At 33.5% G+C, this 61176-nt stretch overlaps 3 protein-coding genes and 2 pseudogenes across 7 annotated transcripts; 4 read left to right on the top strand and 1 right to left on the bottom strand.

Moving 5' to 3' along the window:
• Positions 1-9445: 9445 nt before the first annotated feature.
• On the top strand, positions 9446-14827 carry LOC105162396 (uncharacterized). Its single transcript, XM_088882263.1, has 10 exons — positions 9446-9556; positions 9666-9885; positions 10004-10064; positions 10415-10482; positions 10565-10616; positions 11402-11633; positions 11752-11851; positions 12853-13047; positions 13652-13789; positions 13916-14827. The coding sequence occupies exons 7-10, from the start codon at positions 11843-11845 to the stop codon at positions 14468-14470; spliced, it is 897 nt and encodes a 298-aa protein (XP_088738389.1). The 5' UTR covers positions 9446-9556; positions 9666-9885; positions 10004-10064; positions 10415-10482; positions 10565-10616; positions 11402-11633; positions 11752-11842; the 3' UTR covers positions 14471-14827.
• A 7-nt stretch (positions 14828-14834) lies between these two features.
• On the top strand, positions 14835-20780 carry LOC148787795 (lysine-specific demethylase JMJ705-like). 3 transcript variants are annotated; one of them, XM_088882266.1, is made up of 7 exons: positions 14835-15063; positions 16188-16276; positions 16355-16488; positions 18557-18634; positions 19134-19186; positions 19293-19443; positions 20578-20780. In XM_088882266.1, the coding sequence occupies exons 4-7, from the start codon at positions 18588-18590 to the stop codon at positions 20579-20581; spliced, it is 255 nt and encodes an 84-aa protein (XP_088738392.1). In that variant the 5' UTR covers positions 14835-15063; positions 16188-16276; positions 16355-16488; positions 18557-18587; the 3' UTR covers positions 20582-20780. The 3 variants fall into 3 exon arrangements, with proteins under 3 accessions (XP_088738392.1, XP_088738391.1, XP_088738390.1); XM_088882265.1 differs by having other exon boundaries at positions 16355-16491; XM_088882264.1 differs by having other exon boundaries at positions 16355-18473.
• Positions 20585-32223, top strand: LOC148787794 (dnaJ homolog subfamily C GRV2-like; annotated as a pseudogene). Its single transcript, XR_016065865.1, has 16 exons — positions 20585-20608; positions 20672-21164; positions 21876-22098; positions 22201-22545; positions 23572-23864; positions 24883-25299; positions 25380-25725; positions 25797-26104; positions 26215-26652; positions 26778-26902; positions 27236-27359; positions 27679-27747; positions 29643-29757; positions 30527-30918; positions 31071-31562; positions 32073-32223. The product of XR_016065865.1 is annotated as a dnaJ homolog subfamily C GRV2-like (transcript).
• LOC148787793 (dnaJ homolog subfamily C GRV2-like) lies at positions 30530-34535 on the top strand. The gene is made up of 8 exons (XM_088881372.1): positions 30530-30817; positions 31071-31185; positions 31279-31562; positions 32265-32328; positions 32409-32487; positions 32590-32934; positions 34138-34390; positions 34509-34535. Exons 1-8 carry the CDS (start codon positions 30530-30532, stop codon positions 34533-34535), a joined length of 1455 nt encoding a protein of 484 aa, XP_088737498.1.
• A 10163-nt stretch (positions 34536-44698) lies between these two features.
• On the bottom strand, positions 44699-58447 carry LOC105179448 (dnaJ homolog subfamily C GRV2-like; annotated as a pseudogene). Its single transcript, XR_016065864.1, has 18 exons — positions 58366-58447; positions 58159-58259; positions 57022-57102; positions 56834-56974; positions 55393-55788; positions 54746-55238; positions 53811-54033; positions 53364-53708; positions 52046-52339; positions 50610-51026; positions 50184-50529; positions 49784-50112; positions 49258-49695; positions 49008-49132; positions 48551-48674; positions 48163-48231; positions 46207-46321; positions 44699-45567 (listed from the first exon to the last, which is right to left on the bottom strand). The product of XR_016065864.1 is annotated as a dnaJ homolog subfamily C GRV2-like (transcript).
• Between the last annotated feature and the right edge of the window lie 2729 nt (positions 58448-61176).

Raw genomic sequence — 61176 nt, 5'->3', positions numbered from 1 at the left:
TTCTTGGGGATGGAGGAAAATGTTGTGTCTCTGCTCTTATCTCCGATCTTTTTTGGATTACCAAATTGGTAACGGGAGGAGTTTCTATATTTGGCAAGACCCTTGGCATCATCTTGGACCACTTATTGAATTGTTCCCAAGGGGTCTGAGCCATCTTGGACTTGGAGAATCGGCCAAACTCAGCTTGGTGATTTCAGGAGGGGAGTGGCAGTGGCCTCCCATTATGGATTTTGAATGCTTGGAGATTACTAACTTGCCGCGAATTTATAGAGGAGAGGATCGGGTTGTTTGGAAATGTGACAAGGGACAACCCACTACACAGACCCTCTATCAGTTATTTGATCTCCCAAGGCCGAAAGTAAGTTGGTCTTTACTACTTTCGGGGTCCTTGAAGATCCCTCATCACTCGTTCATATTGTGGCACGCAATTCTTGGCAAGCTTCCCATTATGGAGAAACCATGGCTATCCCCACCTAGAAGCTTGTACTTTATGCGATGAGGGAGCTACGAAAACTAATTTACACCTTTTCTTTCAATGCAGATTCAGCCGACAATGCCTTATTGAGATTCGAAGATGGATTCATTTCATTGGCCCAATAGGGATTGGGCAACAGATATTGAGTGGACGACGCGGAAATGGAGAGGCAATCACATTGTAAACATTGCTTACCGTACACTACTAGCATCGTGTGTCTACCACATCGTCAATAATGTCAGAGAGAGGATACTTAGCATAATGGTGTTGATATTGTGAATTTCTTGTATAAAAATTGCAATGCAAATATACATATATATATATATATATGCATGTTGTAGTTTATTTATGATTGCTAGTTGGTGAAATGATTTAATTGAACAATTGATTTTTCATGTTATGAAAATTGATATGCTTACTGTTGTGAATTTTGATACTCTGATTTAGTCATAAACAATTAAGAAAAATTGAAGAAATTGGTATTATACTTTTTGCCCTTGATGTTTCTTTGACATCTTTGCTCTTAATATTTTTTCCTAAATTATGTGGTAACAAAGCTTTGGTTCTTGTTCAATTGATCATGAGAAGACTAATACAAGAAAATTAAGTCTAACCTTTGAAGTTATTATGTTTCTAGATTCGATGTGGGAAATTAATGGAATTAACCGGTTTTTCCTTATTGAATATTTCTACTGCGTGTTTTTCGTCTTATTTCATGAATTCAGTTGAGTAGACATTTTCATACAATCCATGTATGTTCGTACGTTTATAAGAAACTGACAAGCCTGATCACTCTATTACATGTGTCAATTGGCTATTATGTTGCTATATGATTTCATTTGTTGATTGATGTTTATATTAAAAAGTTTGCCCGTGTTTCATTACCATTTTCATGCATTTATTTATGTCTAAATCATAAAGGGATTTATTTGCTACCATTAATGGGACACATTATAGCAGTCGTTACAACATGAGATTTCCTTTGGTAAATGTAGGACAAGTTATGTTTGTTTTTGTCGTGTAATAAAAGCTTCTTATAGTTAATTTGTAATATTTTCAAAGCCTACTGTCCATCTATTATATTCAGTGATTTGAGAAGCTTTTGTTCATTGAGTATATATCGTAAAAATTTATGTTTTTCCTCATTACATGGCGAAAAACTTGTGTTTTCTTGGTACTTATGTTTGAGAGTTTAGTACAAATTTCAATCTCATTCCACCTCATTGATCGATTTTGCTTGTCATAACTTATAGTATATCATTTACCTTGACTATGACAATGGCTTTGTCAGGTTGGTGCATGTATCACCATAAAAATGCAGACCAGATCATTGCAACATAGGATAAACATCTCTGGGTCCAAGGTAGTTTCAGAAAGTACCTCTTCTGTCCTTGCTAGTGATATCCTCCGCAACAACAAAACTAAAAGAAATGGTTTTGTTACTGGATTCCAGAAGATTTTTCCTTCAGCAATCTAAGAAGTTGTAAACAACGGTAAGAATGATGAAAAGAAAGTCGTATTCAGATTGGTAAGCATATTTTTTCCAAAACTATTCTCATTCATTATATATCTAAGTTCATCACAATGTTGATTTGGATTGACTTAAATTTGCTTGACTGATAATATCTTATTGTTCATAGATTTGTATATGGGAGCGAAAGAAAGTTTTTGGCTCTCCCAGTAAGTAGCCTTAAAGATATTATGCTTGGAGAAGGATTGCCTCGGCCTTTGGACCTTGGGAGGAAACGTTCTTGCTCAGTCAAGATAACTAAAAGGGACGAACAATCCAAAAGAACAGTGACTCGATGGTTTCTTCATTTTTATTTGCTTCTATAGCTTAGAAAGACAACTCATTTTCGGTCATTACACTTTGATTCATTCATTTTTCTTGAACTAGAAATTGTGCATTGGAGGTCATGAACATGCTGATGAAGACAGAGAAATGCGTGAGTGCAAGTTGGCAGTTTATCGTGTTGATGAAGATGAGAAAGATGTCAACAAAGCATTGAAGAAAGGTAAGATGGCCGGAGAGAACAATTTATCTTTTGTTGGTGGAATTCTAAACTAAATTTGTGATTCCAAGTTTTCGCAACTAAGAATTCAATAAAGAGGAATGTCACTAAATGATTGAAGGAGGAAGAAGAGAATTTGAAGAAATCCAACAAACTAAGAATCATTGAAGAATATAGAGTTGCGGTTGTGTTTCAGCGGCAGGATGCACTTTGTGAGCAGGTATGTGATCATTTCTACGTTAGAAGTTGTCTTTTTCTCAATTCTCGGACTTTTTCTGCGATTATATAATGTTCCTATGATTTTTGCTAATATTTTAGGAATCCAAACTTGAGAATGTTCAGACATACATATAGGTTTGTGCTTTGTCCATTACCTGTTGCATTTTCCAAAATCTTCATGCATTATATTGCAGTTCCTACATAGGATTCTTGGTATGGTCTTAGTCTCCTCTATTTCTAATATTTGATCTGCTAACTTCTATTTCATATTACTTTGAAAATCTAGTTGGTTGCTAAAACGTTGTTTGTTATCTATTCAATTGGGCTGATAACGTTGATTCACAATATGATAGAAACTATGAGTTGGGGTATAAATGATTCGAGCTTTGCTCAGAGTTCGAGTGTAAACCAATTGAGCTCGAGGCTGAGCTCGTCAAAATTTTTGAGCTCTAGCTCAAGTACATTACAACAATTCTAGCTCTAGTAGATAATAGAAAACCAATATTGTTGAAATGTAGGCTTTAGTGATATTAGGGGCCTATATTTTTGCGTTGGCATCATATCAACAACTTGAATTTAGCATCAATCTGATGCCTGTGCATCTAAACCATTTTCGGGTAGGAGAGGCACAAACAGAAGAAGTCGCAAATATGCAAGAGTGTGTTAGCTACAAAGAAGATCGTCTAGTCGATGAGCCAGAAACATCAACTGCACTAACATTTGCAAATTCAAGATCAACAAACAAGACTATATAAAGGCAGCTTTGTTTGCTAACAAGCTTGTAGCTTCAAGATTTTCACAACATATCATGACATCGATCCTTTCGAAATCCAAATACACCAAAAAAGTACTAGCCTTTTAACATCTTTATTCTCTAACTAACTAATGACAAAGTTTGAAAGCCTTCTTACATCGACACACACTAATCCTCCCCAAAACAACCCTTATCAGTTCTGTACAGTGCCCTAGCCAGCATTTCACAAAGCTTCCATTGCACAAACCCAATATTAGCTAATCCAAAACTTTGCTCCTTTGCAATATGTGCGACTGTTGAGCGGATTTGTAAGCTTTCATAATTGTGGCAATTATCCTCCTTCGCCGCCTAGACCAATCCAGGTGCTCCTCCTTCTTACATTGAAAACCTGTTGGGGCTGTTATAACACCAACTAGTGCAAATGACCACATAGCCATCAGGCATCGTCTTTCAGCAACAACGAGTGTTGTTTTCTCATCAACTACCACCTCCACCACCTAGCTGTCCTTTAAGGTCAAATTCGATGCTCAGAATGCAGTATAGGTCTTATCCTTATTGTCTATGGTGGACATGGCAGATGTGAACTGATTAGAACGAACAATACGAAGGCCTTGTGATTTGTTAGGAACATCATGTTGGGTGTGTGTAGCTATTTTGTTTATCCATTTCTAGGTTGGTAGAAAGTTTCTATTTGTTTATTGTTATTGGGAAAATAGCATTTTTCGTCCCATATGTTAGGGCCTTCACGCTCTCGCTTTATTGGTTACGTGATTATCACATTTGGCCCCTTAACTTTAAAAGTATAACACTTTTGATCCCATAACATATTTTCCTTACATATTTAACATAAAAATGCCACGTGACCGTTAAGTTTTCAGACTGACCACTTAATGATCACGTGCCTTTTTTCATTAAATATTTAATTAGAAAGCGTAATGGGACAAAAAGTGTCACTTTTTGAAAGTTACGAGCTGAAAGTGAAAATTTCCTAAATAATAGACCAAAAGTGTAAAGTACCTAAGTTACATAACGAAAAGTACTATTTCTTCATTGTTATCTCTAATAAAATCTTATTTGTGCTAAATGATATAACTGTATGATGATTGTTGGGAGTAGGTGACTAATTATTCATTATGATACAATTGTGGGTAGAGGACTTAAATTGATATAAAAATGACTATAATCATTATTATTAAGAAATTAATCATAAGAGCACATAAGTTTATTGTTTTTAGATACTTTTGATTATACTGATTATAAGGTGTACGATGCGTTGCGCATGGATAATTAATATTTATCTTATTCTTTAATTCATTTTTGTAAAAGATAATTATAAATTCAAAAAAAAATATAATTCTGAATTGTTAAAAAAATATAATTTATACTTATTATTTATTAAGTACTAATATAATAATTATTATATGCTAAGCACTAATATAATAATTATTATATGGCTTATAGTAGCATACTATTGTAAGATTCTTTTTCTTTTTTAGGAAATGTCCTTAATGAATATAGTTGTGTTACTTTATTTGTGAATTTTGTTGATTCTATTTTTCAATTTCTTTCTCTTGATTGTTTAATTCATATTGATGTTGATACAATTATTGAGAAATATAGTTCTAATCTTGATTTCTGTTACGAAAAATTTTATGAAAAATAATTGTTTTTAATTGTGTTAATTGTAGTAAATATATATATATATATTTATGCATTTTGCTATCGAACTTATTGTCTTTTTATTTGCCACTTATATATTGGGTGTTTGTTTCTCTTTTAGTAACTATAATGATGTTGCATTTACTAATTTGAAGTACTCATTTATAACTTAGTAAACCAAGCCCTAGATTTTACGAACCACCATACTACGTATCGTAATAGATGGTTCACATGTAGTTGACTCATTCAACCATGAATGTGGTGAGATGTCTACCACCAAGATCTAGGGTAGAAAACCAGTAAGAAAAATATAATAGTAAATTTTTGAAATGCTATAGTTCTTAATATTATGATAAAATGAACTAATTGAAAAGAATTCGAGATGAATACCTCAAAGTTGTCTCAAGATTTAAGAGAGATTCAAAAGACAATTCAAAACTATTGAGGTTTTATCATAAAATATATGTAACAATTTTTTTATAACAATTCAAAGTTTGTAACATACTCGTAATTTTATAATTATATTCTAAAAAATAAGATAAATATTACAATCATGCACGTACACCATACTAGTTCCAAGGAAAAAAAATATATACATACAAAATGCTGACCTTAGAAGTGATCTTAAAAATTAGAATTACATCACTCAATTAACATTTTTAGTCATATATATATAGAATGAGGTTTATATTATCTATTTTTAGGAAAAAATCCAGAGACCCCCCCTATAATAATAGGAATGTTAACAAAAATCCCTATGAAAATTAAAGTATCAAATACTCCCCCTATGATATAAAATAAAGTTCAACCCCCCCCCCCTCCGGTACAAAAATTAGGTCATATGCGCTTTGACTGCGATTTTCCTATGAAAGTACCTTTTTTTTTTTTACCCTTCTCTCACTTGTAATATATAATATTATATATATGAATTTAATAATTAAATATTATTTATATAATAATTATTTAATTAAAATATTATACATTTTTAATAATAATAAAATATTCTTTTATATAATAATTAAAAAAAAAGCAGCAGTCATCGCCTAATGCAACGAGGGCGACGCCGGTCGGCCAGATCTGGGAGGCCGATGACACCCAAATGGACGGTGGGGGGAGGGAAGGGGAGGGGGGAGCAAACGTCACCGGGAGGAAGGGGGAGGGAGGGGGGGGGGGGTTTGGAGGCGAGAGGGGTAGGGGGGAAGAAGATGTTGGGGGGAGGGTTATAATTGTTATTTTGAATTTTTTTTATAAATTATAATTATATATATTATAAACATATTTTAATAATTATAAATTATATATATTATGAATTAAAATAATTATATATTAATAAGCCTAGTTTGACCGATTGACTAGAAGGGGTATTTTAGTCATTGTTTCTATAAAATTAGACTCAAATTGACCAGGGAGCGGTGTGCTTATTTATTCGTAACATAGGAGTGATTTTCTACATTAAAAATTTCATAGGGAGATTTTTGATATTTTGTTATATTACAGGTCAAATGGATTTAATCCTATATTTTTATTTTTATAAGTGTAAAATTAAAATTTTATCAATATTTTTGGACAATTCCTAATGGATTAAGTGTGAAAGTTTGAATGGTGTGTGTAATTTTATAACTTTTTGGAAGAAAGTGTAATTTTTCATTTTTAAGTTAATGTTGCTTATTATTATGTAGTTAATTACTATGTAATTTATTAGACATAGTTTTGCATATTTTCAAATTAGAAGGGAGGCTTTAGCTGAGTTCTTAAATCACATGGGGGTTTTATGCAATTTGGCCCAAATAATTACACTGTCTTTCCCTGAGATCTGGTATAATTATACGTAGATCTCTTGTGGTTTGAAAATTTACATTTAGTACTCATGAGGTTTGCTTCCATCTAATAAATTTACCCATTCGTCACTTAAAATTCATAAAAATTGCTGATATTTTTTTAAAAAAAGGATGACAGTTCATATTTACGCCCAATTGACTTATTATTGACTTATTTCAAGTAAAATAATACTTTCTGACTAAAGTAGAAAATATACTTCCTTACATGCTTTAACATGTGAAAATGTAGGGTAGTTTGGCTATAAAAAAATTTGTTTGACCTGCAATAAGTCAATAATAAGTGAAATGAGGGTAATAATGGATTTTCATTCAATTTTTTATTCATTTAGCAAATTCTGTGAACTTTGAGTAACATAAACAAACTTTAGGAATACTAGATTTAATTTTTTCAAATTACATAAAATTTACGTGTAGTTATACCAAACTTTAAGAATCGGAGGTGTAACTATCCCATAAAATATATGTTATCACGCATAACTTTGTTTCAAACATTAAGAATGACCGATGTAATTATCCCCATAAAATATATGTTATCACACTTAATTTTGTGTATACATATATAACTAAAGATTTAGGCGTTACGCAAGTGTCGAGATAGTCACCCCAATAGTTTATAGTGGTTTGCATGCAATATTGTGAGGACTATGATCTGAGGGTGTTTGCTTGTGGAGTAATGCATTCGTTATGTTGAAAATTTAATATGGTGTTTGGATTCATTTTTAAAGTGTTTTATTGTATTTTGTGGAGATAAAAAGAGAAAATAGAAATAAATAAATATATGTTGAAAATAGTGTGTATGTGTTATCAGCTTATTATTGAAAATAAATTTAAAAAAATATTTTATTTTATAAATTTTATTTTTAAATTAAATTTTTTCAAAGTTAAAAATTATAAGCAATTTTGTATCATACAATAATAAATATTAAATTGTTTTTTGAAAATACTCAAATTTTATAATTTTAATAAATTGTATTACATTAATTTTTCTTCTCTCTCACATTCTCTATATTTATTTTTCTTACAAACTTTCATATTTTTGATAAACCAACAATCATAATTTTTTTTTCTTTTTTATCTGAACCCACATTTCTTTTTTCTCACATACTTCTTTCTTTATGAGGCAAACGATATAAATTAGACCCACAAAGCAAAATTCAGTCCCACAATGGTTAGAATAGTTAGAACATTGATGATGGGCTTTCATAGTAACCCCCAACCCCTACCCTACGTTTAGGGTTTGGAAAATACATTATTTCATAAAAAAAACAGAAAAAAAATTGAGAAAAATATATTTCATATTATTTTGTAAAAAACATATTTAATTACCTCTTTTCTCTTTATTTGCCACTAGCAGTAAAAGGCAGAGTAGAGTAGTGTTCGTTTAGTCTTTTCACAATAATAAGAAGGGAAAAGATCCTTTAAAATCATTCATTCATTTATTCCCAATTTTCAAAAACCCTAAACCGCTATGTCTCCTTCTCCTCTCTGCTCTCTCTCTCTCAACTCACTGCTGCCATAATGGCATCGGCGACGTCTTTGGATGAAGAAACCGCGAAGAAAGTCATTCATCAGGTGATTTGCAAGACATGTTTTTCTTTTTTTAAATGATGAAGAATATTCATTGTGTTTGGATTTGTGCTTTAGTTGTTTTGTTTTGTGTTTTGAAAATAGAGAGAGAAAAATAGAGATAAGTAAGTGTATGTTGAAAATAGATGATATGTTTGGATTTATGTTTTGGGGTAATTTAAAATATTTTAAAAAAGTGGTGTAGGTTTGATGTTGGGATTTGGGAGACAAAAATCAATGTTCATTGTCAAATCATATATTTTTATATATAAATAGTTTATTTTAATGTTGTTTTTTTCGGAGACAAAAATTATTATTTATTGTCAAATCATGTCTGTTTTATATTATATATATAGTAAAGTTTTTTTCTAGAGGAATTGTCAACATCATCTAAAAACTTATTTTGAACATTTATGTATACGTACTATAAAATATGCAACTCTGTTGATATAATTAATCTATAATATTTTATTATTTTATGAGTGATGATATGCTATATTTTAAATATTTGTGCATGTAAGTTAATATAAAAATTATAAGTTTATAACATACTTTTTTATAAAATTAAATTGAGCTTGTAAATAATTTTCTTTGTAAAACATATTTTCATATTGAACTTGTAAATTTTTTTATGTATTATATAGTTTATATAAAGCTATACATTTTGAACATTATTGTTTAAGTAAAAATTTGAGTAAGAATTTTAAAATTACTAAAAGTAGTTTTGAGAGAGATTTTTTAATTAAATATACTTAGAAAGTGAAACGAAAAATATAAAAATAAGTTGAAAGGGTATTTTTGTTCTGTCAACACTAAATTATTTTTTTAGGGGGACTTTTGTTATAATAAACATAATTTAGGGGTCAAAATGTATAATAAAAATTTTATAATTTTGTAAAAGGTTTATTAGCTGTAAGATAGTCGCATGGTAAAACATACTTCAACTCTCTCCTCTTTCTCTCTCTCTAGGGTTTTGTTTTTCATCGATTGCACGAAAAATTCCCCAATTGGTCGTATCTATTCGATCGAAATGGTAAGCAAATGTCCGTTCCTGATTTCCAATTAGCTTATACGCTATTGTTGGCTTACCCATTTTGTATCTCGTGCTGTTATTTATCGAATGTTTTGGTTTAATTTTGTAGGAAAATGGAGGCGAAAATTGAGATGTTGCTGAATGTGGAGAAGCAGATGAGGCAAGTGGGTGATGTTGCAGGTACGAGGAAGGCCGTCACACCTCTTGCAATTCTTCTTCTCACACCTCAAACGATACCCCTCATTTTCTCCCGCCAAGAAAGCCAAAGCCGGCGAAGGAGAGGAGCCGCAGTTCTGTGGGTACAAATCCAAGAAAGGAAAACCCCGCTGGTAAAAACCCTTAAACCACCGTTTTCTCCCCATCATCAAACCCCACCCACACTCACATGGTGAAACCCTCTCACCTTCATTTCTTTCTTCTTGTGTTCATTTCTCACCCAAAAAACAGAGTAAAGAAAACCAAGGAAAACAGGGGGTGAGACAGAGCGAGAAGGAGGCCTCAAATTATGGTATTGCGAAATGTTACTGCTGTTTGAACAATCCTTCTTGGTCCAATATTTTCTCATTGTTCACATATTGATAGATAAAGAAGGAATACTGGAATACTCTCTGTTGATGTCCTAAGTTTGCTCTTACTTTCTTGCTTGCAAATACTTTCTCCCTCCATCTTACATGTCATCTTTATCTTGCTTTCTAGTGCTTCTTTCATTTAATTTTTGCTTTGACAATCCTAATGTGTTTAACTTGCTCTATTATAATATCATATGGTCAGTAATTTTCTTCTACTTAAAATTAGAAAAATGTTGCTAAGGATTGTTGGAACAGTTTACATCTGAATTTGATGAATGTCTTCTTCTAGGTTTGGGATTACACTGGTTTTGGATATACAAGGTACAATGCCAGAGACATTAACAAAGAAATACTAGGGTAAGCACAATTCTGCAGCTGTCTCCTTCCTTGATGAAACCTGTAATGTTCACAGATAATCTTGTTTGTGGTTTTCATTTAGGTGCATTGTGGAGAATAAAGTGCTTCATAGATCTTTATTATCATGCTTACAGGTACTTAAATGTTGGAAAATGTTTGTTTTTTACATATATAAGAAAGCTAATAATTACAATGTCATGCATGGTTATGCCTCTATTGGTAACAGCAAGGAATAATATTTGAGAGAATGAAGAGAAGAAATGAAAAGGCAAAAAAGAAAAACAAAAATGAAGAATGCAGTGCTTATATTTCTGGTAAATAATTTAAATAAGGTAGCTTAATTGCCACACATCAGAACTAGAGCTGCATGTTAGTTGAAGATTGCTTTTTCCTTGAGTAACTAATTATAGTTATCAATTACAGCTGAAACCATGTTTTTGATGATTATTTGTGTTGGTTAACAGTTAAGTGGATCAAGGTGCTTTTTTATGATAGTCTGTAAGAAACGAATGATCCTCTGACGGTCTATATATTTAACTTTGTGAACGTCAAAACTAGAAATCTATGTTCATTAATTAACAACAGCCATCCAAAATATGATTCTTCTTAAGTATTGGCTCACAGAACTTTATTCCTCTCTTCCTGGTTGTTCAACTAACAAGTAAAATCTCTCTGCTTCTGATAATCAACACTAAACTTATCAAATTGAAAGAACTAGAGATTCCATGACAGTTATGGTAATCCTCTATAACATCCTTTTTGCTTGAAAATGTTTCATTAATTTCAGTTTTTATTTTTAATAGAAGTGAGGTCTTGAAATGCTGAAGTTACTTCTTTTAGCCTGTGGATATGACATCAGCAGTTGCTCTTGCTCCTTCATTTTTCTTGGGTGTACTTAAATAGCGTCCTGGCTTTGCAGATTTGGGAAGATTTGGGGTTTGAAAATGCAGAGTTTTATATCAAAAGATGGCCGGATCTGGATGGCCTTCGTTTTGAAGATGTACTCGTTTCTTTCCCTGATGCAATTCCTTGTGGAGTAAAGGTTTTTGCAGATGGTGGAAAGATCAAAATAAATCCAGATGATAATTATATTTTACGAGAAGGTGATGAGATTCTTGTCATAGCTGAGGATGATGACACATATGCCCCAGGTCCATTACCAAAAGTCATACTCTCTAATTTGACACATTAGATGGTTTCTACAGGATGCGTTAAACCCTATACACATGTACCATTCGATTTGGTTCTCATACACCATATCTCGTGCAGATTCGGAAGGGTCTATCTCCTAAAATAATTGATCCTCCAAAATTCCCAGAAAAAGATTCTATTTTGTGGTTGGCGACGTGACATTGACGATATGATTATGGTGATTTTCTCTACTTGTTACATTTACTTTTCATTTATTTTCGTATTAATCTCTCTTATATTGCAGTTTTTGGAGTTCTTTCAGTTTAACGTCTTAAGTGTGGTTTGATGGGTTAAAGTTATTTAAATGTGTTGGAGCAATTCCTGGCTGCTTAAGACAAATTGCTTTATGCATAGCGTGTGTGTGTTGGTTGTGGAAAAGGTAGGAAAAAAAATGCTAAAGTGACAAAAAAAATTAAGCGTTATTGCCAATCAATTCATTTTCTAAGGGGAGGTGATAATTTTGTCATGCCTCAATCTCAATTGGTGGCCTGAGCCGCAGCCTTCAGCTCCTACTTAGGCTTGTCATCACGAGGATGATCTAACTTGTAGGGTCAATGAGTAGTTCATTCCTAGTCTAATATTGGCCCTTGCAGTTCGAAAAGTTAACGTCTGGCACTTATAATACTCAGCAGCATGTTAAAAGTCCAACATAAGATGAAACTTGGAATGATTTGTTATTTGACAATTAAATCTACTCTGTACCCAACTGGCCTATAGAGAAAAATGGTTAATCTGTTTCATTTTGGTTAACTATTAACTACAAAAGAATGCACCTCTCCCATGTGAAGGATGACGAGATGCTGACACCATATACGATAAGTACAAATCTATTGTGCATATGCTTCTTAAGTTTCGTCTTTCCCAAAAAATTCTAAGAATATTATCTTAGTCTTGTTCTTCAGTCAGCTTCTCCTTTAATTGCTCATCGACAAAATGGAGCATTCTTTCACGCACTTTGTAATGCTAATCGCTTTTTGAACATCTGATTGTGAAATGTTGACATGCAATGTGCGCACCCTGATCTCAATGCAAAATTGAATTTCTTTTCAAACCATCTCTAATATCACTTTCTGGATATAAATTTTTGTTCAAATGCTATATTAGTTTAACTTTAGGCTTCTGAATTCGTTGATTCTTATCTGTATAATTTGTTTGTTATACTGTTGTGTCATTTCTTAGGTGTTAGAGGCGTTTTTGGCTCCAGGATCGGAATTATGGATGTTCAACGAGGTTCCTGAAAAGGACCGAGAAAAGAAGTTAACAGATGGTGGCCTTGACATTTCAGGATTGGTTAACTTAAAACTGGTCCATCGTGAAGGGAATGCAGTCATTCGACGTCACTTGGAGAGTCTTCCACTAGAGACATTTGATTCTGTATGTATTGTCATGCTCCTCTTGAGTTCATGTCCCGACACTAGCAAAACATTGTTACATCTTCACACAGGAGACCAACTATTAAAGCCCAATCCTGTAGTTTCAGAATGACATTCCCATACATATTTTTGAAAAGATAACAATAACATATTAGCATAACCAGACTGAAAACGGATACACATTTATATTTCTGCAGACTAAGGAGATTAGGCACGGAAATGTTGTAAACTTGAAAGGGGTGGAAGGTCCTCATGATTGTTTAATTTTTATTTGTTTATTGGTTTATTTAAGTGAGGTAGTTTGGAACTTTCCTTTTGCACCTTTTTTTTTACAATGAAGAGAACTTGGAGCGGAGGCTTTGATAATATCAGAAGAGGGAGGTATAGTCTGTCACTAGCCAAGGAGAGATCATCTTCCTGATTATAGAGTAAGATGCTTTCTTGAGGCCTGGAATAGTGTTTGTTGATGAAAGTTTTTTGTTAATTTTCCGCAAGCCTTGCCAATTACTCATAATATTCGCAAGGTTCATTAATTGTTTGTACTTTAATTTGAAGATTTTACTGGGTATCCTCGCTATTTTTGAGTGACATTATTCTTGTTACAGAACACAGCTTTCCACCAGAAAATATATCCTTCCAGATTAAGCTCAATGACCATACATTCAAGATCCGCATCAAGTCCTCATGGATCTTTAGCTAAATTGGAACTTAGTGATGGGAATAGCTTGTACACCAAATTAGCGGTAAGTTTCATGTAGAACTTAACTATTCAAATTTCTCCTTATATCTGTAAGAAAAAACCATCAATCTACTCTTAATGCTTAATAGATGTTGAATTAAGCTCTCCTGCTATATGGTGCTCACTCAAGGTTGGAGCTGATGGGTCCAAATCACAAGTTAAGGAGTTAGCGGGAATAAATTCAACTGGATGGAAATATTCTCAGAATGCAATTATATGTACTGTAGAGCATATGGAGGAAAACCATTGTGCTTGGCAACGTTTTCTCCCTAATGGCCCTATTGCACTTCTGCCAATTGGGGACAATTTCAGCAATATCATCTGGACAATGACCCCTGACGAGTCATTGAACCGCAAATCCATGTCAGAAGCTGATTTTGTGAGAGAAATAGATCGTGCTCTTGACAATGGCTATGACCCACATCCAAATTCTCAACTGTTTGGTGGCAGAGCTGCATTCTCTTGGCTCACTGGAGACACAACAGTATCCGCCAATGAGTGTTTTGAAGTTCCTCCCAGAGTGACTAAAGTAGCCTCCAAAAGAATGGTGTTTCCATTGTCTCTGAATCATGCTACTAGCTATGCATTAAAACGTGTTGTTCTTATCGGTGATACTGCACACACTGTTCATCCTTTGGCTGGTCAAGGAGTTAATATGGGATTTGGAGATGCATTCTCTCTTTGAAAGGTTATTGCTGAAGGCATTGCAGTTGGATCTGATATTGGGGAGGTATGCTAACATTCCTTGGCATAATGACAGATATCTCTTAAGGTTTGAGCATGTTACAAAAACACCATCTGGTTTTAAACAATTAAGACGCCCAATGCAGTCCAATTCCCCACCGCATCCGGTTTTTTTTGGAATATGTAATGTAAAATATGAGCAAGAGTGGAAACATAATTTTTCAATACGCAGGCCTTTCCCTCTTTTTTTTTTTTGTTCTTTTTTTCGTTTAATCCGTAATACCCAAACCATTAAAACATGTCTGTATATTTATCCCGTAATCTTCCTTTATTATTCCAGCTCTTAAGATGTGACAATTTGTAGGACATGAACATTTATCTAAATCATGAGCGTTCCATGGTTGCTCAAGTGTCATTGCTAAGAGGATATGAATCAGACAGGAGACCTGCAAACTTGACACAAACTTGACAATGATGGCAATTCTGGATGGCTTCCGTTGATTTCAGACCAACTCAATGTACTGCGCGCTGCTGCATTCCAAGGGGCTCATTATATTTCACCATTGAAAAGGCAAATAATCTCGTATGCATCTGGTGAGCAGAGATTTCCGCTTTTCTTATGACTTGTAACAGTTAATTTTCAGAACCATGCTAGTTCTTTTTGTGAATGATGAATTCTATTACATGAAGTTTTAATGGAAGCCACTTTTTCTTTTATGATGTTTTGTCCCCTTGACCTGTCCAAATCCAATTTTCATCCCTCATTATCTTCTAAACCCAGAACCAGCTTCAATTTCTTATGGTTTTAAGGGCCTTCACAGTTTATCATTGTTGGTTATTACCACAAACAGTTCAGTCTCCTTTCCAAGTTGAATACATTCATCATCTAATACCATATTGTGAGTGAGAGGGTGTTTCTGCTGTTTGAACCTCAAATTAGGATTTTCTGTACAGTTTGGTCTTATGTAGACGTTATTCGTGATATTCCTGTATTTAGTCAGTTTGGGTAATATTGAAGCTGATGAGCTTCTGCTCAAATATTGTTTCATTTGGTAATTTACTGAATTGTGGAGCTTTGTGAGTGCATGTATCATGAATGATTATGCTACTCAAGATGGATTTATATAATCAGCTACCCCCAAAACACTTTTATTGTATTTGTTCTCGAAAATATGCAACTTGTTAATAGATCTGAAACTTATGCGAACCAATTCATTAGTTCATTGGTAGGGCTAGTTATTCTTTTGAGTGGATGGGTGGGCTGGTCCTCGTCCTACGTTTATCTTTTTGATGTTGTTGAAGGGTTGAAGGAGTATAATATTTGGGCATGGAGATTGGGTGGTATTAAGTTAAGCACTAGTAGCACAATGACATTGGGAGGAGAATAAATGGAACAGAAGTATTGTCAAAATCTTTTAGGTACCTTTGAGGACTTACCATGCTGGCGATCAACATAACAAAGCACGACGGTCTTGTTTATAAGAGTGTCATTTTTGGCTGTGTTTGTGTGTTTGTAATGATTCATGTTGTTCTTAGTTGTATGATGCCCTTATAAGTTCAGTTCATGATTGATGGTTGGTTAAGGCTTCGTCTTAACAACTACTTATCTTTTTAAGCAATGCATTGGTTGTTCATATATATATATATATGTGTAGACATTTGCCACATCTAATGCATTTGTCAACGTCTTTGTGTTTCAATGTTTCTGGACCACATAGGTAACCAAGCTTGTACACTCGTTTACGGAAGGTTCGGAGGAATGGTCCAAGAAGGCGGTAGAGCTTGAGGAGTCATGAAGACTTTAGAAGTAAGTTCTATTTGTAATTTATTTATCCAACAATGGCTAATGATGCACAGTACACTAATTCCTCTTGTGAACATGCAGTTTGGTTGTGGAATTTCAAAATTATCTGTTTGTCTTCATGCACGCTGGACGCGAATGGAAGGTGTATGAGGTGGCAAAGACGGTCTTTGGAAACAATGACACAGAAACTAGAAAGTCTTTGCAAAGTGATAATGGTGGTAAAAAGTTGATCATTTTCTTGGCTTTCACTCTTCATTTCATCCATCAAGCACTCCTTTATATGTTTGCATTGTTATCTTGAGTTCTTGATATTTATCATCTACATTATGGGGTTGTGATTTTCTTTTTATCTATGGCAAGTTTGTTCCTTTGATAAATGGTATTGGATGCTTTTTTAGTGGTTTCCAATTACTTTAGTACTGTGGTGTGGGTGTTTCTCATCTTGTTTTGTTTTATTTGGTTGTGCTTTTATGTTATCTCATTCAAGTAAACGATGTGTATTGTTCTTTGTGGTATATCAACCTCTGTGAGACATTTTATTGTTGGGATGTCTGTAATTGTTTAGCATTTTAGGATTAGACTCTCGGTTCAATTGAAATTACATGAAACTTCTCATATTCTAATTTTGATTTGAACAGCCCAATTCACCTTCCAAATGAGATAAAACCATTTCAAAAGTAAAGAATTCCATGACATATATGTAGTGTTAATTAACACATGGTTCCGGTAACTTCTTTTTAAGTTTTCATTTATCTTTTGTTATCCTATCAAACTACTTTTGTTTTGTTTTCTTTTGCCAGTTACTATCAAACTACTTCTGTTTATATTCTTTTTTAGTAATTTGACAAATAAATGTGATTTACGAAGCCATAAGATTGAGACATGAATGTGCACTAGTGTTATGTGATTGTTGCTTTGATTAACTGTGGAGTCGTTGAGGCATAATTTCATGCATTTTGAATTGCTTTGAAAGAGAGTTGGAATATCTTTGCTTCTACTAAATCTTAGGATTCTTGTGAGATTATATTTGTTTGCTAAAACTCTACCCGATTGATCCTTATATCCCTAACATGGGACATGCATAAAAATTCAAAGGCCCTTCCCCTTCCGAAAAAAAAGAAAGAAAGAAAGGAAATTACATCTACTCCGCTGGTTTAGGTCACTTAGTAACTGGGTAACTTCATCACAAATGTTGTTATTCACGTAAAACGGTGGCCGGAGCTATGAGTATGCAAAGCACTTTAGGTAAAACGTGTTTTGGTTGAGTAACCGGGTGCCTTCACCACAAGTGTTGTCATTCGCGTCAAAAGGCCAGAACGCGACGTTTTTTGGTTGAGTAACCGGGTGCCTTCACCACAAGTGTTGTCATTCGCGTCAAAAGACTGGAAAACGGCCTAAAGAACACAAGTCACGGGCAAAAACAAAAGAAAAAAAAGAAAAAAAAAGCCGTGACTAAAGCAAAAGGGGAAGAAAAAAGAAAAAAAAATCATTAGTGGCCAAAGAAAAGAAAGAAATGCGAAATCCGTCCCGACTAGGTAGATGTAAGGAGATAAAAGGGTATTGTGTTAGCATCGAGGATGATAACATTTAGAAATCCATAGATTTTGTGGAAGCTTGATTGTCCTCCTCTATACTTGGCAAAACGAAGTGTTGTGATGTGATTTGCCTCTTACCCTCGTTATGATAAGTTAGCATTTGCATAATGTATTGTGGCGTTTGTGTTTTGAGATTATGTGCACATAGTATTTCATTCTGTTGGAGGCAATAACTTTAAAGACATTGCGGCAGTCCTTTCTTTTCTTTATTGATTTATTAAAAAATTGTCACATTTCTTGGTGCTGAAAATTTTTGTGTGTAAAATTTTTTACTTTAGGCATGCCTTTTCTTATGTGACTACTATTTTTGGTTGGGAGGAGGAGGAGATAGATTCTGGCCTTGTATTTATTGTAACAATATTTAAATTCTATATTATTATAGTTTTCTTTATTCTTATGAATTATTCCCTTTAGATTGCCATCCCAGCAGGGTGAGCGTGCAAGTTCAGTATATAGCAGTAGTGCATCTTACATGATTGCCCCTTGAAAGGAAATGTATGTGCTTGCATGTAAGAGTTAAAGAAGTCTACCATGCTGCATATAGACAAGTATTATAAATTTTTCACTTATAAATCTTTACTGGCCCATGAATGCGGTTTATTCAGGTATGTATCAATGTATCAGATTCCTTTTTTGTGTTCCATCTTTCTATTAAACTCTTTAATGAAGTTCATCAGATATCTTTCAGTTACATTTGCTACACTTGGTGAGAACACCAGATGATGTCCCTGGATGTGCTTCTTAGTGCTGGTGTTCCGTGGTGCAGGTGACTATTTATATGCTATCATATCATGTTTATCATTTGTCCCCTGCAGTCTTATGCAGAACCCATTCATTAGTTCATTGGTAGTGCGAGCTATTCTTTTGAGGGGTTAGGTGTGTTAGTGCTCTCGTGCATTTATCTTTTTATGCTCCTGCAGTGTTGAAGGAGTAAAATTCAAGTCCATACTCGACAATAGATATTGGGTGGTATTGAGTTATGCGCTCGCAGCAAGGTGTTTTAAATGAAAAAAAGATTACATCATGAGAAGAATATATGGAACATAAGTACTGTAAAAATCTTTTAGGTACCTTTGAGGACTTAGCATTCTGCTAGGGATTTTCTTATCCATTGAAAATCAACAGATACAATTAGATACCATCATTTGTTAATATTAGGTCTGTGAACACTTTTTGTTGTTCTGCATCTTTAGTGATTTAATCTTTGGTTGCATTGTAAGTCACTCTCTTAAATCAATGTTTTTCTTGACTGCTGGTGCAAAAAGCTCGAGAATTTGTTGTCACTTCCCAAGAGCTTATCACTCGGGGTTCAGTCCTGGTAAGTCACTTGTACTGGCTTAATTCCTATCGATATTTATGTTGATCTATCTAGAAAAGTTATTTAATATCAACATCTGAAATTAAATTCGATCTTATTGTTTTAGAATATTATTGTGGAGATGCTGCTGATATGGCTAGTACTGAATCGTCGAGTGTTGCAAGAGAAGCTGCAATACATAGTGCAGCTATTAGGTGTCGTCCAATGGTGTCTCGCTTCCAGTTATCATATGATCTTGCAGTCTCGTTATGTTCTAGGTTCGTTTTCTTTTCTTATGTGTGATCCTCTTCTGGTATCACCCAGAATTGGTCTCATGGAAATTTAGTATTTTACCGGCATTCCTTTTCTTGTTATGCCCCTGTGCAGAAACCTATGGTAAGATAATAATTATTATTTAAAATTGAAATATATGCAAATAATTGCTTCATTTATGTAATATATGACTTTTGATCACAATTGGAATGCTAATTACTGTGTCGCGCTGTAGAATGATGCATGTTAGTTGGAGCTAAATGAAGGTAATTTGGTGGATATCTCTAAGTCATAAAGTATGAGAGCATTTTAGAGGATGCTTGATGGTTTTGATTTTTTGAGTGCAATAATGGCAATATACTAAAATCGTCTACAACAGTAGACATATTGTCCCCATATTCCTTTACATGTATCATGAATGATTATGCTAGTCAAGATTGGTTTATGATCAGCTACCCCCAAAACCCTTCTATTGTATTTGGTCTCTGAAATATGCAACTTGTTAATAGATCTAGATCTGAAACTTTGAAATAATTAAGCAGGCTGTTCAATTTGAGAATTGGAGTTCATTGGGTTTAGGCCTTGAATTGGTATCCTTTTTGTCTATACCTGTATCATCCCCAGAATGGTACCGTGATGCCAATCAGGATCACCATGAACTCTGTGCTTCCTGTTTCCATCATGTCTGCTGACTTGTATTGAACTACTCTAGCTCTTTGCGGATCTTGGGGATCTTCAATGGCACTGAAGTGTTGTTTATATATCAAACTACTGCTGAACTGATGGAGTTGAATTAGTATCTAGTTTCTATAGAGACTAATTACTGGACTACAGACTATGATCATGATCATTCTGTTGCAGTTTTTCGCCACAGAATATGAAATAAAGTAATTTCTACTGTGATAACGAAGAACTTTTTGCTCTTATGATCATCTACATTTCTTAGACTAAATATATTATTAATTAGTTACTGAACGAGGTTCTTTCTTATTTACTTTGTTATTTAAATAGGATATCTATGGTAGAGAAATTTCTGTTTTTCCTGCGCAAAAGGCATGGAAGTCTTTACTTGATACACCTACCTATAGTTGGGTATGCTTGTTTTACAATGTTCCTAAAACGGGCGTGTTCTTTTTCAGGTAGGAGATGTGGCATTGTCCATATTGCACAGTATGGTAGCCGCTCATTCAGATATAGATGATGCTAGAGAGATTGTTACACCTATTTGATTAGGTTCTTCAGCATCTTGGTGATTTCCCTCAGAAATTGTCACAGCATTGTCATTCCTTATATGACTATGCTCCAATGCCACCAGTGACATATCCAGAGCTGAAAGATGAAATGTGGTAATCGTTATTATCTTCGAAACTTATGTGATGAAATTAGAATTCCTAATTGGCCTATTGTTGAACATGTTGAGTTTCTGCAATCATTGGTAGTAATGTGGAGAGAAGAGTTAAGTCGAAGGCCAATGGACCTTTCTGAAGAAGAAGCTTGCAAGGTACTAGAGATTTCCATTGATGAAGTATCCAGAGACGACGCCCCTAAGAAACCAAGTTTTGAGTCAGTTGAGGAGATACCTAATATATCAAAGCAGATTGAGTATATTGATGAGGAAAAGCTCAAGAGACAGTATAGGAAACTTGCAATGAAGTATCATCCAGACAAAAATCCTAAAGGGAGGGAGAAGTTTCTGGCAGTGCAGAAAGCTTATGAGTGCTTGCAGGTATGCCAAATTCCTTGATCCTGTGTGAGGATCTGTCATTACTCATAAAAAACGGAGACCATATGATTAAGCTTGAGAAAAAAAAAAGAACATATAGACAAGGGATCTTATAAGCTGCCAGCTGCCAGATCTTATTTCAAATGAATTAGTCGACTTGTTTAGACGCCGTTTTCACAATTAAGCTGTTTATTGACTGGTAGAAAGTGCTCTAAAGGTATTTATGCTGTCAAGATGGGCCAAATGCTTTTTTCCACATATAAATGGATATCGATATTGGTTTTAAATATATCTTGGAACTAGGAAGGACACGGGACTATATATATATTTACTTCTTAGATATGATACTACCTCAATTTAAGGTGTGGACCAAGAATAAATTTAAATATATAAATTTAAGTGGCTTTTGCGGAAGAGTGAAAATGTAAATCATAGGGCTTTCCTATGAGGTTTGGACAACTTACATATGTTTCCCTTTGGTTTTGTTGCCTCCATCTAATATTTCATTCTGCAATCAGTAAACTTCTTGGAATGTGATCAGCAAAGTTGGACAAAATTCCTAAGTTGACCCTACATATGAGGGTTTTTATGAGGCATGTCTTTGGCCGGAATGCAGAGGAATCCTCTTTAATTGGTTGTATTTCTTCATATTTGAGTTCTATGTTTCATATTTTCTCTTTAGTGATCTACTGCTTTCTTAGTCCTCTCCCTTAGGTGACCATGCAAGAATTGCAAGGTCCCAGACTTGGAGGTTGTTGCTTCTCTTAAAGGGCCAGTGTATTATATATAGGTGATATGGGATTGTATTGATGCCATTCAAATATGCTGGATATCCTATGCTCTTAAGTGCCATTACAGTGGACAAGGATGATAACAATTTTCTTTCCGCTGATCGAGCACATCTTCTAGTTGCATCCTCGGAGCTTGTTTGGTTGACGTAAATTCATCATCTGCCTTTAATTTCCATATCATTCTTCTTTAGATAAGTACTTTGTACATGTACTTTTGCTTATGCTATTTCCACATATTTAACTATCAGGTGCGAGTCTTCATCATTGAATGGTGAAGAGCTTGTGAGAGATGGTGGAATACCTCTTCTTGCAACCCTCCTTTCCCGTTGCATGTGTGTGGTCCAACCAACAACTCCTGCCACTGAACCGTCCACTACTATTGTTGCTAACATAATGCGAACCTTTTCAGTTTTGAGTCAGTTTGAAAGTGCGAGAACTGAGATGCTCGAATTTTCAGGATTAGTTGATGACATTGTTCATTGCACTGAACTTGAGCTTGTTCCTGCTGCTATTGATGCTGCCCTGCAGACCATTGCTCACCTTTCTATCTCCTCTGAAATTCAAAATGCCCTTCTGAAGGCTGGTGTACTGTGGTAAGATAGATCATTATATTGTTATGATTATGCTTTCATCAGTTTTCCAGCATGAGATTCTAGTTTCTGGAAGTTTACAGAACTTTGCTGAACACTACTGTTTCTGTTATGGATTTCTTGACCATCCTTTTATATTTGTCGCTTAACCTGGCTCCAAGTGACATATTGCTCAGTGACTTAGCTTCTATTCTTTCATTACTTTTCACTCTTTTGCGCATATAATTCTTCGTAGCTCATATATAGATATTGAATAATGAAATTACCCATACTGGTCTATTTATAATGCTCTTTGTGCTCATGTGGATGACTTTGTTGCTGGCATTTTCTCTGTCTTTCTGAGCTTGTATAGAAAACTTATTTGCTTGTGAAGGTGGTCATTTATTTTTTTAAATTGAACAAAATGTTGGAACTCTAGTGTTGAAGATGCTTTGTAGTGACTATTCCTTGAATGCCAGAATGTACTTTTTCTATGTGAAGTGTGAAAACTTAGGGTTTATGAACAATATGAATTTTGAAGCCACTGCATCAGCTGGTACATGAGTGTTACATCTTACAAAACCATTCCGATGTTTCTCAAAAAACTGCCGTACCTTGATGTTATAGTTTTCTCTTGTGGTCTGTTACTTGAATCGAGGTCCATTTACAAACTTGAGGGTTCATAGAGTTAATGTTTATTTGTTTGGTACCTTTTGTCGAGTCAATTTGCCTGCGAAGAGAGTCCAACTTTCATTTTAAAATTGAACAAAATCTTGGAACTATTGTGTTGAAGGTACTTTATGGTGACTATTCTTTGAAAGACAAAATTTCTTTATTCTACGTCACTGTGGAAGTTTATGGTTTATGAACATTGTGAACTTGAAGGCCTCTGCATCAGCTGCTATGTGCCTGTTATATCTTAAAAACCACTCCACTGTTGCAAACTGCTTTATGGTGATGTTATGGTCTTTCTCAGGTGGATTATTTTGTTTGAATCCAGGTCCATTTCAAAAACTTGTGGTTTTATAGGGTCAGTTTTTGTTTGTTCAGGTATCTTATACCATTGTTGCTCCAATATGATTCGACGACGGAGGAATCAGATAAGACAGATGCACATGGTGTTGGAACTAGCGTTCTAATAGCAAAAAAATACATGCTGTAAAAGCATCTCATGCCTTGTCAAGGCTTAGTGGTTTGGTTGACGAGGAGATCCCGACACCCTACAATCAGGCTGCAGTTGATGCCCTTAGAGCTTTACTAACCCCTAAACTTGCAAGCATGCTGAAAAATAAATTTGCAAAAGACTCCTATTCACATTAAACTCAAACTTGGAGTCCCCTGAGGTAAAGGCTGCAGATTTTGCATTTTGACAAAGAAAAAACATATTGGGTGCTACTTGAGCATTGCCTCATCTTCTTGCATCAGTATCTGCATATTTTCTTTGAATGTTGTGAAACTCAGAGCACTATAACAGGGCAGGTTTCTTAACATACCTTTTCTGATATGTAGGCAATACTTGCTTCTTCTTCTTTTATAAGTACTTTGTTGGTTCTTTTAGAAGTAGATAACTGAGGGAAAAAAGAGAGGAACGCAATATGTTCTACATCTTTGTGTTATTAAAAGGTTTCAAATTGGCTTTAACTACTTGGTATGTAGTTGTCATGAAGATTCTATAACTGATTCAAGTTTCATTTTTTTTTCTTTTCCCGATTTACTTTTTTACTAGCAAATCCTGGTGTGGTGGTGGCATGGATGTTTTCTGGACGTTCTGCATTTAAATCTCGAGAACTTAATTTTCCTTTGAACTATCTTTTGCACTGGACGTAGTATTTAATTCAAAGAATGTCTTGCAGGTCAACTATTGGTTATTTAAGGGAAGAGGTTATTTGTTTGCATCTAATAGAGTATCTTCTTCCGTATATCTATCTTGTCAGATCAAAGAAATTTGGTGTTGGGTCTTAAAATCTATGCCCTTCCTATCTATGACTAGTTGTGAAGTTTCCATGCATTTCTTATGTTTGATATGCAAACCTATTTGCACATTTTCCTCCTCCCCACCCCATAAAAAAAAACAAAAAAACAAAAAAAGAAGCTTTAGCACCAGAAGTTCTTTTCACGAGCCTGAAGGTTTAGTTTTTTTGCATAATGATTAAGAAAACAATCTATATATAGGTTGTCTTTCTGATAATAATTGGGGTGTGGGTGTTACTTTTCATAACTATCTAGATTGAAAATGTTTTAAACACATATACTGTAGTTCCAAGTGATGGCCATTTGTAGATGCTCTATATCCATAGTTGATGACCTTGTGGGACTCTCAGATATCATGACATAGTTTCACTTGATCTTTCATTTGCACACATAATCTGGAATTCCTCCACTCGAGCAGAACTATTGAAATTTGTGGAAGAGCAGCGTGCAAGCCTTAGTCATCATGGTTCATATGACCTTAAAGATTCGCATTCCTTTGTTTATGAAGCATTATCTAAGGAGCTCTATATTGGCAACGTATACTTGAGAGTCTATAATGATCAACCAGATTTTGAAATTACTAATCCTGAGGACTTCTGTCTTGACCTTGTTGATTTTATATCACATCTTGTCCATAATGAACCTGCTGCAAGCATGGATACTCATGTTAATAGTGATGTAACCACTGATGGATCTACCGAGCAGCATTCTTCTGATGATTCTTCAGCATCACTTGATGGGAAAAGCTTGGAGAGGGAGGATTTCGAACTAGTTAAAAATCTTCAATACAGTCTGCTATCCCTTCAGGTAGAAGTCTGGTGGTTTTTCGTCTGACACTTGTTTAGTCACCCTTGACACCTTTTTTTCTGTAATTTCTGTAATTTCAGCACTTGTTGACAAAGAATCCGAATTTAGCTTCAGTGGTCTCCACAAAGGAGAAGCTATTGCCCCTCTTTGAATGCTTTTCTCTTCCTGTTTCTTCATCAAGCAACATTCCTTAGCTATGTCTACTTGTTTTGTCACGGTTAACAACATATGCACCTTGTGTGGAAGCAATGGTCGCAGATAGCTCTGGTCTACTTATTTTATTACAGTTGCTTCACTCATCTCCCAGCTGCCGTGAAGGAGCTTTGCATGTTCTCTATGCCTTGGCAAGCACGCCGGAGCTAGCTTGGGCAGCTGCAAAGCATGGAGGGGTGGTTTTCATTCTTGAAGTTCTCTTGCCAATACAAGGTATGCTGATCTCATAGATAGCGGTTTCTTAAGAATTCTATCTTGTGCTCTAAAATGGAAATTTTGTATAGAAGAGATTCCGTTGCAGCAAAGAGCCGCAGCAGCTTCGCTATTAGGGAAGCTTGTTGGCCAGACTATGCATGGGCCTAGAGTGGCGATAACTCTGGCAGGATTTCTGCCTGAAGCAGTTGTGACTGCTCTTGAACAAACAACAGAAACTCCTGAACTTGTGTGGACTCCAGCAATGGCTGCATTGTTGTCTGCACAAATAGCAACTATGGCTTCGGATCTGTATCGTGAACAGGTGAAAGGACGTGTTGTTGATTGGGATGTGCCTGAGCAGGCCTCTGGCCAACAGGAGATGAGAAATGAACCTCAGGTATAACTGCTGTGTGCTGCAGATGTACTCTTTTGTTTTTGATTGATTACATGGATGTTCTAAAGAACGCTAATTCTGTTTAATGACTTACATGATGTATTGCTGTCTAGGTTGGAGGGATCTATGTTAGGTTATTCCTGAAAGATCCCAAATTTCCACTTAGAAATCCCAAGAGATTTCTTGAAGGGCTGCTGGATCAGTACCTTACATCCGTTGCCGCCTCACAATATAATGGCCAAGCTGTTGACACTGAACTTCCTCTACTTCTTTCTGCTGCCCCGGTCTCTTTACTCAGGATGTACCCCGCTCTTGCAGATCATGTTGGATATCTTGGTTATGTGCCCAAACTTGTGTCTGTAGTAGCCCATGGAGCGAGCAGAGAAACAATGGCTTCAGAAACCTATGTATCTGAGGATGGTTCGTCGCAACAAAATTCACAAACTCCTCAGGAGCGAGTTCGCCTTAGTTGTTTACGTGTTCTACATTAGCTTGCAGCTAGCACCACCTGTGCAGAAGCTATGGCAGCCACTAGTGTTGGGACACCCCAGGTATGCTGTGGTTTTAAGCAGCCCCCCTTTTTTCCCCTCCAAGAAAATATTATACAAAAGATGTGTTTATCTAATTAAACATCTGTTGCTAAGTTTGGTATTGTTCTGATGAGCTTTTTCTTCAGGTAGTTCCACTTCTGATGAAGGCGATTGGTTGGCAAGGTGGAAGCATCCTAGCTCTTGAAACCTTAAAGCGTGTTGTAGTTGCAGGGAATCGAGCAAGAGATGCACTTGTTGCACAGGGTCTCAAGTGAGCATCAATATCTCTTTAGACTCTAAGTTGTAGAATTGTTATGAAATGTGCAGACGTGGTTAATAAAACAGCAATGCGCATAAATTCATCTGTGTTTTCATGATAAATTTTCTAAGATGGGTGCATAAGTAATGCAAATCATGCAATTAGTATTTATTAGATACAAAGTAATTTTCGGCCCACAATGTGCAATTATCTGTCACCTGGGCTAAGATATTGGTTGGTGATTGAGTCTGATTTTAGAATATTATTGGGATATGCATCCTGATAAAACTACTGTTGCATGTTCTCTGTGTCATGCAATAGTAACATGGCATATAATTGTTGTAGGGTTGGTCTTGTGGAAGTTCTTCTTGGCCTTCTTGATTGGCGAGCTGGGGGAAGAAATGGGCTTTGTTCACAGATGAACTGGAATGAGTCAGAAGCAGCAATTGGCCGGGTTCTTCAAATTGAGGTCTGTACCATATCATGATTTGTGTGAACACATACCCTGCCTTTTCTGCATGGTGGTTTGGAAAATTCAGATGGTGCCTTTAGATTAAATGATAAATGTCTTTATATCCAAGTAGAACATTTGCAATGAACTAACATAAAATGCCAGAGCAACCTTGTTGGACAGAAGAAGTGCATAATTAGCAAAAGAAATTATGTTCTGAATTCCTATGATATGTTGCTCAAGGTGGTCTGAGTTCTATTTTTTTTTAATTTCTCCAGAAATATATTTGTGTTCATAATCTCTTTGTGGTCATAATCCCTTTGCTGTGTTCGCGTAGGTTTTGCATGCATTTGCAACAGAAGGGGCCTATTGTACCAAAGTACGTGACATACTGAGTGCCTCTGATGTAAGTCATGACTCCTTAATCTGTGTTGCATTTTATCTGACTATTCTTGAGTGAGTTTTTCCTGAAATTTTTAGAACAACTAGTAGCTAAAACCCTTTGAGTTCGTGTTTTTTGCATGAATTGGTCAAGGGCTGGCAGCTTTATGTGGTTGGTCAGCTGACCCATCCCCTGCTTAATCATGGTTTTGCTTTCCATCAGATTTAGCTGCATCAAATCTTGTTGCTTTTAACCTTTCTTTTTTAAAAAATTATAAGCAGTCAGTCTTTCAACAAAGATGACTTCCAGCCGTGGGATCTTCCATGTTTCCTTTAAAATGACAAGGAAAAACAATATGCACACCAAAATGAAAAGCTCTAAAAGGATTAGTAGTTTACAAGTCCTTGTTAAAAGCTTTTCTTGAGGTATTGTGATTGTTTCGTGAGTTTTTTGATTAGCATGCGAGAATGCTAAGTGAATAATGATTTATTTAGGCTTAAGAAAATTAAAGCTGCTGAGAAGATTTCTGTATCTTCGTTTCACATGTATGTTTGATCTACTTTGCACTGTAGATGCAGGCTTATTAAGTAGTTCTTCCATACTCTGGCATAGGATGGGCAGGATAAAGTCAGCTAATAGTGGGGTCTAGTTTGGATCTAGGTAATAGAACCGCCAGGATAATAGATTATATGCTCTGAATTTGTGGGTTGATCAGGCATAGTGCATGAGTTTTAATACATTTAGTGGGTAATGTTGTGACACTGCAGATTATCAGGAAACATGAAGTGTAAATGAATTTTTGAAAAGCATGAATTGTTCTGAAAATAATTTACATGCCAAATGTATGTGATACATGAATTAAATATTGAAATGCATATATTTTTTTTTAAACTAGTTTGCACACCAAGTATATGTGAAACACAATTGACAGATATGATGGTTTTTAGAATTCAATGGATCTTTTAGTAATTTAATATTCAGAAAAAGGTGTCATATTTTGTTGTAACGAATCTTCCAATAGACGTTATTGATGATATTCCTTTTTTTTAGTCAATTTGGTATGAGCTCCCCCTATTCAAGTATTGTTTCATTTGGTAATTTACTGAGTTGTGAAGCTCTGTGAGTACATGCTCACATTATCATGAATGATTATGCTACTCAAGATTGGTTTATAATCAGCTACCCCCAAAACCCTTCTATTGTATTTGGTCTCTGAAATATGCAACCTGTTAATAGATCTAGATATGAAACTTTGAAATAATTAAGTAGGCTGATCAATTTGAGAATTGGAGTTTATTGGGTTTAGGCCTTGCATTGGTATCCTTTTGCCTATACCTGTGTATCATCCACAATGGTACCGTGATGCCAATCAGGATCACCATGAACTCTGTGCTTCCTGTCTCCATCATGTCAACTTGTATTGAACTACTCTAGCTCTTTTCGGATCTTGGGGATCTGAATTAATACATTATTCAATTTCTATAGGCAATTGCTCATCATCTTGTAATAAAAATTGTTGGAGGTTTTCGCTGGTTTTACTCAATTCAGGCTTAAAACTCGGCTACATATTGCACAGTTGGTGAAGGTGAAGGATACATCAGCTAAACTTAAGCAAGCTAGTGAAACATAATATCAAGTTGAAGTTAGTGTCATTTTGTCTCTTTGCTTAACAGAGGATCCGGCAGTTGTGTTTTGTCATATTTCATCTATTCTGTCCATTTTAACCAATTTATGTGTCATGATTGCCTGCGAATTGTGGTGTCCTAGCAATCTTGCAATCTCTTGAAACTCAAACAATACAAATAGACTTTGTTTGTAGTTTTTTTGTTTAAAATTTATGGGGCAATAAAATGATGTGTTGAACTTTTTTTTGCACCATTCTCTGATCCGTGGTCTGATTTCCATACTGTTCCCTGCAGGCAACGAAGAAAATTACACCGCCAAACTTGCGAAAGACTTTCAGGCAGATTTGAAAGTCTGCTTAGGGGGAGAGAACGGATGTTCCTTTTGTTCCCCAAGCCATCTTCCTTCTAGGTAATATATTAAATGGGAATAGGATGCTATCCAAATGAGTTCAACTCTGGGATTTTCTTCTGTTTGTGGTTACTAAGGACAATATTTTATGGTTTGTGAAATTTGCATTGACTGGTGGATCATTTACGTAATCTCATACCACTTTCTATGTTAAACTGTATTGTTGGGCTGTGGCTTAGATTTTGAAACTACTATCTCTTGCATCTACTCAGCTGGTGATGCAGATATAAGTGAACATAAGAGTCAGAAACAGTGACCTCGTCTTGTAAATTTGGTTTAGCATGAAATTGAAATGAGATTCACTATTTGCGGACTATACATAATGTTTGTAACTTTGTAAAAGTACTCGCATTTGTGGTTTCTCACATGAGATGCACATTGGAGACTGATTGAGCAAACAACTGTAGAAGGGTCACTGGAACTGTTGCACCTCCTTATACTAAGATATAGTTTCCCTGTAATATGCACTTAGGATATCCACGTGTACTAGTATCCTTTAACTCCTGGTGTTTTAAAGATGCAACTTTTCATATTCTCTTGTGCCTTTTCATGGTAATTATATTATAACACTTTAACTTTGGAAGTGGGGTAACTTTTGTTCCTTCCTTTGCCTTCCACAGAGGTTTGAGATGTTTTCGTTATTTTTTCTTTTGTTTTTAAGCTGAACTAGGCAGTGGCTCGATGGTGGCTCCATTAATATGCACATTGTTTCTCAATTTCAGAGCTTCGGTTAATAAACCAAACTCTTTCCTCTATTTCTTATGTGCAGGTAATGCTTTCTCGTGAACCGACTATTGTTGATGCTGCTGCTGCTCTGCTGAAAGCTATAGTTACTAGGAACCCAAAAGCAATGATCCGATTATACAGTACAGGCGCATTTTATTTTGCTCTGGCTTACCCTGGATCTAATCTTCTTTCAATTGCCCAACTCTTCTCGGTGACTCATGTTTATCAAGCTTTTCATGGTGGTGAGGAAGCTGCAGTTTCCTCTTCTCTACCTTTGGCGAAACGAAGTGTTTTAGGTGGCCTCTTACCTAGTCATTGCTTTATGTACTGGAACGTAGCGGCCCAGTTGCTTTTCCCGCAGCAATGGTTTCTGATTCTGACACTCCTGAGATTATTTGGACACACAAGATGCGAGCAGAAAATCTAATCCGTCAGGTAGCCCTGAATCTGCAACTGGAGTTTGCTACTTGTCTTTCACCCCAAGCATCTTTTGTTAACATTTAGTATTTACATTCTAAAACATGGTGGTACTTGAGTCATCCTCAATGCAAATAAGTGCTGCATTTATCTCAGTTTTATTTGATTAGGTTCTTCAGCATCTTGGTGATTTCCCTCAGAAATTGTCACAGCATTGTCATTCCTTATATGACCATGCTCCAATGCCACCAGTGACATATCCAGAGCTGAAAGATGAAATGTGGTGTCATCTTTATTATCTTCGAAACTTATGTGATGAAGTTAGATTACCTAATTGACCTATTGTTGAACATGTTGAGTTTTTGCAAATATTGCTAGTAATGTGGAGAGAAGAGTTAACTCGAAGGCCAATGGACCTTTCTGAAGAAGAAGCTTGCAAGATACTAGAGATCTCCATTGATGAAGTATCCAGAGACGACGCCCCTAAGAAAGCAAGTTTTGAGTCAGTTGAGGAGATACCTAATATATCAAAGCAGATTGAGTATATTGATGAGGAAAAGCTCAAGAGACATAGGAAACTTGCAATGAAGTATCATCCAAACAATAATCCTGAAGGGAGGGAGAAGTTTCTGGCAGTGCAGAAAGCTTATGAGTGCTTGCAGGTATGCCAAATTCCTTGATCCTGTGTGAGGATCTGTCGTTACTCATAAAAAACGGAGACTATATGATTAAGCTTGAGGGAAAAAAAAGAACATATAGACAAGGGATCCTATAAGCTGCCAGATCTTATTTCAAATGAATTAGTCGACTTGTTTAGACGCCGTTTTCACAATTAAGCTGTTTATTTGACTGGTAGAAAGTGCTCTAAAGGTATTTATGCTGTCAAGATGCGCCAAATGCTTTTTTACACATGTAAATGGATATCAGTATTGGTTTTAAATATATCTTGGAACTAGGAAGGACACGGGACTATCTATATATTTAATTCTTAGATATGATACTACCTCAATTTAAGGTGTGGACCAAGAAATAAATTTAAATATATAAATTTAAGTGGCTTTTGCGGAAGAGTGAAAATGTAAATCATAGGGCTTTCCTATGAGGTTTGGACTACTTACATATGTTTCCGTTTGGTTTTGTTGCCTCCATCTAATATTTCATTCTGCAATCAGTGAACTTCTTGGAATATGATCAGCAAAGTTGGACAAAATTCCTAAGTTGAACCCTACATATGAGGGTTTTTATGAGGCATGTCTTTGGCCGGAACGCAATCCTCTTTAATTGGTTGTATTTCTTCATATTTGAGTTCTATGTTTCATATTTTCTTTTTAGTGATCTACTGCTTTCTTATTCCTCTCCCTTAGGTGACCATGCAAGGATTGCAAGGTCCCCAGACTTGGAGGTTGTTGCTTCTCTTAAAGGGCCAGTGTATTCTATATAGGTGATATGGATTGTATTGATGCCATTAAAATATGCTGGATATCCTATGCTCTTAAGTGCCATTACAGTGGACAAGGATGATAACAATTTTCTTTCCTCTGATCGAGCACATCTTCTAGTTGCATCCTCGGAGCTTGTTTGTTTGACGTAAATTCATCATCTGCCTTTAATTTCCATATCATTCTTCTTTAGATAAGTACTTTGTAAATGTACTTTGGCTTATGCTATTTCCACTTATTTAACTATCAGGTGCGAGTCTTCATCATTGAATAGTGAAGAGCTTGTGAGAGATGGTGGAATACCACTTCTTGCAACCCTCCTTTCCCGTTGCATGTGTGTGGTCCAACCAACAACTCGTGCCACTGAACCGTCCACTACTATTGTTGCTAACATAATGCGAACCTTTTCAGTTTTGAGTCAGTTTGAAAGTGCGAGAACTGAGATGCTCGAATTTTCAGGATTAGTTGATGACATTGTTCATTGCACTGAACTTGAGCTTGTTCCTGCTGCTATTGATGCTGCCCTGCAGACCATTGCTCACCTTTCTATCTCCTCTGAAATTCAAAATGCCCTTCTGAAGGCTGGTGTACTGTGGTAAGATAGATTATTATATTGTTATGATTATGCTTTCATCAGTTTCTAGCATGAGATTCTAGTTTCTGGAAGTTTGCAGAACACTACTCTTTCTGTTATGGATCTCTTGACCGTCCTTTTATATTTGTCGCTTAACCTGGCTCCAAGTGACATTGCTCAGTGACTTTGCTTCTATTCGATCATTACTTTTCACTCTTTTGCCCATATAATTCTTCGTAGCTCATATATGGATATTGAATAATGAAATTACCCATATTGGTCTATTTATACTCTTTGTGCTCATGTGGATGACTTTGTTGCTGGCATTTTCTCTGTGTCTGTCTGAGCTTGTACAGAAAACTTATTTGCTTGTGAAGGTGGTCATATTTTTATTTTTTTAAATTGAACAAAATGTTGGAACTCTAGTGTTGAAGATGCTTTGTGGTGACTATTATTTGAATGGCAGAATGTACTTTTTCTACGTGAAGTGTGAAAACTTAAGCTTTATGAGCAATATGAATTTTGAAGCCACTGCATCAGCTGGCACATGATTGTTACATCTTACAAAAACCACTCCGATGTTTCTCAAAAAACTGCCATACCTTGATGTTATAGTTTTCTCTTGTGGTCCGTTACTTGAATCGAGGTCCATTTACAAACTTGAGGGTTCATAGAGTTAATGTTTATTTGTTCGGTACCTTTTGTCGAGTCAATTTGCTTGCGAAGAGAGTCCAACTTTTATTTTAAAATTGAACAAAATCTTGGAAACAACAACGATTAATTACTATTGCTATAAAACAAGCTCATATTTTATCTTTGTTACCTTTTCTCAATAATGAGAAACAATTTGAAAGAACCGCTTCTTTTATTATGTCAAAAAGCTCAGGAACGAATATATATGGAATAGAAAGATTCCAACCCCCCAAGTAAAGAACTGTTACAAATCAAGAAGAAACTAGTTTTGAAGGTACTTTAAGGTGACTATTCTTTGAAAGACAAAATTTCTTTATTCTACGGCATTGTGGAAGTTTATGGTTTATGAACATTGTGAACTTGAAGGCCTCTGCATCAGCTGCTATGTGCCTGTTATATCTTAAAAACCACTCCACTGTTGCAAACTGCTTTATCGTGATGTTATGGTCTTTCTCAGGTGGATTATTTTGTTTGAATCCATGTAGATTTCAGAAACTTCTGGTTTTATAGGGTCACTTTTTGTTTGTTCAGGTACCTTATACCATTGTTGCTCCAATATGATTCGACGGCAGAGGAATCAGATAAGACAGATGCACATGGTGTTGGAACTAGCGTTCAAATACAAGGCTTAGTGGTTTGGTTGACGAGGAGATCACAGACACCCTACAATCAGGCTGCAGCTGATGCCCTTAGAGCTTTACTAACCCCTAAACTTGCAAGCATGCTGAAAAATAAATTAGCAAAAGAGCTATTCACATTAAACTCAAACTTGGAGTCCCCTGAGGTAAATGCTGCAGATTTTGCATTTTGACAAAGAAAAAACATATTGGGTGCTACTTGAGCATTGCCTCATCTTCTTGCATTGGTATTTGCATATTTTCTTTGAATGTTGTGAAATTCAGAGCACTATAACAGGGCAGGCTTCTTAACATACCTTTTCTGATATGTAGGCAATACTTGCTGCTGCTTCTTTTGTAAGTACTTTGTTGGTTCTATTAGATGTAGATAACTGACGGAAAAAAAGAGAGGAAAGCAATATGTTCTACATGTTTGTGTTATTAAAAGGTTTCAAATTTACGTCCTTAGATCTTCTTGGCTTTAACTACTTTGTATGTAGTTGTCATGAAGATTCTATAACTGATTCAAGTTTCATTTTTTGTCTTTTCCTGATTTACTTTTTTACTAGCAAATCCAGGTGTGGTGGTGGCATGGATGTTTTATGGACGTTCTGCATTTAAATCTAGAGAACTTAATTTTCCTTTGAACTGTCTTTTTACACTGGACATAGTATTTAATTTAAAGAATCTCTTGTGGTTTCTCATCTAATAAATGTTACGGTACCTGTCGCATGTGCAACTTCTTCAAATTTGTCGTGTAGCCCTCTAATTATAGTTCTTTCTTTTTCTTTCATCACATAAATTTTTTTCAGTTACATTTGCTACACTTCGTGAGAAGACCATGGTGATGCTCCTGGAAGTGCTTTAGTATTGGTGTTCCGTGGTGCAGGTGACTATTCATATGCTATCATATCATTTTTATCATTTGTCCCCCAATGATTTGTGTTGTTGGGTTCTAATTTTCTTGGATTTTTGACTAATTGGAGCGTATTTCTTCATTGTTTTTGCTGCTCTGATTTAATTTATCTAGTAATAATAGCGTTTGTGTTCTACCACCTTACATATTTGCTTCTTTGCTGCTGAAACTCTGTTGTTGTTCTCCATTTTCAACTTTCTTTTTTCACAGCATATATAGTCAACCAACATATTGTAGAACTCTTGTAAAGTTAATCTGCTCCTGTGGTAGAGATTGTGTTCTTGCTTGCATGCTTGGACTCACGTTGAAGTAACTTCCTCCTCGCTTATACAACTCTTTGACAGCATGAGAATTGGCGGGTGATGAATACAGTTGTTGAACAAAACCTTCCAACCAAAAAGGTGAGAGTAGATCCATCCTCATACACTCTGATTTATTATTTAAAAGAGTATATAATTGAAATAATACATAAGTGGTGTTCACACTTTTATTATAATATAACATAATAATATATATAACTGTAAATGAAAAGCATACTAAGTTATTGTGTATATTATAAATTTGTGAATGGTTAGCTATTATATTTCTTCATTATGACTGTCGTTAAATAATTTTATAATTAATTTTTAGTTTATTTGCATCGGATAATGGAGATAGTATTTGTCATTTTTTATATTTCTTCTTTTTTGTGATGACAATTATATCTCTTTCTTATAATAATAGATTGTTAAATCATGTATAGTAACTTTGTAATTAGTTAATTTATGTAAAATCAAGTTAGTAGTTGAATTCTAACTTGGATGTTATATGATAATTGGATTCCAATAGAAATGGTTTATATGCAAATTATATTGCATAATAAGAATTATTTATGATTTATTATATATTAAAAATTATTTGTAATGAGAAAGTCACCATTATTTCATTTATTTTATATTTGTTTCACTTATTAATTAAATTTCTTATTTTATTTGTTGTGTTGTGGGAGAAAATGTTCTAAAATTGATGGAACGAATTGGAGTGCTACAATTAAAATTATAATTGATTATTTAATTCAAAGAAATTACATATTGCTAGAAAAATTATTAAGTAGACCAAATATTTTAATGCAGTATATATGTTAAGTAGTAAGACATCAATTATCTATTGGTTTGTTACACATACACACATACGCACATAATAATTATATTTATTGTCATTATTTATGGTTTAATGATTTTGAATTTTAATATTTATAAATTTTTACAAGTTTGATTTGAAACTTGTGTCTACATGCATATTATATTATATAATTATATTTTTTTATATTATATATAATTTACTATAGAATCTAAAAATATTTATTTGCATACTTAGAATAAGAAAATTAAATTATACATAAATTGTTTATAATTATATTAGTATTTTGTGATTTATTATATATTACTAATAATATTTTCATATTATTCTATTGTTATATATAGGGTACTTTGTATTTATGGTCTCCTTTTGTTTTATTCTCTGTGTATCAATGTTATAGGGCAAATTACATGTTTTTGGTTTCTTAATGTTGTCGTATAATAGGACTTTTAAAGATAGATACTTATTACATATTATTAGATAGATATTTATTCGCTTTGTTAGGCAATAAAAAAAGAAGAAAATTGAATTTACTGTACAAAATAAATAAATAGTCCTTATGGTTATTATATTTGTAATTATAATTGAATTTATTGTATTTATAGTTCTCATGTAGGGTCTATGTAGGGTTAGGAATTAGGATATAAAATGATGGTCTTATAACTGATAGTAGAAAATTAGAATTACATCATTTAATTACATTTTTAATTAATTTTTTTGGGGATATGATATATATATATAGGATGATGTTAATATTATTATATTTTTATTTTTATAAGTGTAAAATTTATATATTTTTGGACCAATTCCTAACGAAAAAGAGCCTAAAACAATGAAAGTTTCAGTGTGTGTAACTTAGAACTTTTTGGAGGAAAATGTTATTTTTTATTTTTAAGTTAATCCTAAAGTTATTCATTAATTATGTCAAGTTAGTTGCTTATTTTGTTAATAAAGTTTTAATGACAATTTAGCTATTTCTTTAATTAATTTTGTTAATACGTAATAATAACTTTTATGGACTAGTCGTCATGTACATAATTAACATTAACATTAATATTCATAAATTTTTATAGATCTGGTTTGAAATTTGACCAAATTCGTAAGAATTTCTAAACATTAGAGATAAAAAATCATATTAGATAAAACATAGTAGCTTGTGGAAAATATATAATAAGAAAAAGCCAAAAATAATTCTATATGTAAATATTTGGACCACGTGACCATGGCATTTATTTTTACTTCTTATACTCTAAAAAAATATTAAATGTAAGATAGGATTTTTAAAAAAAATTATTTACATGCATATTATATTAAAGGCTAGAATAACAAAATAACAAAATACTAAAATTGTCTACATACATATTATATAATTATATATATTATATTATTTATGAATTACTATTATAATCATACTGTTCATATGATTATATATTTATTCTCTTTATTAGATGAAGATCGAATTTACTGTACAAAAATAAATAAATTGTCTGTATGTGGATTGTTAATTTTTTGCACTAGTTGTTGTGCTATTTTTACATGTATATAATAAATAAATTTTATAATTTAAAAAGTAATAATTAAATGATATCTTTGTGTTAATTTTTAATAGAAAAAAAGTTAGATGGATAAGTCAATTTTCTAATTTTATATGTAAGCTAATATTATTACTTTAAATTTTGATTTTGAATAACATAAAAAATTAAAAAAAAAACTAATTTATTATTTATATTAAAATAAAACTTCAATTTATTAAAAAAAATGGTTAGAGTTTATTATTAATGTATATAATTAAACATTACGAACATATCCTTGTTTTGGATGTTTCGCCAAACAATTAGTAAATAAAAATTAATTTTTTAATTTATTTGAAGATGAAATAAGAATTTTATTTATTAAAATTTGTGGCAAATACCTATTAAAATTACAAGTTCTCTAAATTTTTATTTCTTAATTGTCAAAGTTCATTAAAATATTTTCAATGATAATTTAATTCAAGTAAAAATCTTATCTCAAATTCTATTTAAAAGTTTATTTATTTCATATTAAAATAAATAATTTGAAAATAGGAGAAAGAATATTCCATGTTTTTCAGTTTTTTATTAAATTATGGACAAAAGGCTGGGTAGTGGTCTTAAAAATTAAACTTTATGAAACATAATTTTACTTATATATTATTAAGTTTCGAATTCTGTCAAAATTCTCCATTTACATTTTTCGATATGATTTTACCTTTTTGGATATCGTAAAATATTGACCTTAGCAAATAAGAATTATATAAATTTTGAATTTTGTCAGTCATTGAATATTTTTGTACTTAGGATGAATATAGGATGAATGGAGTTAATATTATTTTATATTTTTTTATACAAATATTATTACATATAAATGTGATTAACGGGGTAAAATAAAAAATTTGTGTAATTTTTTTGCTATCGTCAATATTTTTTGAATTTTTTTTTGAAAAAAGTGTAATTTTCATTTTTAAGAGCGATATAAGTATAATGAACCTTAAATTAATCATTTCTCAATTATCTTCTTTAATCATATTATATTATATTATTTGAAATGTTGAGGTGGATAAGTTATTTGGTCCTTAATTTGTATTATATTTAGATTTAATGGTGATTTATTGTTTTCATGAGTAGATTTGAATGTAGTCTAATTATTCATAATTTCTTTAATATTATGCTTATATACTCCTATTTATATTGTAGGTATTAATTAATTTTATTAAATTTATAATTATAATCATATTATTAATTCAACGATGGGACTGCATACCTAACTTAATTTTTTTTTATTTCACTTTATGTACTCTAAAAAATAAAATTAATTATTTATAATTAAGAATAATTTATGTACAAAATTAAACTTAAAATCAAATTATAATAGGACTTTAAAGAATCTACATGCATTTTATAATTATATATGTCGTATTATTTATGAATTAACATTATAATCATTTCATATTATTAGATATATATTTCTTCGCTTTATTAGGCAATAAAAAAAGAAATAAAATTGATTTTATTGTACAAAAATAGTCCATGTTTTAGTATATCTGTAATTATATATAATATTTGTGTTTATATATGTTTATGTATATTTATAATTTTCATGTAAAATTAGAAATTCGGACATAAAATACTGACTTAGAAGTAATCTTAAAAATTAGAATTATATCACTCAATTGATATTTTTGGTCATATATATATAGAATGAGGTTTAGTCCTATTTATATTGTAGGTATTAATTAATTTTATTAAATTTATAATTATAATCATATTATTAATTCAACGATGGGACTGCATACCTAACTTAATTTTTTTTTTATTTCACTTTATGTACTCTAAAAAATAAAATTAATTATTTATAATTAAGAGTAATTTATGTACAAAATTAATCTTAAAATCAAATTATAATAGGACTTTAAAGAATCTACATGTATTTTATAATTATATATGTCGTATTATTTATGAATTACCATTATAATCATTTCATATTATTAGATATATATTTATTCGCTTTATTAGACAATAAAAAAAAAGAATAAAATTGAATTTATTGTACAAAAATAGTCCATGTTTCAGTTTATCTGTAATTATATATCATATTTGTGTTTATATATGTTTATGTATATTTATAATTTTCATGTAAAATTAGGAGTTCGGACATAAAATACTGACCTTAGAAGTAATCTTAAAAATTAGAATTACATCACTCAATCAACATTTTTAGTCATATATATATAGAATGAGGTTTATATTATATATTTTTAGGAAAAAATATAGAGACACCCCTGTAATAATAGGAATGTTAAAAAAACTCCCTATGAAAATTAAAGTATCAAATGCTCCCCCTATGATATAAAATAAATTCAAAAAATCCATCCGTACAAAAATTAGGCCACGCGCGCTTAAACTGCGATTTTTTTATGAAGTACCTTTTTCTTTTTATATTGTTGCCATTCTCTCACTTGTAATATATATAATATTATATATATGATTATTTATATAATAATTATTTAATTAAAATAGTATACATTTTTAATAATAATAAATGTTCTTTTATATAACAATTAGTTAATTATTTATATAATAAAATATTATTTTAATTAAATTAAAATTAATTATATATAATTAAAAAAAAAGCAGTAGTCGTCGCCCAACGCAACGAGGGCGATGCCGATCGGCCAAATCTAGACAGCCGACGATGCCCAAATGGATGTTAGGGGGAGGAAAGTTCACGGGAGGGAGGGGGGGGGGGGGTTTGGAGGTGAGAGGGCTGGGGGGAGGGGGAAGAAGATGTTGGGGGGTTATAATTGTTATTTTGAATTTTTTTTTATAAATTATAATTATAAATATATTTTAATAATTATAAATTATATATATTATGAATTAAAATAATTATTTACTAATAAGTCTAGTTTGACTGGTTGATTAGATGGGGTGTTTTAGTCATTTCTAAAAAAATAGATTCAAATTGACTAGGGGGCAGTGTGATTATTTATTCGTAACATTTTTATATTTTTTATAGTGTGAAAGTATAAGATGTTTATTATATTTTTTTAATTTATGATGATAATGTTTAATTTGAATAGTTATTCAAACAAAATATTATTTTAGAGTTCAAGACAATTTATACAAGAAACAAAAAAAAAAAAAAAAGAACACCCAATATAAAATTATCCCAATTTAAATTATTCATATTAATATAAATAATAAAGTAACAATAAACTACAAAGACATAAAAATGATTTTTAGTTGCTGCTTCTTATTATTTTTTATTTTAATTATTATTTGTTTTGAAAATATCTTAATAAATTATATAATTTAGTTAACATTATTTTTTTAATAAACTTGACTAAAATTATAATATATAAATTTAGTAAAACATATAAATAATATCAATAAATAAATTTCTTAAGAGCTTTATTTTAATATAAATAATAAGTTAATTTTTTAAAATTATTATTTTTGTTTGACATAATACAAAATAAAATAAATTATAATCAAAATTTGAAACCAAAATAATAATATTGACTTATATAAATGCCCATTCAAAATACTATTAATATTGGGTTTGTAAAAAATTCAAAAGTATTATATCCATGATTTTATCATAGTAGGAGGAGCGATGAGAAATAATAAATATTTCTCTAATTTTTCATATTTGCTAGAGGCATTTTTAGTAAATATTAAAAAACAATTAGTAAAGAAGAATATTACAAAAAAAAAAAGATAAAAAAACAATGATTTTAATCGTTGGTTGAACTATAAATATTATTTGTTATGTGCACATAAGAAAAACATGCAACAATAACTAACAAATAAAATAATTAAATTGACAAAATTAATTAATACCTACAATATAAATAAGAATATATAAGCATAATATAAAAAAATTAAGAATAAGTAGACCACAATCAGAAGAGATCTACTCATAAAAATATATAAGTGACCACTAAATCTAATATAATGACAAAATAAGAAAATTTTAAATAATATAATATGATACGATTAATGAAAGAGAACTGAAAAATGATTAATTTAGGGTTAATTCGCTTGGGAATTACACTTTTTTCTCAAAAAAAAAATATTTCAAAAGTACACGTACAGAAAATTCACTATTTTCATCTGATCCTCTTTGTTAAGAATTTGACGAAAAATTTGACAATAGCATAAAAGTTACACAAAATTTTAATTTTACCCCCCTCAATCAACATTTGTTATGTAATATTTTTGTACTTATAAAAAAAAATATATAATAACATTAACTCCACTCCATAATAATATACAAGTAAAATTATATTTTTATAAAGTTTAATTTTTAAGAGCACTGCCTAGCCAAATAAATACTCTTTTTTGCACATAATTTAATAAAAAACTGAAAAACATGGAATATTCTTTCTCCTATTTCCAAATATTTATTTTAATAGAAAATAAATAAACTTTTAAATAGAATTTGAGATAAAATTTTTACTTAAATTAAATTATTATTAAAAATATTTTAATAAACTTTGACAATTAAGAAATAAAAAATTAGAGAACTTGTAATACGTATTTACCACAAACTCTAATAAATAAAATAAAAATTTTATCTTCAAATAAATTAAAAATTAATTTCTATTTACTAATTGTATTGCGAAACATCCAACGCAAGAATATATACGTAATGTTTGGTTATATACATTAATAATAAACTTTCCATATATTATAATTTTTAAATAAATATAAATAATAAATTAGTTTTTTTTTAATTTTTGATGTTATTCACAAATTTAAAGTAATAATATTAGCTTACATATAAAATTAGAAAATTAAAAAAAAAATTATTAAAAATTAACACAAAGATATTATTTAATTATTAAGACCACTGCCTAACAACTAGTGTAAAAAAATAACTACCCACATAATAAATTAACAAAATCAATAAAAAGGAACATGACAAAACAAGGAACAAGAAGTATAAGAAGTAAAAATAAATGTCATGGTCACGTGGTCCAAATATTTACATATAGAATTATTTTTTACTTTTTTTTTATTTTCCACAAACTACTATATTTTATATAATATAATTTTTTTTATCTCAAATGTTTACAAATTCTTACATATTTGGTCAAATCAAACCAAATCTATAAAAATTTATAAACATTACTGTTAATGTTAATTATGTACATGACGACTAGTCCATAAAAATTAACTAATTATTATTATGAATTAACAAAATTAATTAAAGAAATAGCTAAAATTATCATTATAACTTTATTAACAAAATAAACAACTAACTTGAGATAATTAATGAATAAAATTAGGATTAACTTAAAAATAAAAAAATACATTTTCCTCCAAAAAGTTCTAAGTTACACACTGAAACTTGCATTGTTTTAGACTCAACCCTTTTCCGTTAGGAATTGGTCCAAAAATATTGATAAAAAATTTTAAACTTATAAAAACAAAAATATAATAATATTAACATCATCCTATATATATGACATATTCCAAAAAATATTAATTAAATGACGTAATTCTAATTTTTTACTAACAGTTATAAGATCATCATTTTATATCCTAACTCCGAGCCCTACATGAGAACTATAAATCAATAAATTCAATTATAATTACGAATATAGTAACCATATGGACTATTTATTTATTTTGGACAATAAATTCAATTTTCTTCTTTTTTTATTGCCTAATAAAGCAAATATAGTGGAATAAAGGTAATTCATAAATGATATGACAAATATAATTATATAAAGCATATAAATTCTTTAAAAGTCCTATTATACGACAACATTAAGAACCAAAAACATGTCATTTGCCCTATAAGATTGGTACACAGAGAATAAAACAAAAAGGAACCATAAATATAATTTACCCTTATATAACAATATAATAATGTGAAAATATTATTAGTAATTTATAATAAATCACAAAAATACTAATATAATTATAAACAATTTATGTACAATTAATTCAATATTTTTATTCTAAGTACGCAAATAAATATTCTTTTGTTTCTATAGTAAATTATATATAATTAAAAATATAATTATATAATATAATTATATAATATAATTATATAATATAATAGTACGTAGATAATTTCTTTAAAAATAATTATTTTAAAATTCAAAAAGTACAAATAATTGCCTTGGTGGCGTGGTTCCAAATATTTACATATAAGATTAATTTTGACTCATTTAGCCATTGATGTAATTTTTGATCTTTAACGTTTATAAATTCTTAGGAATTTGGTCAAATTTCAAACCAAATTTGTAAAAATTTATAAATATTAAAATTCAAAATCATTAAACTATAAATAATGACAAAGAATATAATTATATATATATGTGTGTGCGTGTGTGTAACAAGCCAACAGATAATTGATATCTTACTACTTAACATATATACTACATTAAAATATTTGGTCTACTTAATAATTTTTCTAGCAATATGATTAAATTCTTAATTGATCTTTAAATTAAATAATCAATTAAAATTTTAATTTGTAGCACTCCAATTCGTTCCATCAATTTTAAAATATTTTTTTCCCACAACAGGACAAATAAAATAAGAAATTTAATTAATAAGTAAAACAAATATAAAATAAATGAAATAATGGCGACTTTCTCATTACAAATTATTTTTAATATATTAAATAATAAATAATTATTATTATGCAATATAATTTGCATATAAACCATTTCCATCGAAATCCAATTATCATATAACATCAAAGTTAGAATTCAACTACTAACTTGATTTTACATAAATTAACTAATTACAAAGTTACTATACATAATTTAACAATCTATTATTATAAGAAAGAGATATAATTGTCATCACAAAAAAGAAGAAATATAAAAAATGACATGCGAATAAATTAAAAATTAATTATAAAATTATTTAACGTCATGAAGAAATATAATAGCAAATCATTCACAAATTTATAATATACACAATAACTTACTATGCTTTTTATTTACAGTTATATATATTATTATATTATACTATAATAAAAGTGTGAACACCACTTATGTATTATTGATACCCTTTTAAATAATGAGAGTGTATGAGGATAGATCTATTCTCACCTTTTTGGCTGGAAGGTTTTGTTCAACAACTGTATTAATCACCCGCCAATTCTTATGCTGTCAAAGAGTTGCATAAGCGAGGAGGAAGTTACTTCAACGTGAGTCCAAGCACTCAAGCAAGAACACAATCTCTACCACAAGAGCAGATTAACAATCTCTACCACAAGAGCAGATTAACTGTATTAATCTCTACCACAATCTATTCTCACTTTTTTGATTGGAAGGTTTTGTTCAACAACTGTATTAATCACCCGCCAATTCTTATGATGTCAAAGAGTTGTATAAGCGAGGAGGAAGTTACTTCAACGTGAGTCCAAGCACTCAAGCAAGAACACAATCTATACCACAAGAGCATATTAACTTTACAAGAGTTCTACAATATGTTAGTTGATTATATATGCTGTGAACAAGAAAGTTGAAAATGGAGAACAACAGAGTTTCAGCAGCAAAAAAGCAATTATGCAAGGTGGTAGAACACAAACGCTATTATTACTAGATAAATTAAATCAGAGCAGCAAAAACAATGAAGAAATACGCTCCAATTAATCAAAAATCCAAGAAAATGAAAACCCAGCAACACAAAACATTGGGGGACAAATGATAAAAATGATATGATAGCATATGAATAGTCACCTGCACCACAGAATACGAATACTAAAGCACTTCCGGTCACATCACCGTGGTCTTCTCACCAAGTGTAGCAAATGTAACTGAAAGAAAATTATGTGATAAACTTCATTGAAAGGGTTTAAAAGAAAGATGGAAGACAAAAAAGAAAGAAAAAGAAAGAACTATAAATTAGAGGGCGACAGGACAAATTTGATGAAGTTGCACGGGTACCATAACATATGTTGGATGAGAAACCATAACATATGTTGGATGAGAAACCACAAATGCGAGTACTTTTACAAAGTTACAAACATTATGTATAGTCCGCAAATAGTGAATCTCATTTCAATTTCATGCTAAACCAAATTTACAATGGCCTGTTGATGAAAAGATGGTTTATTATATGTTTGTCATTTTCAAATTACATTTACCACAAAAGTTAAAATTCCTTAATTGGTGTACCCCCTAGATTCACAAGACGAGGTCACTGTTTCTGACTCTTATGTTCACTTATATCTGCATCACCAGCTGAGTAGATGCAAGAGATAGTAGTTTCAAAATCTAAGCCACAGCCCAACAATACAGTTTAACATAGAAAGTGGTATGAGATTACGTAAATGATCCACCAGTCAATGCAAATTTCACAAACCATAAAATATTGTCCTTAGTAACCACAAACAGAAGAAAATCCCAGAGTTGAACTCATTTGGATAGCATCCTATTCCCATTTAATATATTACCTAGAAGGAAGATGGCTTGGGGAACAAAAGGAACATCCGCTCTCTCCCCCTAAGCAGACTTTCAAATCTGCCTGAAAGTCTTTCGCAAGTTTGGCAGTGTAATTTTCTTTGTTGCCTGCAGGGAACAGTATGGAAATCAGACCACGGATCAGAGAATGGTGCAAAAAAAAGTTCAAACATCATTTTATTGCCCCATAAATTTTAAACAAAAAAACTACAAACACTATTTGTATTGTTTGAGTTTCAAGAGATTGCAAGATTTCTAGGACACCACAATTCGCAGGCAATCATGACACATAAATTGGTTAAAATGGACAGAATAAATGAAATATGACAAAACACAACTGCCGGATCCACTGTTAAGCAAAGAGACAAAATGACACTAACTTCAACTTGATATTATGTTTCACTAGCTTGCTTAAGTTTAGCTGATGTATCCTTCACCTTCACCAACTGTGCAATATGTAGCCGAGTTTTAAGCCTGAATTGAGTAAAACCAGCGAAAACCTCCAACAATTTTTATTACAAGATGATGAGCAATTGCCTATAGAAATTGAATAATGTATTAATTTAGATCCCCAAGATCCGAAAAGAGCTAGAGTAGTTCAATACAAGTTGACATGATGGAGACAGGAAGCACAGAGTTCATGGTGATCCTGATTGGCATCACGGTACCATTGTGGATGATACACAGGTATAGGCAAAAGGATACCAATGCAAGGCCTAAACCCAATAAACTCCAATTCTCAAATTGATCAGCCTACTTAATTATTTCAAAGTTTCATATCTAGATCTATTAACAGGTTGCATATTTCAGAGACCAAATACAATAGAAGGGTTTTGGAGGTAGCTGATTATAAACCAATCTTGAGTAGCATAATCATTCATGATAATGTGAGCATGTACTCACAGAGCTTCACAACTCAGTAAATTACCAAATGAAACAATACTTGAATAGGGGGAGCTCATACCAAATTGACTAAAAAAAAGGAATATCATCAATAACGTCTATTGGAAGATTCGTTACAACAAAATATGACACCTTTTTCTGAATATTAAATTACTAAAAGATCCATTGAATTCTAAAAACCATCATATCTGTCAATTGTATTTCACATATACTTGGTGTGCAAACTAGTTTAAAAAAAAATATATGCATTTCAATATTTAATTCATGTATCACATACATTTGGCATGCAAATTATTTTCAGAACAATTCATGCTTTTCAAAAATTCATTTACACTTCATGTTTCCTGATAATCTGCAGTGTCACAACATTACCCACTAAATGTATTAAAACTCATGCACTATGCCTGATCAACCCACAAATTCAGAGCATATGATCTATTATCCTGGCGGTTCTATTACCTAGATCCAAACTAGACCCCACTATTAGCTGACTTTATCCTGCCCATCCTATGCCAGAGTATGGAAGAACTACTTAATAAGCAGCAAATCTTATCAGCAGCTTTAATTTTCTTAAGCCTAAATAAATCATTATTCACTTAGCATTCTCGCATGCTAATCAAAAAACTCACGAAACAATCACAATACCTCAAGAAAAGCTTTTAACAAGGACTTGTAAACTACTAATCCTTTTAGAGCTTTTCATTTTGGTGTGCATATTGTTTTTCCTTGTCATTTTAAAGGAAACATGGAAGATCCCACGGCTGGAAGTCATCTTTGTTGAAAGACTGACTGCTTATAATTTTTTAAAAAAGAAAGGTTAAAAGCAACAAGATTTGATGCAGCTAAATCTGATGGAAAGCAAAACCATGATTAAGCAGGGGATGGGTCAGCTGACCAACCACATAAAGATGCCAGCCGTTGACCAATTCATGCAAAAAACACGAACTCAAAGGGTTTTAGCTACTAGTTGTTCTAAAAATTTCAGGAAAAACTCACTCAAGAATAGTCAGATAAAATGCAACACAGATTAAGGAGTCATGACTTACATCAGAGGCACTCAGTATGTCACGTACTTTGGTACAATAGGCCCCTTCTGTTGCAAATGCATGCAAAACCTACGCGAACACAGCAAAGGGATTATGACCACAAAGAGATTATGAACACAAATATATTTCTGGAGAAATTAAAAAAAAATAGAACTCAGACCACCTTGAGCAACATATCATAGGAATTCAGAACATAATTTCTTTTGCTAATTATGCACTTCTTCTGTCCAACAAGGTTGGTCTGGCATTTGATGTTAGTTCATTGCAAATGTTCTACTTGGATATAAAGACATTTATCATTTAATCTAAAGGCACCATCTGAATTTTCCAAACCACCATGCAGAAAAGGCAGGGTATGTGTTCACACAAATCATGATATGGTACAGACCTCAATTTGAAGAACCCAGCCAATTGCTGCTTCTGACTCATTCCAGTTCATCTGTGAACAAAGCCCATTTCTTCCCCCAGCTCGCCAATCAAGAAGGCCAAGAAGAACTTCCACAAGACCAACCCTACAACAATTATATGCCATGTTACTATTGCATGACACAGAGAACATGCAACAGTAGTTTTATCAGGATGCATATCCCAATAATATTCTAAAATCAGACTCAATCACCAACCAATATCTTAGCCCAGGTGACAGATAATTGCACATTGTGGGCCGAAAATTACTTTGTATCTAATAAATACTAATTGCATGATTTGCATTACTTATGCACCCATCTTAGAAAATTTATCATGAAAACACAGATGAATTTATGCGCATTGCTGTTTTATTAACCACGTCTGCACATTTCATAACAATTCTACAACTTAGAGTCTAAAGAGATATTGATGCTCACTTGAGACCCTGTGCAACAAGTGCATCTCTTGCTCGATTCCCTGCAACTACAACACGCTTTAAGGTTTCAAGAGCTAGGATGCTTCCACCTTGCCAACCAATCGCCTTCATCAGAAGTGGAACTACCTGAAGAAAAAGCTCATCAGAACAATACCAAACTTAGCAACAGATGTTTAATTAGATAAACACATCTTTTGTATAATATTTTCTTGGAGGGGAAAAAAGGGGGGCTGCTTAAAACCACAGCATACCTGGGGTGTCCCAACACTAGTGGCTGCCATAGCTTCTGCACAGGTGGTGCTAGCTGCAAGCTAATGTAGAACACGTAAACAACTAAGGCGAACTCGCTCCTGAGGAGTTTGTGAATTTTGTTGCGACGAACCATCCTCAGATACATAGGTTTCTGAAGCCATTGTTTCTCTGCTTGCTCCATGGGCTACTACAGACACAAGTTTGGGCACATAACCAAGATATCCAACATGATCTGCAAGAGCGGGGTACATCCTGAGTAAAGAGACCGGGGCAGCAGAAAGAAGTAGAGGAAGTTCAGTGTCAACAGCTTGGCCATTATATTGTGAGGCGGCAACGGATGTAAGGTACTGATCCAGCAGCCCTTCAAGAAATCTCTTGGGATTTCTAAGTGGAAATTTGGGATCTTTCAGGAATAACCTAACATAGATCCCTCCAACCTAGACAGCAATACATCATGTAAGTCATTAAACAGAATTAGCGTTCTTTAGAACATCCATGTAATCAATCAAAAACAAAAGAGTACACTGCAGCACAAAGCAGTTATATCTGAGGTTCATTTCTCATCTCCTGTTGGCCAGAGGCCTGCTCAGGCACATCCCAATCAACAACACGTCCTTTCACCTGTTCACGGTACAGATCCGAAGCCATAGTTGCTATTTGTGCAGACAACAATGCAGCCATTGCTGGAGACCAGACAAGTTCAGGAGTTTCTGTTGTTTGTTCAAGAGCAGTCACAACTGCTTCAGGCAGAAATCCTGCCAGAGTTATCGCCACTCTAGGCCCATGCATAGTCTGGCCAACAAGCTTCCCTAATAGCGAAGCTGCTGCGGCTCTTTGCTGCAACGGAATCTCTTCTATACAAAATTTCCATTTTAGAGCACAAGATAGAATTCTTAAGAAACCGCTATCTATGAGATCAGCATACCTTGTATTGGCAAGAGAACTTCAAAAATGAAAACCACCCCTCCATGCTTTGTAGCTGCCCAAGCTAGCTCCGGCGTGCTTGCCAAGGCATAGAGAACATGCAAAGCTCCTTCACGGCAGCTGGGAGATGAGTGAAGCAACTGTAATAAAATAAGCAGACCAGAGCTATCTGCGACCATTGCTTCCACACAAGGTGCATATGTTGTTAACCGTGACAAAACAAGTAGACATAGCTAAGGAATGTTGCTTGATGAAGAAACAGGAAGAGAAAAGCATTCAAAGAGGGGCAATAGCTTCTCCTTTGTGGAGACCACTGAAGCTAAATTCGGATTCTTTGTCAACAAGTGCTGAAATTACAGAAATTACAGAAAAAAAGGTGTCAAGGGTGACTAAACAAGTGTCAGACGAAAAACCACCAGACTTCTACCTGAAGGGATAGCAGACTGTATTGAAGATTTTTAACTAGTTCGAAATCCTCCCTCTCCAAGCTTTTCCCATCAAGTGATGCTGAAGAATCATTAGAAGAATGCTGCTCGGCAGATCCATCAGTGGTTACATCACTATTAACATGAGTATCCATGCTTGCAGCGGGTTCATTATGGACAAGATGTGATATAAAATCAACAAGGTCAAGACAGAAGTCCTCAGGATTAGTAATTTCAAAATCTGGTTGATCATTATAGACTCTCAAGTATACGTTGCCAATATAGAGCTCCTTAGATAATGCTTCATAAACAAAGGAATGCGAATCTTTAAGGTCATATGAACCATGATGACTAAGGCTTGCACGCTGCTCTTCCACAAATTTCAATAGTTCTGCTCGAGTGGAGGAATTCCAGATTATCTGTGCAAATGAAAGATTAAGTGAAACTATGTCATGATATCTGAGAGTCCCACAAGGTCATCAACTATGGATATAGAGCATCTACAAATGGCCATCACTTGGAACTACAGTATATGTGTTTAAAACATTTTCAATCTAGATAGTTATGAAAAGTAACACCCACACCCCAATTATTATCAGAAAGACAACCTATATATAGATTGTTTTCTTAATCATTATGCAAAAAAACTAAACCTTCAGGCTCGTGAAAAGAACTTCTGGTGCTAAAGCTTCTTTTTTTGTTTTTTTGTTTTTTTTTATGGGGTGGGGAGGAGGAAAATGTGCAAATAGGTTTGCATATCAAACATAAGAAATGCATGGAAACTTCACAACTAGTCATAGATAGGAAGGGCATAGATTTTAAGACCCAACACCAAATTTCTTTGATCTGACAAGATAGATATACGGAAGAAGATACTCTATTAGATGCAAACAAATAACCTCTTCCCTTAAATAACCAATAGTTGACCTGCAAGACATTCTTTGAATTAAATACTACGTCCAGTGCAAAAGATAGTTCAAAGGAAAATTAAGTTCTCGAGATTTAAATGCAGAACGTCCAGAAAACATCCATGTCACCACCACACTAGGATTTGCTAGTAAAAAAGTAAATCGGGAAAAGAAAAAAAAAATGAAACTTGAATCAGTTATAGAATCTTCATGACAACTACATACCAAGTAGTTAAAGCCAATTTGAAACCTTTTAATAACACAAAGATGTAGAACATATTGCTTTCCTCTCTTTTTTCCCTCAGTTATCTACTTCTAAAAGAACCAACAAAGTACTTATAAAAGAAGAAGAAGCAAGTATTGCCTACATATCAGAAAAGGTATGTTAAGAAACCTGCCCTGTTATAGTGCTCTGAGTTTCACAACATTCAAAGAAAATATGCAGATACTGATGCAAGAAGATGAGGCAATGCTCAAGTAGCACCCAATATGTTTTTTCTTTGTCAAAATGCAAAATCTGCAGCCTTTACCTCAGGGGACTCCAAGTTTGAGTTTAATGTGAATAGGAGGTCTTTTGCAAATTTATTTTTCAGCATGCTTGCAAGTTTAGGGGTTAGTAAAGCTCTAAGGGCATCAACTGCAGCCTGATTGTAAGGTGTCGGGATCTCCTCGTCAACCAAACCACTAAGCCTTGACAAGGCATGAGATGCTTTTACAGCATGTATTTTTTTGCTATTTGAACGCTAGTTCCAACACCATGTGCATCTGTCTTATCTGATTCCTCCGTCGTCGAATCATATTGGAGCAACAATGGTATAAGATACCTGAACAAACAAAAAGTGACCCTATAAAACCACAAGTTTTTGAAATGGACCTGGATTCAAACAAAATAATCCACCTGAGAAAGACCATAACATCACCATAAAGCAGTTTGCAACAGTGGAGTGGTTTTTAAGATACAACAGGCACATAGCAGCTGATGCAGAGGCCTTCAAGTTCACAATGTTCATAAACCGTAAACTTCCACAGTGACGTAGAATAAAGAAATTTTGTCTTTCAAAGAATAGTCACCATAAAGTACCTTCAACACAATAGTTCCAAGATTTTGTTCAATTTTAAAATGAAAGTTGGACTCTCTTCGCAAGCAAATTGACTCGACAAAAGGTACCAAACAAATAAACATTAACTCTATGAACCCTCAAGTTTGTAAATGGACCTCGATTCAAGTAACAGACCACAAGAGAAAACTATAACATCAAGGTACGGCAGTTTTTTGAGAAACATCGGAATGGTTTTGTAAGATGTAACACTCATGTACCAGCTGATGCAGTGGCTTCAAAATTCATATTGTTCATAAACCTTAAGTTTTCACACTTCACATAGAAAAAGTACATTCTGGCATTCAAGGAATAGTCACTACAAAGCATCTTCAACACTAGAGTTCCAACATTTTGTTCAATTTAAAAAAATAAATGACCACCTTCACAAGCAAATAAGTTTTCTATACAAGCTCAGAAAGACAGAAAATGCCAGCAACAAAGTCATCCACATGAGCACAAAGAGCATTATAAATAGACCAATATGGGTAATTTCATTATTCAATATCTATATATGAGCTACGAAGAATTATATGCGCAAAAGAGTGAAAAGTAATGAAAGAATAGAAGCTAAGTCACTGAGCAATATGTCACTTGGAGCTAGGTTAAGCGACAAATATAAAAGGATGGTCAAGAAATCCATAACAGAAACAGTAGTGTTCAGCAAAGTTCTGTAAACTTCCAGAAACTAGAATCTCATGCTAGAAAACTGATGAAAGCATAATCATAACAATATAATGATCTATCTTACCACAGTACACCAGCCTTCAGAAGGGCATTTTGAATTTCAGAGGAGATAGAAAGGTGAGCAATGGTCTGCAGGGCAGCATCAATAGCAGCCGGAACAAGCTCAAGTTCAGTGCAATGAACAATGTCATCAACTAATCCTGAAAATTCGAGCATCTCAGTTCTCCCACCTTCAAACTGACTCAAAACTGAAAAGGTTCGCATTATGTTAGCAACAATAGTAGTGGACGGTTCAGTGGCAGGAGTTGTTGGTTGGACCACACACATGCAACGGGAAAGGAGGGTTGCAAGAAGAGGTATTCCACCATCTCTCACAAGCTCTTCACCATTCAATGATGAAGCCTCGCACCTGATAGTTAAATATGTGGAAATAGCATAAACAAAAGTACATTTACAAAGTACTTATCTAAAGAAGAATGATATGGAAATTAAAGGCAGATGATGAATTTACGTCAACCAAACAAGCTCCGAGGATGCAACTAGAAGATGTGCTCGATCAGCGGAAAGAAAATTGTTATCATCCTTGTCCACTGTAATGGCACTTAAGAGCATAGGATATCCAGCATATTTGAATGGCATCAATACAATCCCATATCACCTATATATAATACACTGGCCCTTTAAGAGAAGCAACAACCTCCAAGTCTGGGACCTTGCAATTCTTGCATGGTCACCTAAGGGAGAGAACTAAGAAAGCAGTAGATCACTAAAGAGAAAATATGAAACATAGAACTCAAATATGAAGAAATACAACCAATTAAAGAGGATTCCTCTGCATTCCGGCCAAAGACATGCCTCATAAAAACCCTCATATGCAGGGTTCAACTTAGGAATTTTGTCCAACTTTGCTGATCACATTCCAAGAAGTTTACTGATTGCAGAATGAAATATTAGATGGAGGCAACAAAACCAAAGGGAAACATATGTAAGTTGTCCAAACCTCATAGGAAAGCCCTATGATTTACATTTTCACTCTTCCGCAAAAGCCACTTAAATTTATATATTTAAATTTATTCTTGGTCCACACCTTAAATTGAGGTAGTATCATATCTAAGAAGTAAATATATATATAGTCCCGTGTCCTTCCTAGTTCCAAGATATATTTAAAACCAATATCGATATCCATTTATATGTGGAAAAAAGCATTTGGCCTATCTTGACAGCATAAATACCTTTAGAGCACTTTCTACCAGTCAATAAACAGCTTAATTGTGAAAACGGCGTCTAAACAAGTCGACTAATTCATTTGAAATAAGATCTGGCAGCTGGCAGCTTATAAGATCCCTTGTCTATATGTTCTTTTTTTTTTCTCAAGCTTAATCATATGGTCTCCGTTTTTTATGAGTAATGACAGATCCTCACACAGGATCAAGGAATTTGGCATACCTGCAAGCACTCATAAGCTTTCTGCACTGCCAGAAACTTCTCCCTCCCTTTAGGATTTTTGTCTGGATGATACTTCATTGCAAGTTTCCTATACTGTCTCTTGAGCTTTTCCTCATCAATATACTCAATCTGCTTTGATATATTAGGTATCTCCTCAACTGACTCAAAACTTGGTTTCTTAGGGGCGTCGTCTCTGGATACTTCATCAATGGAAATCTCTAGTACCTTGCAAGCTTCTTCTTTAGAAAGGTCCATTGGCCTTCGACTTAACTCTTCTCTCCACATTACTACCAATGATTGCAGAAACTCAACATGTTCAACAATAGGCCAATTAGGAAATCTAATTTCATCACATAAGTTTCGAAGATAATAACGATCACCACATTTCATCTTTCAGCTCTGGATATGTCACTGGTGGCATTGGAGCATAGTCATATAAGGAATGACAATGCTGTGACAATTTCTGAGGGAAATCACCAAGATGCTGAAGAACCTAATCAAATAAAACTGAGAGTTAAATGCAGCACTTATTTGCATTGAGGTTGACTCAAGTACCACCATGTTTTAGAATGTAACTACTAAATGTTAAAAAAAGATGCTTGGGGTGAAAGAGAAGTAGCAAACACCAGTTGGAGATTCAGGGCTACCTGACGGATCAGATTTTCTGCTCGCATCTTGTGTGTCCAAATAATCTCAGGAGTGTCAGAATCAGAAACCATTGCTGCGGCAAAAGCAACTGGGCCACTACGTTCCAGTACATAAAGCAATGACTCAGGTAAGAGGCCGCCCAAAACACTTTGTTTCGCCAAAGGTAGAGAAGAGGAAACTGCAGCTTCCTCACCACCATGAAAAGCTTGATAAACATGAGTCACTGAGAACAGTTGGGCAATTGAAAGAAGATTAGATCCAGGGTAAGCCAGAGCAAAAGAAAATGCGCCTGTACTGTGTAATCGGATCATTGCTTTTGGGTTCCTAGTAACTATAGCTTTCAGCAGAGCAGCAGCAGCAGCATCAACAATAGTTGGTTCACCAGAAAGCATTGCCTGCACATAAGAAATAGAGGAAAGAGTTTGGTTCATTGACCGAAGCTCTGAAATTGAGAAACAATGTGCATATTGATGGAGCCACCATCGAGCCACTGCCTAGTTCAGCTTAAAAACAAAAGAAAAAATAACGAAAACATCTCAAACCTCTGTGGAAGGCAAAAAAAGGAACAAAAGTTACCCCACTTCCAAAGTGAAAGTGTTATAATCTAATTACCATGAAAAGGCACAAGAGAATATGAAAAGTTGCATCTTTAAAACACCAGGAGTTTAAGGATACTAGTACACGTGGATATCCTAAGTGCATATTACACGGAAACTATATCTTAGTATAAGGAGGTGCAACAATTCCAGTGACCCTTCTACAGTTGTTTGCTCAATCAGTCTCCAATGTGCATCTCATGTGACGATAAGCATAAATACCGGACAACTGACTCCAATTTTAAATGGCTTGCAAGGCAACCGGTTTATTGTAGGATAAAGCTCTGATCCTATTTTACTCTACGTGCCACAGATCAATCTTTTTTGTAACCAAGCTCATAACCAAAGGAATGCTTTAAGGTGCCCAGTGCTTTATGTACGTGAAAGAATGGCCTGCTCGTTGAAGCGAGTAAAGATTGAGGGAAGGGAAAAACAAAATGAACAGCCCTTCATAATTCTTTTGAACCAACTTGTACCAGATCTACGTACAAGCAAAATTTAGAACTCTTTTAACAGAAGTCGGAAATGTTGTACCCCACCCTCGCATATCCATCAACATAATCCTCGACTTACTATCCCTATGCGAATACAAATCATAGAACTGCCAGATTGAAAATCTAAAATATTTGAGGACAAAGGTTGATGGAAATTATTTGAAACCACATATCAACCTTTACATTTTTTAGGCTCTCCAGGTAAATAAACAAAAGATACAACAATAAGCATAACTTTCTGCGTTTTTAGCAATTCTTTATTCTAATAAGTCTGAGTAGATTTTTCAGTTGGCCAAATTGGGACAAGAGCACACACAACCAATAGAAGGACAGGCACTTAAAAATATTACTTGTGCAATATGTGGAAGACAACGTGAGCTTGACAAGATCCTCTTTACTCTGGGGGTTGGTGTAACAATCTCTCTAGCATCATCTATATCTGAATGAGCGGCTACCATACTGTGCAATATGGACAATGCCACATCTCCTACCTGAAAAAGAACACGCCCGTTTTAGGAACATTGTAAAACAAGCATACCCAACTATAGGTAGGTGTATCAAGTAAAGACTTCCATGCCTTTTGCGCAGGAAAAACAGAAATTTCTCTACCATAGATATCCTATTTAAATAACAAAGTAAATAAGAAAGAACCTCGTTCAGTAACTAATTAATAATATATTTAGTCTAAGAAATGTAGATGATCATAAGAGCGAAAAGTTCTTCGTTATCACAGTAGAAATTACTTTATTTCATATTCTGTGGCGAAAAACTGCAACAGAATGATCATGATCATAGTCTGTAGTCCAGTAATTAGTCTCTATAGAAACTAGATACTAATTCAACTCCATCAGTTCAGCAGTAGTTTGATATATAAACAACACTTCAGTGCTATTGAAGATCCCCAAGATCCGCAAAGAGCTAGAGTAGTTCAATACAAGTCAGCAGACATGATGGAAACAGGAAGCACAGAGTTCATGGTGATCCTGATTGGCAATACGGTACCATTCTGGGGATGATACAGGTATAGACAAAAAGGATACCAATTCAAGGCCTAAACCCAATGAACTCCAATTCTCAAATTGAACAGCCTGCTTAATTATTTCAAAGTTTCAGATCTAGATCTATTTACAAGTTGCATATTTCAGAGACCAAATACAATAGAAGGGTTTTGGGGGTAGCTGATCATAAACCAATCTTGACTAGCATAATCATTCATGATACATGTAAAAGAATATGGGGACAATATGTCTACTGTTGTAGACGATTTTAGTATATTGCCATTATTGCACTCAAAAAATCAAAACCATCAAGCATCCTCTAAAATGCTCTCATACTTTATGACTTAGAGATATCCACCAAATTACCTTCATTTAGCTCCAACTAACATGCATCATTCTACAGCGCGACACAGTAATTAGCACTCCAATTGTGATCAAAAGTCATATATTACATAAATGAAGCAATTATTTGCATATATTTCAATTTTAAATAATAATTATTATCTTACCATAGGTTTCTGCACAGGGGCATAACAAGAAAAGGAATGCCGGTAAAATACTAAATTTCCAAGAGACCAATTCTGGGTGATACCAGAAGAGGATCACACATAAGAAAAGAAAACGAACCTAGAACATAACGAGACTGCAAGATCATATGATAACTGGAAGCGAGACACCATTGGACGACACCTAATAGCTGCACTATGTATTGCAGCTTCTCTTGCAACACTCGACGATTCAGTACTAGCCATATCAGCAGCATCTCCACAATAATATTCTAAAACAATAAGATTGAATTTAATTTCAGATGTTGATATTAAATAACTTTTCTAGATAGATCAACATAAATATCGATAGGAATTAAGCCAGTACAAGTGACTTACCAGGACTGAACCCCGAGTGATAAGCTCTTGGGAAGTGACAACAAATTCTCGAGCTTTTTGCACCAGTAGTCAAGAAAAACATTGATTTAAGAGAGTGACTTACAATGCAACCAAAGATTAAATCGCTAAAGATGCAGAACAAAAAGTGTTCACAGACCTAATATTAACAAATGATGGTATCTAATTGTATCTGTTGATTTTCAATGGATAAGAAAATCCCTAGCAGAATGCTAAGTCCTCAAAGGTACCTAAAAGATTTTTACAGTACTTATGTTCCATATATTCTTCTCATGATGTAATCTTTTTTTCATTTAAAACACCTTGCTGCGAGCGCATAACTCAATACCACCCAATATCTATTGTCGAGTATGGACTTGAATTTTACTCCTTCAACACTGCAAGAGCATAAAAAGATAAATGCATGAGAGCACTAACACACCTAGCCCCTCAAAAGAATAGCTCGCACTACCAATGAACTAATGAATGGGTTCTGCATAAGACTGCAGGGGACAAATGATAAACATGATATGATAGCATATAAATAGTCACCTGCACCACGGAACACTAGCACTAAGAAGCACATCCAGGGACATCATCTGGTGTTCTCACCAAGTGTAGCAAATGTAACTGAAAGATATCTGATGAACTTCATTAAAGAGTTTAACAGAAAGATGGAACACAAAAAAGGAATCTGATACATTGATACATACCTGAATAAACCGCATTCATGGGCCAGTAAAGATTTATAAGTGAAAAATTTATAATACTTGTCTATATGCAGCATGGTAGACTTCTTCCACTCTTACATGCAAGCACATACATTTTCCTTTCAAGGGGCGATCATGTAAGATGCACTACTGCTATATACTGAACTTGCACGCTCACCCTGCTGGGATGGCAATCTAAAGGGAATAATTCATAAGAATAAAGAAAACTATAATAATATAGAATTTAAATATTGTTACAATAAATACAAGGCCAGAATCTATCTCCTCCTCCTCCCAACCAAAAATATTAGTCACATAAGAAAAGGCATGCCTAAAGTAAAAAATTTTACACACAAAAATTTTCAGCACCAAGAAATGTGACAATTTTTTAATAAATCAATAAAGAAAAGAAAGGACTGCCGCAATGTCTTTAAAGTTATTGCCTCCAACAGAATGAAATACTATGTGCACATAATCTCAAAACACAAACGCCACAATACATTATGCAAATGCTAACTTATCATAACGAGGGTAAGAGGCAAATCACATCACAACACTTCGTTTTGCCAAGTATAGAGGAGGACAATCAAGCTTCCACAAAATCTATGGATTTCTAAATGTTATCATCCTCGATGCTAACACAATACCCTTTTATCTCCTTACATCTACCTAGTCGGGACGGATTTCGCATTTCTTTCTTTTCTTTGGCCACTAATGATTTTTTTTTCTTTTTTCTTCCCCTTTTGCTTTAGTCACGGCTTTTTTTTTCTTTTGTTTTTGCCCGTGACTTGTGTTCTTTAGGCCGTTTTCCGGTCTTTTGACGCAAATGACAACACTTGTGGTGAAGGCACCCGGTTACTCAACCAAAAAACGTCGCATTCTGGCCTTTTGACGCGAATGACAACACTTGTGGTGAAGGCACCCGGTTACTCAACCAAAACACGTTTTACCTAAAGTGCTTTGCATACTCATAGCTCCGGCCACCGTTTTACGTGAATAACAACATTTGTGATGAAGTTACCCAGTTACTAAGTGACCTAAACCAGCGGAGTAGATGTAATTTCCTTTTCTTACTTTCCTTTCTTTCTTTCTTTTTTTTCGGAAGGGGAAGGGCCTTTGAATTTTTATGCATGTCCCATGTTAGGGATATAAGGATCAACCGGGTAGAGTTTTAGCAAACAAATATAATCTCACAAGAATCCTAAGATTTAGTAGAAGCAAAGATATTCCAACTCTCTTTCAAAGCAATTCAAAATGCATGAAATTATGCCTCAACGACTCCACAGTTAATCAAAGCAACAATCACATAACACTAGTGCACATTCATGTCTCAATCTTATGGCTTCGTAAATCACATTTATTTGTCAAATTACTAAAAAAGAATATAAACAGAAGTAGTTTGATAGTAACTGGCAAAAGAAAACAAAACAAAAGTAGTTTGATAGGATAACAAAAGATAAATGAAAACTTAAAAAGAAGTTACCGGAACCATGTGTTAATTAACACTACATATATGTCATGGAATTCTTTACTTTTGAAATGGTTTTATCTCATTTGGAAGGTGAATTGGGCTGTTCAAATCAAAATTAGAATATGAGAAGTTTCATGTAATTTCAATTGAACCGAGAGTCTAATCCTAAAATGCTAAACAATTACAGACATCCCAACAATAAAATGTCTCACAGAGGTTGATATACCACAAAGAACAATACACATCGTTTACTTGAATGAGATAACATAAAAGCACAACCAAATAAAACAAAACAAGATGAGAAACACCCACACCACAGTACTAAAGTAATTGGAAACCACTAAAAAAGCATCCAACACCATTTATCAAAGGAACAAACTTGCCATAGATAAAAAGAAAATCACAACCCCATAATGTAGATGATAAATATCAAGAACTCAAGATAACAATGCAAACATATAAAGGAGTGCTTGATGGATGAAATGAAGAGTGAAAGCCAAGAAAATGATCAACTTTTTACCACCATTATCACTTTGCAAAGACTTTCTAGTTTCTGTGTCATTGTTTCCAAAGACCGTCTTTGCCACCTCATACACCTTCCATTCGCGTCCAGCGTGCATGAAGACAAACAAA

This window comes from Sesamum indicum, linkage group LG6 (assembly GCF_026168435.1).
Source record: "Sesamum indicum cultivar Baizhima isolate 11 linkage group LG6, ASM2616843v1, whole genome shotgun sequence".
Taxonomy (NCBI): domain Eukaryota; kingdom Viridiplantae; phylum Streptophyta; class Magnoliopsida; order Lamiales; family Pedaliaceae; genus Sesamum; species Sesamum indicum.
The sequence above is the reverse complement of the archived record's forward strand: the minus strand, read 5'-3'. Positions and strand labels throughout refer to the sequence as shown.

What these genes read in the sequence shown, in the direction of transcription:
- LOC105162396 (XM_088882263.1), top strand. An exon ending in CACTAGAGACATTTGATTCT is followed by an intron (nt 13,048 to 13,651) that starts GTATGTATTGTC and finishes TTCTTGTTACAG; the next exon opens with AACACAGCTTTCCACCAGAA. An exon ending in GCTTGTACACCAAATTAGCG is followed by an intron (nt 13,790 to 13,915) that starts GTAAGTTTCATG and finishes TGCTCACTCAAG; the next exon opens with GTTGGAGCTGATGGGTCCAA.
- LOC148787793 (XM_088881372.1), top strand. Translation starts at nt 30,530, where the DNA reads ATGCTTTCTCGTGAACCGACTATTGTTGATGCTGCTGCTGCTCTGCTG. An exon ending in GCTGAAAGATGAAATGTGGT is followed by an intron (nt 31,186 to 31,278) that starts GTCATCTTTATT and finishes AAATATTGCTAG; the next exon opens with TAATGTGGAGAGAAGAGTTA. An exon ending in TCGGAGCTTGTTTGTTTGAC is followed by an intron (nt 32,488 to 32,589) that starts GTAAATTCATCA and finishes TTTAACTATCAG; the next exon opens with GTGCGAGTCTTCATCATTGA.
- LOC148787795 (XM_088882266.1), top strand. Translation starts at nt 18,588, where the DNA reads ATGATGTCCCTGGATGTGCTTCTTAGTGCTGGTGTTCCGTGGTGCAG. An exon ending in GCTGGTGTTCCGTGGTGCAG is followed by an intron (nt 18,635 to 19,133) that starts GTGACTATTTAT and finishes TGGTGCAAAAAG; the next exon opens with CTCGAGAATTTGTTGTCACT. An exon ending in TCACTCGGGGTTCAGTCCTG is followed by an intron (nt 19,187 to 19,292) that starts GTAAGTCACTTG and finishes TTATTGTTTTAG; the next exon opens with AATATTATTGTGGAGATGCT.